The 72,089-nt window shown below is 40.5% G+C and overlaps 1 protein-coding gene and 1 long non-coding RNA gene across 2 annotated transcripts; one reads left to right on the top strand and one right to left on the bottom strand.

Moving 5' to 3' along the window:
• Positions 1 to 33,526: 33,526 nt before the first annotated feature.
• LOC110903828 (L-type lectin-domain containing receptor kinase IX.1) lies at positions 33,527 to 35,779 on the top strand. Its single transcript, XM_022149622.2, has one exon. It carries the CDS (start codon positions 33,681 to 33,683, stop codon positions 35,643 to 35,645), a length of 1,965 nt encoding a protein of 654 aa, XP_022005314.1. The 5' UTR covers positions 33,527 to 33,680; the 3' UTR covers positions 35,646 to 35,779.
• Positions 35,780 to 58,045: 22,266 nt separating this feature from the next.
• On the bottom strand, positions 58,046 to 61,571 carry LOC118486657. The gene is made up of 3 exons (XR_004879368.1): positions 60,039 to 61,571; positions 58,921 to 59,005; positions 58,046 to 58,086 (listed from the first exon to the last, which is right to left on the bottom strand). It is a non-coding gene; the product is annotated as an uncharacterized LOC118486657 (long non-coding RNA).
• Positions 61,572 to 72,089: the final 10,518 nt, after the last annotated feature.

The following is a 72,089-nucleotide window of genomic DNA, read 5'->3' as shown; positions in this document are numbered from 1 at the left end:
TTTAATAATTTTTACCTTGCTCATAACCTGCGGTTATGGCTACGGTTCGGTAAATACCGAATATGCCCTTTTTGGCCAAAACGGGAGTTCTACAAGGTCTTTTGACCCGATTCCAGTTGCTACTGGTTTTAAATAATAAATAAAGTATTTTGAGCTTTATAAGCTGTTCGGGAAACTCAGATTTCCTGTAGAACTCGAAAATCCCTTTTAAAGTCTTTAAAATGACCGAAAAGCCCCTACGGGGCATAATATAAACTTAAACTCGTTACGGGCATTACGAAAGGTATCCTACTGATACCAAAATACTTTTAAGGCATATTGACTTAGGAAATAAGCGTACGACTCTCATAGTTAACCGTTTCGCCTATTTGCGCACACGGTACGGCTCATGGAACTAGTTTCCGTGCAATAGCCGATATGGGTCAAATTATATTATTTGAACCCCAAAATCCAGAGTATGAACTATAAACCCATATAAAACGAGTCGCTGAACTTGTTGGGGCCAGATCATACTCCATTCTCGGTTTTCGCCTTTTCGTGCGAATTAACCATACCTATATATCGGAATCAACCGGTTTAAGCTACGACTAATATAAGGACCGTTAGGATTCTAAGAGGTTAACAAAAACCTTCGTTCCAGATTAGGAGCCCCAGTAAAAGCTATCGGTGACTTGATCTAAATTAAGGATTAATACTTGCAAAGGTAAATACTTTTGACTTATTTCCCCTATATGGGCTTGGGTTACGGTATATTAATACCGCTTGATTGAGCATTATATTCATCCATCGCTTAGGTGGATAATTAAATAATATGATCGGCTCATTTAAACAGTTTTGTTGCTTATAAGCCTTTGGGGGGTTTAATGACCGTTGTCCCGGATATCCTTGGCATCATTTTACGAAATGGCCACGACCATCGACATCCCGGTGTAGGCGTACACCCGGTATAAAGTGTCGACATTAAAACTAAAAGACGTAGCCGTTGGTTTCTGTACTACGGTTTTACGCAAACGTGGTGTGTCTATAAATCTTTAACCCGGCACGACCCGGGCTACTGAACGCATAAAAGAACATGTAAAACGTTCACAAGATTATCATAATTTTCCCAAGTTATAAAAGAGTTTGTGCCTTGTGCATTCAAATCAATTTTAATAAACATTTTCAAATGTGTCAGTTGAATGTATTTACCAGTGTAAACTGACGTATTTTCCCCAATAAGATTAAGTGCAGGTACCTAAACGTAATTGGCTGGTATTAGCTCCCTAGCGTCGGGATAAGCCTCGCAAGCTTGATTGCAGTATCTGATGGAACAATACTTTATAATTATTTACGATCCACTGTGGATATATTCAACCCTTGTAATACATTTTGATATTACGATCAAAGGTTGAAGTTTATATATTTATTTTATGCTTCCGCTGTGCATTATATAATTGTGTGGTTTGACTATATTGTTGCCAACATCGTCACGGTAATCCCCCACCGGGCCCACCGGTGAGACACGTGGAAATCGGGGTGTGACAGGTTGGTATCAGAGCCAACATTGAGTGAATTAAACACTACCCTAATGTGTTTAATCTCAGTGACACAATTGCACATACTTGAGTCTAGACAATAACTTAGGACAAATTCGGATTATTATTCCTTTTTTTCTTTATTTTTCGATTTGATTTTTAATAAGTTTTGGAGCAGGAAAATGCCACCTGTTATATTCCGAGGAAGAGGAAGGGGACGAAGAGGCCGAGGAGAAATCGTGACACATCACGATCAAGAAGCTGGACCATCTGGTACAAGACATCCTTCGATGACACGAAGCGAAGAGCCACAACGACGAAGAGATCTTTACGAACCAGCGAGGCATTCCACTTCGCACAGCTCGACGCCATCCTACCGGCACTCCTTTGGGCCAGATTCAGAAAATAATCCCAACAACCCACAACCTTCCTTCATACCTCTACAACGTTCGGTTTCGCACCGGAATTATGACGACCCTACTCCATACTACGTAGCTCAGTTTAATCCGGCTGACTACATACAGGAACCTTCAGGTTTTGTTCCACTAGGGCCACAAGACCATTTTTCTGAAGATCCCATGGAGGAAGATGAGGATCCAACTGAACCAGCTCGTGGTACGCCCACGCATCCGATAGAAGTATCTGATGGATCTTCATATCATGGTCCGCAGTATCAAGGCCCAGACAGCTTTATGGCTTTGTTTGACCGACATGAGTGGTACAACACACCATCTCATCAGACATCGCAACCGAGACATCCACAGGATCCCTCTGAGGATTCACGCTTTGAGGCAGTTACGCCACCACCTCCGCCACCGGCACAACCAGTAATACCTGATCCGCCGAGGCGTAGGAGGACCAATGCTCGTATGTCTACACGAGGAGGAGGGGGTAACCACTTCAGCACTCCTCGACATTCTAGTAGTAGCCACTATCCGCCACTACATGAAGAAGGACCTTCAAGTCCTATACAGGAGGCGAACTCCGCACCTACTGCACGAAATTCGCCACCATTTGGGTATGACCAACCCATACCAGCTTACACAGGTCCAACGGCTTACAACCCGTTTGAACCGTCACAAGCACAATACAACTACGGCTATGAGCGCGACCCATATGTGGTGTCGGCTAGATATAATGCGCGCTACCCTGACGGAGCACATGGAAACATGGGACCACCGGATTACTCAGCTCATGGGTATCCAATACCTCCCAGACCTCCAGTTCCGCATCAAGCGCCACAACCACGATTCTCTCCTCCTGAACAGGAAGAAATACTCCATCGACTAGATCGTGTGGAGAGAGAGTTCGAGGAAGAGAAGAAAAGCCACCGAGGATTTCTCAAGGGCTTGGCAAACCTACTAAAGGGCAAAAAGAAGAAACGTGACCATTAGCCTTAATAGTAGTACTACTGTAATTTCTACTTTGAAATAAGTCCCTGCGTGGACAACTTATCGTATTTCAGTCCCTACGTGGACTTACCTTTAGTCCTTGCATGGACACCTATCTCATACTAGTCCCTGCGTGGACTTGTCACTTATTTTAAACCTCTCTGGAGGTATGTACTATTTGAAAGACCCGTTTAGGGCAATATGTAATTGTATTTGAGATTTCGGAATGTATGTTATGAGTTTTGTTTTAATATATAAAAGTAAATCAAAACCATTCCTTTTATATTGATCTGCCTAATAAAGAATCTTAAGGGGGTGAAACCTAGCTTGGGGTCTTTTAAGATCAGTCAAGATGGTACGACCTAGCTGAAAAGATTCTGATTCCCTGTTAACCTCTGTACGCATGTTAACATTCATGGCAGATGTGATTCGTTATAATCACGCACGTCATTCTTATACAATAATCCTTTGAGGATTTCAAAACCCAACTAAATGATATATAGATCGTGGGTTAAATCACCAATGAAGGTGATCAATATTATAAAGACATCCATTTAGTGATGCAATGCCTACGGGCCAGTACTATAAAGACATCCATTTAGTGATGCAATGCCTACGGGCCAGTATTATAAAGACATCCATTTAGTGATGCAATGCCTACGGGCCAGTATTATAAAGACATCCATTAGTGATGCAGTGCCTACGGGCCAATATTATAAAAACATCCATTAGTGATGCAGTGCCTACGGGCCAGTATTATTAAAACATCCATTAGTGATGCAGTGCCTACGGGCCAGAATTATTAAAACATCCATTAGTGATGTAGTGCCTACGGGCCAATATTATCAAAACATCCATTAGAGGTGTAGTGCCTATGGGCCATAATAATTGTCTTATAAGACAAAAGGCAGTAGTAGTCTATGACTCTCTGTCAGAAAGAGATAAAAGAACTACGGTTCAACTCTCTATGCCTTTGATTCTCTGGAATCTCGGCTAATATTATAAAACATCATCGTGATTAGGCTTTATGCCGCCAATACTATTTATATAGTTAAAATAGGATATATTCAAATCCTAATATTTAATGAGTTAATAAGTTAACCGAATATGGACTCTGTACCATGGTTGACAAGTTGTCATAAAAGACAATCATATAATAATCTTCTAAATTAAAACTTTGTTATCTTCTGTAACAGATTCAAGTTACAAATGGCGGATCCCAATGATGAGAACAGCCACACGAATGAAGATGACTATGACAATGCGTCAGTACATTTGACAGGCGCGCAACTAAAGGCTCTGATCAACAATGCTGTCCAGGCAGCGATTGATCGTCAAAATACTGAGTCTCAAGGCAGATCTGTGTCAAAACCACACTCTAAACCAAAGACACACTCCAAACCACCCTCTGAACCCAAGAAAGATGACGACAAGCATTCGTCTACTGAGCACAGCGTTCACCGCGATAGAGAATATACTGATGCGTCTGGTGCTAAGGGTTGCACTTACAAATACTTTGTATCATGTAAGCCCCGTGAATTTACAGGGGAAAAAGGTGCGGTGGATTGTATCACCTGGCTGGACGAGATGGACACGATTGTGGACATCAGCGGGTGCGCTGAGAGGGACGTGGTTAAGTTTGTGTCCCAGTCATTTAAGGGCGAGGCCCTGGCGTGGTGGAGAGCTCTGGTGCAGGTAAGTCTGCCTTGTACAAAATGTCATGGGGGGAGTTTATTACCCTCATAAAAGAAAACTACTGCCCTCAGCACGAGGTTGAGAAGATTGAGGCAGATTTTGTCTCACTAGTGATGACAAACCTGGATTGTCAGGCATATCTGACAAGTTTTAACACTATGTCACGACTGGTGCCATATCTGGTGACACCAGAACCAAGAAGGATTGCCCGATTCATTGGGGACTTAGAGCCGGCGATCAAGGCCAGCGTAAAGGCTTCTAGGCCAACGACCTTCAGGTCAGTTACTGACCTCTCCTTGTCTCTTACACTTGATGCTGTCCGTCTGAGGGCACAAAGGAGCAAGGAGGCTGAAAAGCGAAAGCGTGAGGATGATACCTCACGAAAGTCCGGTAAAAAGCACCGTGGAAACGGTGAGGGCAAGAGAGGGTCGGAGGCAAAGAAGGAGGGGCAAGCTGATGGAAGACCTTACTGCAAGGTCTGCAAGAAACCTCACTCCGGGAAGTGTAGGTTCGCGTCTGGTTCGCAGTCGCAACAAAGAACTCCACCCTGTGGGCTATGCAAGTCCAAGGAGCACAAAACAGTGGAGTGCAAAAAAGATAAAGGACGCAACCTGCTTTAATTGTAATGAAAAGGGGCACATAAAGAGTAATTGCCCGAAATATGCCAAGAAGGCAGAAGAGACGAAGAAATCGAATGCGAGAGTTTTTCGCTTGGATGCAAAGGAAGCGGTCAAGGACGACAATGTGCTTACAGGTACTTTTCTCGTAAATAATATATTTGCAAGAGTACTGTTCGATTCTGGCGCTGACAAGTCCTTTGTAGACCAGAAATTTTGCCAACTACTAAAAATGCCAATCAAAACCCTTGACGTGAAATACGATGTAGAGTTAGCAGACGGAACAATAGAAACCGTCTATACTGTTCTAGAAGGATGTGAAATATCCATTAGGAACCATTCTTTTCCTTTATCTCTACTCCCTTTCAAACTGGCGGGTTTTGACATCGTACTAGGCATGGACTGGTTATCCCATAACCAGGCCCAAATCATTTGTGGCAAGAGACAGATAGTCTTAAAGACTCCGAGTGGTGAATCTCTTACCATTCGAGGGGATACGCACTACGGATTGCCAGAAGACGTATCTATGCTGAAAGCTTCAAGGTGTTTGAACAGAGGCTGTGTAATTTACATGGCTCAGGTGATAATTGAAGAACCAAAGACAAAGATCGAGGATCTTCCAGTCATTTCTGAATACCCCGAGGTTTTTCCTGAAGAACTACCTGGTTTGCCACCAGATAGACAAGTGGAGCTCAGAATTGACATCATTCCTGGAGCAGCTCCGATAGCAAGAGCACCTTACAGATTAGCGCCAACGGAAATGAAAGAACTGAGGACCCAGTTGGATGAACTGCTGGCGAAAGGTTTTATCAAACCTAGTTCATCTCCCTGGGGAGCTCCTGTCCTATTTGTAAAGAAGAAGGACGGATCGATGCGGTTGTGCATCGACTATAGAGAACTGAATAAAGTTACCATAAAGAACAGATATCCTTTACCAAGGATCGATGATCTGTTCGATCAGCTGCAAGGAGCAAGCTACTTCTCCAAGATCGACTTAAGGTCGGGTTATCATCAACTAAGGGTCAGAGATGAAGATGTACACAAGACTGCATTTAGGACTCGCTATGGTCATTACGAGTTCCTAGTGATGCCTTTTGGGCTCACAAATGCACCGGCTGCGTTCATGGATCTCATGAATCGCGTTTGCAAGCCGTATTTAGATAAATTCGTCATAGTCTTCATCGACGATATCCTTATATATTCCAAGAATCAAGCTGACCACGAGAAGCATCTCCGTTGCATTCTCGAGTTACTACAACGTGAGAAACTCTACGCCAAATTCTCGAAATGCGAATTCTGGCTAAGAGAGGTTCAGTTTTTAGGGCACGTTGTGAGTGAGCGTGGTATCCAAGTGGATCCCGCTAAGGTAGAGGCAGTCATGAACTGGCAAGAGCCAAAGACGCCTACCGAAATCCGTAGTTTCCTGGGATTAGCAGGATATTACCGGAGATTTATTGAAAATTTTTCGAGGATTGCTGCGCCCTTGACTTCCTTGACCAAGAAGAAAGAAAAGTACATTTGGGGCCCGAAGCAGCAAGAGTCCTTTGAAATACTGAAGCAGAAGCTAAGTAACGCACCTGTGTTGACATTACCGGAAGGTACAGATGAATTCGTAGTTTACTGCGATGCATCACATACAGGCATGGGGTGTGTGCTTATGCAGAAGGGCAAGGTGATTGCCTATGCTTCAAGGCAATTAAAGGTGCATGAAAAGAATTACACCACCCATGACTTGGAGTTGGGTGCCGTTGTATTTGCACTTAAGTTGTGGAGGCACTACCTTTATGGCATTAAATTTGTGATTTATTCTGATCACAAAAGCCTCCAGCACCTGTTCAACCAGAAGGAGTTGAACATGAGACAACGCCGTTGGATGGAAACCCTGAATGATTATGACTGCGAAATCAGGTACCATCCCGGCAAGGCGAATGTAGTCGCCGATGCATTGAGCAGAAAAGAAAGGGTAAAACCCATTCGAATCAATGCCAAGAGCATTGAAGTTAAAAATAATTTGATTGAAAGGATTTTAGCTGCACAGCGAGAGGCTGTGTTGGAAGCTAATTATCCTAATGAAAAGCTGGGAGTAACTGAGGAGCAGTTGACTCTTAGCAAGGATGGAATTCTTAGGCTGAATGGACGTATATGGGTTCCGATTTATGGGGGACTACGAGATGTTGTTCTCCAGGAAGCCCATAGTTCCAAATACTCAGTCCATCCTGGTGCTGATAAAATGTACCAAGACTTAAAGGCAAATTATTGGTGGATAGGTTTGAAAAAGTCTGTAGCCGCCCATGTAGCAAAGTGCTTGACTTGTGCTCAAGTCAAAGCCGAGCACCAAAAGCCGTCTGGCTTGCTACAACAGCCTGAACTTCCCGAGTGGAAGTGGGAATGCGTAACTATGGATTTCATAACCAAGTTACCCAAGACCAGGAAAGGAAATGATACAATATGGGTCATAGTCGATAGGCTGACTAAATCAGCTCATTTTCTACCCATCAAGGAGACGTATAGCTCCGATATGTTAGCCCAACTTTATGTTGATAAGATTGTAGCCTTACACGGCATACCTGTGTCTATTATTTCCGACAGGGATACTAGATACACATCTCACTTCTGGAAGAGTTTCCAGCAATCTTTGGGCACGCGTTTAAATTTTAGTACGGCTTACCATCCACAGACGGACGGTCAAAGTGAGCGTACTATCCAAACGCTAGAAGACATGCTTCGTGCATGTGCGATCGATCTAGGTGGTAATTGGGATAAAAACCTACCCCTGATCGAATTCTCCTACAATAATAGCTACCACACCAGCATAAAGGCTGCGCCTTTTGAGGCATTATATGGTAGGAAATGCAGATCGCCTGTTTGTTGGGCGGAAGTAGGAGAGGTCCAATTATCGGGACCAGAGATTGTTTTCCGGACAACGGACAAGATTGTCCAGATTCGGGAACGTCTCAAGGCTGCCCGCGATAGGCAGAAGAGCTACGCTGATCCAAAGCGTAAGGATTTTCACTTCGAAGTGGGTGAAAAAGTATTACTTAAGGTGTCACCCTGGAAGGGGGTGATGCGTTTCGGCAAGAAGGGCAAATTGAGTCCGAGATACATAGGACCTTTTGAGGTCATTGAACGAGTCGGATCAGTTGCCTATAAACTGAACTTGCCTGAAGAGCTCAATGGAATTCACAATGTGTTCCACATCTGCAATCTCAAAAAGTGCTTCGCCGACGAATCGTTGGTGATTCCACACACAGATGTGCATATAGATGAGAGCTTAAAGTTTATAGAAAAACCTTTGTCGATTGAAGATCGACAGGTGAAGAAGCTTCGCAGAAAGCACGTACCGATTGTAAAAGTCAAATGGGATGCTCGTGGAGGTCCTGAATATACGTGGGAAGTCAAGCTACAATGAAAGAAAAATACCCCTATTTATTTGAGTAAATCTCGGGTCGAGATTTATTTTAAGGGGGTGAGGATGTAACACCTCGAAATTTTGTGTCCAATGATGTGTTAACACGTGTCATTTGTTTACACGTGGCATCTATAATAAATAAAGGACTAATTTTGACAAACCTTGAAAGTATATAAATTCGAGGGTTATAAATGTCAACAAGGGTAAATATACTGTATAGTATCCCTAAATAATGCTTAAACCTTTAAACGAATAAATTATAGATCGTACAAAAACACAACGCGGAAGAAAGTGAGAGATTACAAACTACAGGGGTTAACTGTGTCAACATGTTTAATAATACCTCTGAGTGACCCTTTAACGTTCCCAAGACTTTGTAACGGTATTATACCCTCACTAAAATAATATATATGAATTTCGCGAAGTTTTGATATGAAACGAGAAAGTTACGATCGAATTCGTAGAAGAAGGGTTAAAAGCGTCAACAGTGAAAGTTAAGGCTTTCCAATATAATTAATAAATAAACCGGGGACTTAATAATGCGGGTAATTAACACGAGGCCCCTATCGGTAAATAACCGAGGGCCAAACCGCAAAGTTACCCCTTCAAAACCGAAAGGTCAGGTAAATCATTACGAAAGATTTCGTTATTAATGGCCTGATTCTGTAATCATTATAAAAGATTTGAAAAATTCAGAAAATATAACCCCACGCGACCCGCGTAAGGTTTCAACATTAGTTGAGGCGGGCCGCGAGCCTCTTAAATAACATGCCTGATGTTTTAACTTTAGGCGACCCGCGTTAAAGAAGCATGGAACTTCCATGCGGGTCGCGTAAAGTGCCCAGATGCAGAAACTTTGTAGTTTCTTGACTTTTGGAGCTTGTGAACGATCATGCACATAATTATGGGGCATGGGCACCCTATGCTCAACCCATAACACTTAGGGGACACCTACCATCACCTCTGGTCTGATTGTGAGAGTTGTAATGATCAAAGATGCTTGGCATTGGCTATAAATAGCCACCGTAAGCTCATATCATTCACACAACTCAAACAACTCCCATCTGATTATTCTAAGTGCTCCCAAGTGTTCTTCTCTGCTCCATATTCAGGTCCTAACTTCTGTAAGTTGCCTTGATCATTCATACTTCAGTTTATGCTTGGTATTTAGCTAAAAACCAAACCGTCGTAAGTACGGTTTGACTTTAAATTAACTCAGCAATGGTTCAGTCTTATGACGAATCAAAAATGGTTATGAGTTGGTATTTATGTGGGTATTAAACCTCTAAAATGGTTCCCCCTGATCACCACTCTAACTATGTCAATTATCGAGTCAAACGTGCGGTTAAAAAGTCAACAGAAAGCTATTTTAGCGATTTATGCATAATCTGTAATATATATGTTGTGGAACCTGTTTTGACAATCATAAAACATGATAATAAGTATATAAACCTGTTTGCGCTCGTTTGAATCGATCATTTACTATATAGAACCGGTTCGGAGCCGAATGTCGCAAAAGTTTGACTTTTGCTTTGACTTCAGTTCTGACCCGTTTTAGTGAGGTATAGATATACCTTAGGACTCTCTTAGGACCAGGTCACATGTTGGTATAAGCCTCTGTGGTCGGTTCATGAGTTATCCGAGTCTTTAGCGCATTTCCGTCATTCGCCTAAAAGTTGACCGTAACGGCCTTTTAAAATTTAAACGAGTATTTCGGACACGTGAACGGACCAAAACCTTGCTTGTTAATTTATAAGCATGTCCTTAAAGTTTCACGTCAATCCGAGGCCTAGAATGAGAGTTATGCTAAAAGGCGCACTTTTAAGAAAGTTTTGTAATTAACGGCGCAATTAGCATAACGCCCATCTAACCCAAGTTTTCGTCACCAAAACTTTTACCCACTGTGGTAAAATATTATTTTGGGAATTTTAAAGATTTTTAATAATTTTTACCTTGCTCATAACCTGCGGTTATGGCTACGGTTCGGTAAATACCGAATATGCCCTTTTTGGCCAAAACGGGAGTTCTACAAGGTCTTTTGACCCGATTCCAGTTGCTACTGGTTTTAAATAATAAATAAAGTATTTTGAGCTTTATAAGCTGTTCGGGAAACTCAGATTTCCTGTAGAACTCGAAAATCCCTTTTAAAGTCTTTAAAATGACCGAAAAGCCCCTACGGGGCATAATATAAACTTAAACTCGTTACGGGCATTACGAAAGGTATCCTACTGATACCAAAATACTTTTAAGGCATATTGACTTAGGAAATAAGCGTACGACTCTCATAGTTAACCGTTTCGCCTATTTGCGCACACGGTACGGCTCATGGAACTAGTTTCCGTGCAATAGCCGATATGGGTCAAATTATATTATTTGAACCCCAAAATCCAGAGTATGAACTATAAACCCATATAAAACGAGTCGCTGAACTTGTTGGGGCCAGATCATACTCCATTCTCGGTTTTCGCCTTTTCGTGCGAATTAACCATACCTATATATCGGAATCAACCGGTTTAAGCTACGGCTAATATAAGGACCGTTAGGATTCTAAGAGGTTAACAAAAACCTTCGTTCCAGATTAGGAGCCCCAGTAAAAGCTATCGGTGACTTGATCTAAATTAAGGATTAATACTTGCAAAGGTAAATACTTTTGACTTATTTCCCCTATATGGGCTTGGGTTACGGTATATTAATACCGCTTGATTGAGCATTATATTCATCCATCGCTTAGGTGGATAATTAAATAATATGATCGGCTCATTTAAACAGTTTTGTTGCTTATAAGCCTTTGGGGGGTTTAATGACCGTTGTCCCGGATATCCTTGGCATCATTTTACGAAATGGCCACGACCATCGACATCCCGGTGTAGGCGTACACCCGGTATAAAGTGTCGACATTAAAACTAAAAGACGTAGCCGTTGGTTTCTGTACTACGGTTTTACGCAAACGTGGTATGTCTATAAATCTTTAACCCGGCACGACCCGGGCTACTGAACGCATAAAAGAACATGTAAAACGTTCACAAGATTATCATAATTTTCCCAAGTTATAAAAGAGTTTGTGCCTTGTGCATTCAAATCAATTTTAATAAACATTTTCAAATGTGTCAGTTGAATGTATTTACCAGTGTAAACTGACGTATTTTCCCCAAAAAGATTAAGTGCAGGTACCTAAACGTAATTGGCTGGTATTAGCTCCCTAGCGTCGGGATAAGCCTCGCAAGCTTGATTGCAGTATCTGATGGAACAATACTTTATAATTATTTACGATCCACTGTGGATATATTCAACCCTTGTAATACATTTTGATATTACGATCAAAGGTTGAAGTTTATATATTTATTTTATGCTTCCGCTGTGCATTATATAATTGTGTGGTTTGACTATATTGTTGCCAACATCGTCACGGTAATCCCCCACCGGGCCCACCGGTGAGACACGTGGAAATCGGGGTGTGACATTTGTAACTTATAATTAAGATGACATGTGAAGAGTCTAATTATTATATAAAGAGTAAATTACAAAAATCGTCCTTTATGTATGTCACTTATTGCAAACTGTGTCCTTTGTCTTCAATAATTATAGAAAATGTACTCGATGTTTGCAAACCCTTGCAAGTTCCCACCACAACGGATGTTGAACGTGTCGCAGATGACTCTCATGAGAAACTAGGGCCTAGGAGATCGTATGGGAAGCCAGAACGATATATTGAGTAGTGAACACGCGTGTTTCATGAAACATTTTAACACGTTTTAGTTGTTATTTACCTTGCATGATTGTTACTTGACATTATCATTCATTTGCCTATTTAAGTTAATGGCTTACTTAAATACTTGATGCAATTTGATTCATTGGAATTCCTAACAACCTTGTTTTGCTATATTTAACACTTTTGACGAAACCTCACACATATTTTGGTTTGTTTTAAACAAATAATGGTTTGTTTAAAATATAAAGAATAAAATACTTATTCATTATACCATTATTATACCCATCCACCGGACGGGTATAGAACTAGTTATATATATAGTAGTATAAGTGTACAACCTCGGACATCATATGACTTGCATGAATTAGCATATGTTCCTTTTTTACTAATCATATTTATCAACATAACCAGATGTTTGTCTACCACTCAGTTTCCCACCAACTCATTTTGTCAACTGATGTTCATAACATAAATTAAAGGCCTTCCAGTTGTTAATTGATCCATTCATCTGTATAATGACACTGCAAATGATGCTACAACATATCATATGACAACATGGTTCTAACCGTGTGAATTGGTTGCTATATAATATGTTTCGGGTCGGCTTTATTTGTGGATTTAATATTTGGATGCAGTATATTTTGGGTTTTGATTATTTGTATGGAAGTTGGACAAGGGAGGCCGGAAGATATAGCCTTAAAAGTAAGATCGACGGATGTGGATGGACTGCAAGGTTATACCAAGGGAGACTGCAGGGACTCAACACCATTTGCTGGTAGCAGATATAGCCTTAAAAGTAAGGCTAACTAAGGGGGAGAGGAAAACCCAACCTAGGATCCGTTGGGGAAACTTGAAGGGAGAAAAAATTATGATGTTTAGAGATAAAGTTAACTCGATGACATCGATGCAACAAGGTGATGACGTAAACCGTTTGTGGGAGGCTATGGCGACTACGATCACTACAGTAGCGAATGAGACGCTAGGGGTCACAACAGGAAAGACCAGTGGGCATAAGGAGTCCTGGTGGTGGAATGAAGACGTGCATACCAAAATAAAGGATAAGCAACAGAGTTTTAGAGATCTTTTGAGGTGCACAGATGAGGAGGAGCGGCTGAGGGTGCGGGAGATATACAAGAAGGCAAAAAGGGAAGCGAAAAAGGTGGTAACCGAGGCAAAAAAATACAGCCTATAAACAAATGTATGAACGTTTGGAAATGAAAGAGGGAGAGCATGATATGTTCAAGATTTCCAAAGCTAGGGAGTGAAGAAGACAAGATCTAGGAGTAGTAAAGTTTATCAAAGGAGATGATGGACGTGTTTTAGTCAAGGCACATGACATTAAATTGAGATGGCAAACCTACTTCCATAATCTTTTCAACGATGTTAGGGCATACCAACAAGATAGCAGCAATCCTAGGACTCAAAGGCGACAACAGAATAATTGCTACTACATGAGGATCACACATGAAGAGGTGAGGATGGCACTTAAGAAGATGGGAAGAGGCAAGGCAGTAGGTTTGGACAACATACCGATTGAGGTGTGGAAGTGTTTGGGATAGTTTGGAGGGTCGAGGGCTACCTGGGAAGTATACAGACATAATTAAGGATACATACGATAGAACGGAAACTAGTGTCCGCGGGCCTGTAGGTGATACAAACTTCTTTCCTGTGGAAGTAGGACTCCACCAAGGGTCTGCGTTGAGCCCTTTTCTTTTTGCGAATGTCTTGGATGAGTTGTCCAAGTTGATTCAGGAGACAGTTCCATGGGGCATGCTTTTTGCAGACGATATCGTGTTGATTGTAGAGAATAAACAGTGTCTGAACGCGAGGGTAGAGGAGTGGAGAGTAGCTTTAGAGAGCAAGGGCCCAAGGATTAGTCAATCTAAAACTGAGTATCTACACTGCGAATTCAGTGGTGTAGCCGATGACGATGACACCCAAATCACCATTGAGGATCAATTGGTCCCACAGGCAACTAAATTTAAGTAATTGGGGTCGTTTGTACAAAGAGATGGTGACATAGATAGTGATGTAACCCATCGCATACAAGCTGGCTGGTGTAGATGGAGGGCAGCCAGTGGGGTATTGTGCGATAGAAGGTTCCCAACTAAACTAAAGGGGAAATTTTACAGGGTAGTAGTTAGGCCCGCTATGCTATATGGAACAGACTGTTGGGCTATCAACAAGACACAAGCGCGCAAGATGGAGGTAGCAGAGATGAGGATGCTGAGGTGGATGTGTAGACACACGAGGTTAGATCGGATAAGAAATGAGGTCTTTAGTGTAACAACTCTCATTAAAGTCAATAATTAGGATGATTATTAATCAATAAGGAAACCATAATTAAGACACCTAGGCATTTCAAGCAGGTAGGTAGGCATGTCAAGCAGGTAGGTAGGCATGTCAAGCAGGTAGGTAGGCATGTCAATCAAGCAAGTAGGTAGGCATGTCAAGCAGGTAGGTAGGCATGTCAAGCAGGTAGGTAGGCATGTCAATCAAGCAAGTAGGTAGGCATGTCAAGCAGGTAGGTAGGCATGTCAAGCAGGTAGGTAGGCATGTCAATCAAGCAAGTAGGTAGGCATGTCAAGCAGGTAGGTAGGCATGTCAATCAAGCAAGTAGGTAGGCATGTCAAGCAGGTAGGTAAGCATGTCCCAAAAATTAGTATAAATAGAGGACACTGAGACTTGATTTTGGGCACTGAAACGACGATAAAACTCCAAATACACACGGAGATATCGCCTGTATACTATTAAAACACACACAGATCTTGAATCGCTGCCGCAATCAGGGTAATAACTCGATCGCTATTACGATTCAACGTCCGATCGATTATAACTATCCAACGATTGTCCGAGTGCTGCTCAAATTGAGCTTGTACTTTGATTATTCATCGTGATTTCGACTTGAATACTTGAGTGCTGTTCGAATTCGAACTATGCTCTGTTATTCGTTGTGAATCCGATTGAATTATTAAGTATCGCACTTGTTAATCGATGTGAGGGTTTGATCTCGTGAATTGACGTAACTGCTGAATTAGTTACTAACCCGTTTGTGTGTGTGTATTATTATTTAAATTAGGTTAATCACAGGCAAATCAGTAGGCTTATATCTTGCTCGTTAAATCTGCAATGTGAGTCATTTCCCTTTTATAAACTCTTTTCTCACAGTTTGTGAGTCATTCTCTTTTTCTCAAACTGTTTTACAATACCTCAAAGTATTTTCAAAAGTTATAATTACAGGGACTAAGTCGTGGATATCTTGATTTATTGGTTAGTGGGGTATTGTGCACATTACTATTTCTTCCAGTTAGGTTCATTGACCTACTAGGGAGGAACGTCACTATTAGAGTTCATTGACCTAATAGTGGTATGACCATCGTCACCATTATGACTTGTCACCATTGTGGCAGAAAGCCAGATAAAGATAAGATGTGAACCATTGTAATCGCTCTTATGCTGTAATTTATAACTAAGAGTCATTTCATAAAACATGAATGAACTCACTCAGTATTTCCCGCTGACAAAACCTTTTTAAAACGCGTTTCAGGTAATTACAGTAGATTGGAGTAAGGATTGGATCCGGCACTAAAAGACTTCAAGAAGTGGCTTATTTTATTTATTAAAATCAAATTAAGAAATATTGTTTTATATAATAAAATTTATCTTTATTAAAGCTACCATTGTAAAACATGGGTTTATCCCATCTATTTAAATAAAATCCGGTGTTTTCTAAACTCTGATATTTTTCCTAACTCACGGTCCTGATGAAATTTCCGCTGCAACGTTTTTAAAATAACCACCAGTACCACTGGGCTGTTCACGGCTCCCGATTCCGTCCAGGGTGGGGTCGGGGGTCGTGACATTTAGGGAAAGATTAAGAGTGGCTAGTATATCGGATAAGATTAAGGAGGGGAAATTGAGATGGTTTAGGCATGTGAAGCGGAGGCAAATGATGGCATCAGTTAGAGTAGTGGAAACTCTTACTGTGGAGGGGAGGAGAGGAAGAGGCAGACCCAAACTGACATGGGATGAGCAGATTAGGTATGATTTACTAGAGTTGCATCTTTCTGAGGACATGGTCCAAGATAGGACTTCGTGGAGACGTTAGATTAGGGTTAAGGACTCCTAGAGGATATTGTAGTAAGTCTTAGGTGTATTTTTTGGGACGTAGTTTTTTTCTTATTCTTTAAGCGTCATTACCGCTGATTGTCTTCTTGTGTTTATGCCCAAATGATGTGTTGATGCATATTATGTGGACGCGATTCGGTTCGATTCGACTCGGTTAGGTTCGGCTCAAGACAGACGTCGCGACATTCCTCTGTCGTGCGCCCCAGAGATCGACACGCGAAGCACGAAGAGCCGCAAGATGACACCATCATGACATCATCATGATGATGTCACATTCACCTAAATTGGACTTTGAAGTGAACTTTGCATGAAAGTCACGAAAGGACTTCATGCATTTAGCATATTGAGAAACCAAGATGCAAATGTTAGTGGGCCTAGGATGTTGTATTTGGGCCTGACATTTCAACGAAGAAACAGTCCATGCCACGAAGAGTCATGGCTATTGGACGAAGACTTCTATTGGACGAACACCAATACATTCCAACGAAGACTTCATGTCACGAACCCTCTGCTAGTGGACGAACTCTCCATTGTGGACGAACAATCCATCTTGGACGAAGACTCTATCTCACGAACACTCCTCATGTGACGAAGACTTATTGTGGACGAAGAGTCAAGCCACGAAGACTCACTCTTCGTGGGCTATCCTAAGGGTTCGTGGCCCAGTCCACTCTTCGTGGAGGTGCTGTTTTATGTTTGCCTATTTAAGGGGCCATTGCAGATCACAGAAGATAACATACAGATAGAACACTGAGAGTATTTTCAAGTGAGTTTCAGAGAACCATTGTTAGTTATCTTGTAACAAACTCTATTGCGAAATATAGTTAAGCTTTGAAGCGCAAATCTGTCTTCTTGTGTGTGTGTTCGTTGCTTGGTTCAACTTACCCGCTTGGATTCCGCACTTGCGGGTTTGTCGCATACCATGGTTGTAAAAATCCCGACTAGTCTCCGATTAGTCGTCGATTAACAGGGCCGGCCCTGAGAATTCAGGTGCCCTGTTCGAGCCTGAAAAACGTGCCCTTTATGCCTTAAAAAGTGATGTAATGCTGATGTCATTCGGCTTTTTACAGCACTTGTAAGGGGTCGAAAAACCATTTTTTACGGCTGCCTTTATAACATTTTAATTTAGGAGTGTGCAAAAAATGAGAGCAAAATTCGAACGAAAGACGGAGTTCTCTAAGTTCTCAAAACTCGTAAGAATTTTTCCTTAATCCGAATCAAATATTATCACACCCCTAATTTCCACGTGTCACCGGTGGGGGATTATCGTGACGTAGTTGATATCGTCATAGTCAAACAACACAAATTATAATGTACAGCGGAAGCAAAGATAGGTTTATTTCAACTTAAAATTTATTGTAATATCCAAGTATCACAAAATGTCGAAATAAAATCCACAGGCAGAATCAAACAAAAAGGAAACTTTATTTCAACAGACTTCATGCATCCTAAGCTTGCGAGACTCTATGGATGCTTAAGGAGTGACCAGCCTATTTCTCGTAGTACCTGCACTTAGTCTTTTTGGAAAATACGTCAGTTTACACTGGTAAATACAATTCAACTGACTCATTTTAAAAATGTTTAAAAATTTATTTAAATGCATGTGGCATAAAACTTTTTATAACTTGGGATAATTATTTGCTTAATAATCTTGTAAAAGAATTACATGTTTGTTCTGCGTTCAGTAGCCCGGGTCGTGCCGGGTTAAAGCTCAATAGACACACCACTTAATATAAAACGCCGCGAGACTCCTCCCGTGCCGACGATTATATACAATAAAAGGCACTATGGGTGTATGCCTACACCCGTGTGCTAAGGTCGTGGCCATTCATGGAATGATGCCAAGGATATCCGGGACATGGTCATTAAACCCCCAAAGGCGTTAAACAAACAAAACAGCATTTTCAAACGAGTTAATTTGACAGCACTTAACCATCAGCTGGTTAAGGTCAATTCCCCGACCAAGCGGTATGTTATATACCGTACCCCAAGCCCGTATAGGGAAAATAAGTTAAATGTATTTACCTGAGCAAGTATAAACCAAATATAACGAGTGCAAGTAGCTTTTACTGGGCTCCTAGATCTGGAAATTAAGGTTTTAATAACCTATTAGAATCCTAACGGGTCTTAAGCTTAGACCGGTTAGTTTTATATAAAGATTACGGTTTTAAACGCACAATAAGGCGAAGACCGTTTAAGTATGTGGTTTTGACCCAACAAGCTTGCACACTTGTTTTATATGGGTAATATAATCACATTCTGAATTTTGAGACCAAAAAGATATGGGTTGACCCGTTTCGGCTATAAGGGTCAAATTAACCACATAAGCCGATCCGAACGCGTATAATGCGTAACGAGTAACCATAGGAGTTAAATACAAGTTTCTGAAGTTATTATGCTTAAAACATGTTGTGATATCAGAATGATACCTTCCATTATGCCCCAAATGATTTTAAACCAAACTATGCCTCATAAGGGCGTTTTGGTCATTTTCTAAGGTGTAAAAGAGTTAAATTAATGACCTGAGTTACAGGTCTGATTACATTAGTAAATATACTTAATTTACTAAGTTATAACAGTAGGGTATCAAAATTATGTGAAATTTATTATCTTTAACCTTACTATGCACCGTAGGGGCATTTTGGTAATTTCACAAGTGCCTAAAATGTCAAATCTGGAATTCTGAGTTCAAAACATTTGCCTACTGTTTGAAATATAAAAACTTGCTAATCACATCAGTAGGTTCAAACCTTTAGGCTTTATAAGGTTCTAATGCACACTTATGTGTTAAAAATGCCTAAAAAGGCGATTTGGAGCCATTTCCGGGTTTTCTGTAAAAAGCTGATATTTTTAATATTCCAGAAGGCTCAAAATAATATATTTATCATAACAAATCTGTAGAAATTGGTTTGAGGTCAAAAGGTTTTATAAAACTCATTTTATGGCTAAAAAGGGCAAAACCGGCATAAACCGACTAAACCTTAGAACACTAAGTTATGCTCAGCCTAAAAATAAATAAAAATCTCCAAAATTCCCAAAATATTATTTTATAACAGTGAGTAAAAAGTTTGGTATAAAAATTTGGGTTTTAATAGGTTATACATAATTTACGCCATTTAATTAGTAAAGAAGCTCTTAATTACGCTATTGAGCATAACTCTTAATCTAGACCTTAAACTGACTTCAAATTTTGGGTGCAAGTTTATAAATTAGCAACTAACGTGCCTACCCTTTTACATTTTCAAAAAATCACGATTTAAGGTCAAATGGGCATAATGGTCAACATATGAGCAATTAACGGAAACATGCATGTGAATAGGATATCTATTGAACCGGGTTGTATAAACTCAGAGAGTTATACCAATATGAAAATAGGTTCAAAAGAATCTCTAAGGCAATCCTAATCTTGGCTTAAACGGGTCAGAACTGAAAGTCAAAGCAGAAGTCAAACTTTGCGACTTTCGGTCCCAAACCGAGCCTAAACTGAAAATTGTCGAGTTGAACATGTTGGAACATGTTCTTACATTAATCACCAAGTTATTTTAATGATCAAACAGATTGCATGTAACTTACATTGCTAATTATAAGTTAATTTGAAGTTAAGCGTTCTGTTGACTTTTTATAGTTAGCTTTGACTCGACAATTCGCATGCTTAAAGTGGGAATCTGGAAATACCCTTTTAAGGGTTTGATGCCCACTTAATTACCTTCTTAAAGGTATCTTTAATTCGTGATTTGACAGAGCACATTATAAGTAATCACGAAGTCAAACCTTAATTACGATGGTTTGACTTTTAGCTAATTAACTAAGCTAAAAGTAATTAGAGGGGTTTAAGGACACTTACAAGAGTCCTAAGAATGCTTAAGATGCCTAAGAAAATTTGTTGTAGTCCAGGAAAGCTCCAGAGATGTCTTGAACCAAAGTCCCAAGTTAGCAAGTGACAATGGTTACCATTCAAGTCCTTATATAGTGAGCCAAGAGGTCCAAGATTGTGACACACAAGTCTACAATGGTTGGGGGATCATCCCAGGTGTTCCTAGAGAGCAAAATACTGCCTAGCAAGCCCATGGTTTCGAAATTTTACGTTTTAAGTCGGTGCAACGGGCTGGACAGGCAGCTGTCCAAAAACTGCTGCCAGCGACGGTCTTACGGACCGTATGCTTAAGGCCTTGCGGTCTGTAAGAACCTCTTGCGGACCGTAAGCTAAAATGGTTACGGTCCGTAACCGCCCTTGCTGAAACATGCCCAGATACCCTCCTTACGGACCGTAAGCCTCAGGCTTTGCGGTCCGTAATCGATGGTCAGAGGACAAAAATTTGCAAACTTTTAAGTCTTGACCATGCAACTTTCAAATGTCGAGACATCAGGCTTTTACTGCAAAGTAGGGTCCACCATTTTCAGGTTTTGCATGCTTGCATGTATGTTGACACCTTGGAATCTTATGGCAACTTTAATTGACGGAAACATCAAGAATAAGTCCTTGGATTCTCATAATTAACTAACAAGCTTCATATATTTATTCTTGGTTCTATCTTATGAGAATTTTATTCAGCATTATCATTAGTAACAATCCTGTCAAATCCCCAATTCACATAACAGATGGAACTTTATTTATTTGGGACAACCGGTTATCATATAGGATAATTTTCAAAAGATTTAAGGATCTTGGGATTTATATAAAAAGAAATCTCGGGTCGCTCAGAGGTGTTTTAATAACATGTCGCCCTTGGGTCGTTCAGAGGTATTTCAATACATGACGCCCTTTTTATTAAAAATCCTACCATACATCTTTTTATTTGATCCGGTTTTCCTGACACGTCTGTCTCTCATGACACGTGTCTTTATTTCAATGGACAGGAATTTCCGAGGTGTTACATCCTCACCCCCTTAAAAGAAATCTCGACCTCGAGATTTAATGAAACAATTGAGGGTATTTTTCTTGCATCGTGGACTCTAACTCCCACGTATATTCAGGACCTCTACGAGCATCCCATTTTACCTTGACCATAGGCACAAGCTTCCTCCGAAGCTTCTTTACCTGTCGATCCTCAATCGACACAGGTTTTTCCACAAATCTTAAGCTCTCGTCTATATGCACATCCGTGTGTGGTATGACTAGCGACTCGTCAGCTAGACATTTCTTTAGATTGCAGACGTGGAATACATTATGAATACCATCGAGCTCCTTAGGTAAGTTTAACTTGTAAGCCACCGACCCTACACATTCGATGATCTCGAATGGTCCTATGTACCTTGGGCTTAACTTACCTTTCTTGCCAAATCGCATCACCCCTTTCCAAGGTGATACTTTGAGTAAGACCTTATCGCCAACCTCAAACTTGAGAGGCTTTCGCCTTTCATCTGCATAGCTCTTCTGCCTATCTCGAGCAGCTTTCAGGCGGTCGCGAATTTGGACAATCTTGTCCGTTGTCTCGAAGACTAAGTTAGGACCTGATAATTGCGTATCTCCCACTTCTGCCCAGCAAATGGGCGTTCTGCACTTTCTACCCTATAGTGCCTCGAAAGGCGCAGCCTTAATGCTAGTATGGTAGCTATTATTGTAGGAGAATTCGACTAATGGTAAATGCCTGTCCCAACTTCCTCCTAAATCAATCACACATGCCCGCAGCATGTCTTCCAACGTCTGAACGGTACGCTCACTCTGCCCATCCGTCTGGGGGTGGTAAGCCGTACTGAAATTCAATTGGGTGCCCAGAGACTGTTGCAAACTCTTCCAGAAATGAGATGTGTATCTAGTATCCCGATCCGAGATAATAGATACTGGCACACCATGCAAGGCCACAATCTTATCTACGTACAATTGGGCTAGCATGTCAGAGCTGAAGGTCTCTCTAATGGGCAGGAAGTGTGCTGACTTAGTCAGTCTATCAACTATGACCCATATAGTATCATTTCCCTTCGGCGTCTTAGGCAATTTGGTGATGAAGTCCATCGTCACCATTTCCCATTTCCAAGTGGGAATTTCAGGCTGTTGCAGTAAACCTGACGGCTTCTGATGTTCAGCTTTGACTTTAGCACACGTCAAGCATTTAGCTACATAATCAGCTATAGACTTTTTCAAGCCTATCCACCAATAATTTGCCTTTAAATCCTGGTACATCTTATCAGCTCCAGGATGGACAGAATACTTGGAACTGTGGGCTTCCTTGAGGATAACATCACGAAGTCCTCCATATACAGGAACCCATATTCGTCCATTTAATCTCAACATTCCGTCTTTATCGTAGGACAACTGTTCTTCAGTTACTCCTAATTTCTCCTCGGAATAGTTAGCTTCCAACACAGCTTCCTTTTGTGCAGCTAACAACTTTTCATTCAAGCTGCTCTTAATTTCAATGCTCTTGGCATTGATCCTTATCGGTTTCACTCTTTCCTTCCTGCTTAGAGCATCTGCGACTATATTAGCCTTGCCTGGATGGTATCTTATTTCACAATCATAATCGTTCAAGGTTTCCATCCATCGTCGCTGCCTCATGTTCAAATCCTTCTGATTGAACAGGTGTTGAAGGCTCTTATGGTCGGAATAGATTACACACTTCGTCCCATACAGATAATGCCTCTAAAGCTTTAGTGCAAATACAACGGCACCCAATTCTAAGTCATGGGTGGTGTAATTCTTTTCGTGCACCTTTAATTGACGTGAAGCGTAGGCTATAACCTTGTCCTTTTGCATTAGCACGCAACCCATTCCGGTGTGTGATGCATCACAATACACCACAAATTCTTCAATGCCTTCAGGTAGAGTCAGTACTGGAGCGTTACTCAACTTCTGCTTCAAGATATCAAAAGATTCTTGCTGCTTAGTCCCCCAATTAAACTTAATGTTCTTACGTGTCAACGACGTTAAGGGTGCAGCAATTCTTGAGAAGTTTTCAATAAAACGCCTGTAGTACCCAGCCAAGCCTAGGAAGCTACGAATCTCTGAAGGTGTCTTTGGCTCTTACCAGTTCATAATAGCTTCTATCTTTGCGGGATCCACTTGAATTCCACGTTCGCTCACAACATGACCAAGGAACTGGACTTCACGAAGCCAAAACTCACACTTTGAAAACTTGGCATAGAGTTTTTCTTGATGGAGTAGCTTGAGAATGCACCGAAGATGCTCCTCATGGTCAGCTTCGTTCTTTGAGTAGATGAGGATGTTGTCAATGAAGACGATGACAAATTTATCTAGATAAGGCTTGCATACGCGATTCATGAGATCCATGAATGCGGCAGGCGCGTTAGTGAGCCCAAAAGGCATCACTAGGAACTCGTAATGACCATAACGAGTTCTAAACGCGGTCTTATGTACATCCTCCTCTTTGACTTTCAATTGATGATAGCCAGACCTGAGATCTATCTTGGAAAAGTAACTCGCTCCCTGTAGTTGGTCGAATAGATCATCGATTCTAGGCAAAGGATATCTGTTCTTGATAGTAACCTTGTTTAGCTCACGGTAATCAGTGCATAGACGCATTGACCCATCCTTCTTTTTGACAAACAGAATTGGCGCTCCCCATGGAGATGAACTAGGTCTAATAAAGCCTTTAGCTAGCAAATCATCTAGCTGTGTCCTTAATTCCTTCATCTCCGTTGGTGCTAGTCTGTATGGTGCTCTGGCCACTGGTGCAGCTCCGGGGATGATGTCAATCCTGAACTCCACCTGCCTATCTGGCGGCAAACCAGGTAGTTCCTCCGGAAAAACTTCGGGATAGTCAGAAATGATCGGTATGTCTTCGATCCTGGGCTTCTTCTCGACAATGGTTACTCGTGCCATATAAATGACACAACCCCTACTCGTGCACCCGGATGCCTTAAGCATGGCCACTCGCTTTGGCATTCCGTGTTGAGTATCTCCCTGAATAGTGAGTGGCTCACCAGATGGGGTCTTGATTACTACCTGCTTCTTGCTGCATACTATCTGGGCTTGGTTATGCGATAACCAATCCATCCCTATTACTACATCAAAGCCTGCTAGCTTAAAGGGTAACAAGGATAAAGGAAAAGAGTGGTTCCTAATGGATAGGACACATCCATCTAATACAGTCGAAACTGTTTCTAATGATCCATCAGCTAATTCCACTTCGTATTTCATACTTAGGACTTTAACAGGTAATTTCAACAGTTCACAGAACTTATTATCTACAAAGGACCTATCCGCCCCAGAGTCAAATAAAACCCTTGCGTAGACATCATTAACGAGAAAAGTACCTGTTATGACATTATCATCCTGTATAGCTTCCTTTGCATCCATGCGGAAGACCCTTGCATTTGTCTTCTTTCCCTCTTCTGTTTTCTTGACAAGCTTCGGGCAGTTGGGTCTAATATGTCCCTTCTCATTACAATTGAAGCAGGTGGCATCCTTAAGTTTCTTGCAATCTAATGCCTTATGATCCGGGGACTTGCAAATCCCACATAGTTTCTGCTGAGATTGGGACCTAGACTCCTGCCTGCATTTCCCGAAATGGTGCTTCTTACAAACCTTGCACCTGGGCTTCTCACCTGACTGTTGATCTCCCTTCTTGGACCCCGACCCTTTCTTGTGGTCGTCATTGCCTTTCCGCTTCTTATCTAAGCGTCGCGAACCATCATCTTCGCGTTTTCGTTTCTCGGCATCTGCGGCCCTCAGTGATCTCTGTCTAACTGCATCTTTTGTAAGGGACAGAGATAAGTCAGCCACCGATCGAAAAGTAGTGGGCCGAGAGGCCTTGACGCTTGCTTTAATTTCTGGGGCCAAACCCCCAATGAAACGGGCTATCCTCTTTGGTTCAGGTGTTACAAGATAGGGAACTAGCCTTGACAAGGTATTGAAGGTTGTGAGATAAGCCTGGCAGTCCAGGTTCTTCATAACCAGAGATAGGAAATCAGACTCTATTCCCTCGACCTCGTGTTGTGGGCAATAATTCTCCTTGATTAGGGCAACAAATTGTTCCCAAGACATGTTGTATAGAGGTATTTTCTCGGTGGCTTGAATCAACGACTTCCACCATTGCAGGGCATCACCCTTGAAAGATTGCGTCACGAACTTCACAATATCTCTTTCAGCACAGCCACTTATATCCACTACCGTCTCCATCTCATCAAGCCAAGTCATACATTCTACTGCCCCCTTCTCCCCAGTGAAATCCCGAGGTTTACAAGATACAAAGTATTTATACGTGCAACCCTTGGCACGTGGGGCATTATAAAGCACAATCTTCTTGGAATGATTATCATTTTCATTCGAAGAATGTCTATCATCCTCCTTCTTAGAGTCCTCCTTCTTGGATTCCTCCTTTTTAGACTTGGGTTTGACAGAAGGTGGCTTGCTGTGAGCCTCTGAATGAGTCTTAGATTTATTATGCGGTGTAGACAGGGTTCTACTATGGGTCCCGCTGTACTCACTGTACTGTCTTTCTAAAGCCTTAGTAACCGCATCATCTACCAGTGCTTTCAACTCTGCACCAGTTAACTGTATCTTTGCATTATCGTGGTTCTCCACCGGACGACTATTCACTTCATCCGACCCCGCCATGTAGCTTCAATTGCTACATATAAACAATAATGGGCAAGGTTTTTATTTAATAGTTAATACAGTATTTTATGTATTTTATTAACCATGGTTTTAAATAGCCATTGCAGGTTAAATTATTAATTAAACATAAATTCAGGGTCTGCATTATAACCCTATATTATAGTTAAGAATTAACATATAACTTAGTCACAAGGACAGTGTTAGCTTATAACCCGCATTCTTACAGAATCAAGGCATTAGGGTTTGAATCACAGTTCATTACCCTATTCTAGACAGTGAGTTGCAGACTCAAACTGTCTTTTAGTCCCTAGGACATTAATTACTACCCGTAGGTACTTCATTCTTAAGGAATGGTCATTTACTTGCAGGGAATCTTAAATTAACCCAATTTTCAATGATGGTCTATGTGACTTCTACTGGGTCACAATTTGCCCAATATGTCAACATACTTACAGATGTTAACAGAATTTCGAATCTTTTAGACAGGTTCTGCCATCTTGGCCATGTCTGCAACGACACGTGGCTAGGCTTTTACCCCTTAGATTCTCTTTGTAACGCAGATCAATCCTAAGTTGAGACGTTAATTATGGACCTGAATCTAATTATGGAGATACCATTTTGGCCTTGTCTTAAAAATGACATGTGGCTAGGTCTTGTCCCTTTTTAGATTTTGCCATTTTACACAAATGGTAGGTCTTCTTTTATTTTAGGAAATGTTATTTTCATTTTATTTTAAGTTTATTCATATACTTATTTATAACAACAATCATGAAATTTAAATGCAACATTTCACTAGATCAAGATTAACAGTACATCAGTTGCCTAAAACGGGACTTCTACAACAACATGCCCACGCAGGGGCGAAATACAACAATTAAATCAACAAACAAACCCACGCAGGGGTCAACTGAAAGACATGCCCACGCAGGGGCAGAATACTAAAAGACAAGCTCCCGCAGGAGCTGAATACAGAAACATAAAGTCCACGCAGGGACTGATTACAACTAAGCAGACAAACATCAAAGGTCCTTAATGACCCCTCCTCTTAGACTTCCCCTTTAGCAAGTCTGACAGGCCCTTGAAGAAGCCTTGCCGCTCCCTGCGGTCCTCTCGAACTTCCTGTTCGACTTGGTGCAACCTCTCAAGAACCTCCTGCTGATGTTCCGGCAGAATCAGCTGTGGCTGCGGCGGCTGGTACATAGGTTGAGGGGGTGGTGGATGCTGGTACCCATAAGTCGGGTAACCAGTGGTCCATGGTCCTCCGTATGGTCCTTCAGGATGAAGAGCGTTGTAGTCCCGAGCTACTTGATATGGATCGACCTCCGCATAGCCGAAGTTGTAGTGAGTATGTGCTGGCTGCTCAAAGGGGTTATACGCTGCCGAACCAGTGTATGCAGGGATTGGGTTGTCAAAACCCAATGGAGGTGCCATAGGTACTGAGTTGATTTCTGGAATGGGGCTTGATGGACCCCCCAATTGTGGTTCTTCCTCTTCCTCCTGAAGTGGCGGATAATGGCTGCCAGTTGATGGTTGGGGTGTGCTGATGCGGACACCCCCTCGCACGGACATCCGTGCGTTCGACCTCCTCCGCCTCGGTGGCTCCGGAGGTGGCTGCTGTTCCACTGGTGGTGGTGGTGGCGGAGTAACTGCCACGAAACGGGAATCCTGAGAAGGATCCTGTTGCGGTTGCTGCTGCTGTTGCTGCTGCTGGTAAGGGGACGAGTGGTGTGAGGGGGTAAAATACCAATCGATGTTTCGGAACCTCTCCTCGTAGCTGTCTGGACCGCGATAAGGCGATCCGTGAAAAGATGATCCGTCAGAGATCTCTATCGGGTGGTTGGGCGTCCCCGTAGCAGGCTCCATAGGGTTAGTATCCTCGTCCATATCGTTATCCCCAGAGAAGTGGTCTTCCGGTCCAAGTGGGTTAAAACCCACGGGTTCTGGAAAAATGTTGGCCGGGTTGAACCGGCTCTGGAAGGTTGGGGTTGGGTCACCAAAGGAGTGGTGAGAGTTGGATCTCTGCAGAGGTATGAAAGAGGGTGGTTGCTCGTTGGGCTCATTTTCTGACTGGGGCCCAAATGAATGCTGGTAAGAAGGTGAAGAGCTGAGGGAAACTGATCGTCTCCCGGGTTCAACATAGAGCCTCCACGGCTCTTGTGGACTGGTGCTCATGGTAATGGACGGGGTACGCCGGTGCGAAGGCCCGGCTTCGTGGTCGTGACCCGTGACAGGGGCCTTGCCTCGTCCGTGAAGAAACCTTGGTGGCATATTGACCTGCATACAAGTTTTAGATAACCACAATATAATAATATAAGACCCAAAAAAAATAAAACAAAACAGAGTTTGTCCTATGTTCTTTGTCTAGACATCGGAACTCGAAGAATGTGCAATTCGTGCACTGAGACTAAACACAAAAGGCTAGTGTTTAATTCACTCAGTGTTGGCTCTGAAACCAACCTGTCACACCCCTAATTTCCACGTGTCACCGGTGGGCCCGGTGGGGGATTTTCGTGACGTAGTTGATGTCGTCATAGTCAAACAACACAAATTATAATGCACAGCGGAAGCAAAGATAGGTTTATTTCAACTTAAAATTTATTGTAATATCCAAGTATCACAAAATGTCGAAATAAAATCCACAGGCAGAATCAAACAAAAAGGAAACTTCATTTCAACAGACTTCATGCATCCTAAGCTTGCGAGACTCTATGGATGCTTAAGGAGTGACCAGCCTATTTCGCGTAGTACCTGCACTTAGTCTTTTTGGAAAATACGTCAGTTTGCACTGGTAAATACAATTCAACTGACTCATTTTAAAAATGTTTAAAAATTTATTTAAATGCACGTGGCATAAAACTTTTTATAACTTGGGATAATTATTTGCTTAATAATCTTGTAAAAGAATTACATGTTTGTTCTGCGTTCAGTAGCCCAGGTCGTGCCGGGTTAAAGCTCAATAGACACACCACTTAATATAAAACGCCGCGAGACTCCTCCCGTGCCGACGATTATATACAATAAAATGCACTACGGGTGTATGCCTACACCCGTGTGCTAAGGTCGTGGCCATTCATGGAATGATGCCAAGGATATCCGGGACATGGTCATTAAACCCCCAAAGGCGTTAAACAAACAAAATAGCATTTTCAAACGAGTTAATTTGACAGCACTTAACCATCAGCTGGTTAAGGTCAATTCCCCGACCAAGCGGTATTTTATATACCGTACCCCAAGCCCGTATAGGGAAAATAAGTTAAATGTATTTACCTGAGCAAGTATAAACCAAATATAACGAGTGCAAGTAGCTTTTACTGGGCTCCTAGATCTGGAAATTAAGGTTTTAATAACCTATTAGAATCCTAACGGGTCTTAAGCTTAGACTGGTTAGTTTTATATAAAGATTACGGTTTTAAACGCACAATAAGGCGAAGACCGTTTAAGTATGTGGTTTTGACCCAACAAGCTTGCACACTTGTTTTATATGGGTAATATAATCACATTCTGAATTTTGAGACAAAAAAGATATGGTTTGACCCGTTTCGGCTATAAGGGTCAAATTAACCACATAAGCTGATCCGAACGCGTATAATGCGTAACGAGTAACCATAGGAGTTAAATACAAGTTTCTGAAGTTATTATGCTTAAAACATGTTGTGATATCAGAATGATACCTTCCATTATGCCCCAAATGATTTTAAACCAAACTATGCCTCATAAGGGCGTTTTGGTCATTTTCTAAGGTGTAAAAGAGTTAAATTAATGACCTGAGTTACAGGTCTGATTACATTAGTAAATATACTTAATTTACTAAGTTATAACAGCAGGGTATCAAAATTATGTGAAATTTATTATCTTTAACCTTACTATGCATCGTAGGGGCATTTTGGTAATTTCACAAGTGCCTAAAAGGTCAAATCTGGAATTCTGAGTTCAAAACATTTGCCTACTGTTTGAAATATAAAAAATTGCTAATCACATCAGTAGGTTCAAACCTTTAGGCTTAATAAGGTTCTAATGCACACTTATGTGTTAAAAATGCCTAAAAAGGCGATTTGGAGCCATTTCCGGGTTTTCTGTAAAAAGCTGATATTTTTAATATTCCAGAAGGCTCAAAATAATATATTTATCATAACAAATCAGTAGAAATTGGTTTGAGGTCAAAAGGTTTTATAAAACTCATTTTATGGCTAAAAAGGGCAAAACCGGCATAAACCGACTAAACCTTAGAACACTAATTTATGCTCAGCCTAAAAATAAATAAAAATCTCCAAAATTCCCAAAATATTATTTTATAACAGTGGGTAAAAAGTTTGGTATAAAAATTTGGGTTTTAATAGGTTATACATAATTTACGCCATTTAATTAGTAAAGAAGCTCTTAATTACGCTATTGAGCATAACTCTTAATCTAGACCTTAAACTGACTTCAAATTTTGGGTGCAAGTTTATAAATTAGCAACTAACGTGCCTACCCTTTTACATTTTCAAAAAATCACGATTTAAGGTCAAATGGGCATAATGGTCAACATATGAGCAATTAACGGAAACATGCATGTGAATAGGATATCTATTGAACCGGGTTGTATAAACTCAGAGAGTTATACTAATATGAAAATAGGTTCAAAAGAAGCTCTAAGGCAATCCTAATCTTGGCTTAAACGGGTCAGAACTGAAAGTCAAAGCAGAAGTCAAACTTTGCGACTTTCGGTCCCAAACCGAGCCTAAACTGAAAATTGTCGAGTTGAACATGTTGGAACATGTTCTTACATTAATCACCAAGTTATTTTAATGATCAAACAGATTGCATGTAACTTACATTGCTAATTATAAGTTAATTTGAAGTTAAGCGTTCTGTTGACTTTTTATAGTTAGCTTTGACTCGACAATTCGCATGCTTAAAGTGGGAATCTGGAAATACCCTTTTAAGGGTTTGATGCCCACTTAATTACCTTCTTAAAGGTATCTTTAATTCGTGAGTTGACAGAGCACATTATAAGTAATCACGAAGTCAAACCTTAATTACGATGGTTTGACTTTTAGCTAATTAACTAAGCTAAAAGTAATTAGAGGGGTTTAAGGACACTTACAAGAGTCCTAAGAATGCTTAAGATGCCTAAGAAAATTTGTTGTAGTCCAGGAAAGCTCCAGAGATGTCTTGAACCAAAGTCCCAAGTTAGCAAGTGAGAATGGTTACCATTCAAGTCCTTATATAGTGAGCCAAGAGGTCCAAGATTGTGACACACAAGTCTACAATGGTTGGGGGATCATCCCAGGTGTTCCTAGAGAGCAAAATACTGCCTAGCAAGCCCATGGTTTCGAAATTTTACGTTTTAAGTCGGTGCAACGGGCTGGACAGGCAGCTGTCCAAAAACTACTGCCAGCGACGGTCTTACGGACCGTATGCTTAAGGCCTTGCGGTCCGTAAGAACCTCTTGCGGACCGTAAGCTAAAATGGTTACGGTCCGTAACCGCCCTTGCTGAAACATGCCCAGATACCCTCCTTACGGACCGTAAGCCTCCGGCTTTGCGGTCCGTAATCGATGGTCAGAGGACAAAAATTTGCATTCTTTTAAGTCTTGACCATGCAACTTTCAAATGTCGAGACATCAGGCTTTTACTGCAAAGTAGGGTCCACCATTTTCAGGTTTTGCATGCTTGCATGTATGTTGACACCTTGGAATCTTATGGCAACTTTAATTGACGGAAACATCAAGAATAAGTCCTTGGATTCTCATAATTAACTAACAAGCTTCATATATTTATTCTTGGTTCTATCTTATGAGAATTTTATTCAGCATTATCATTAGTAACAATCCTGTCAAATCCCCAGTTCACATAACAGATGGAACTTTATTTATTTGGGACAACCGGTTATCATATAGGATAATTTTCAAAAGATTTAAGGATCTTGGGATTTATATAAAAAGAAATCTCGGGTCGCTCAGAGGTGTTTTAATAACATGTCGCCCTTGGGTCGTTCAGAGGTATTTAAATACATGACGCCCTTTTTATTAAAAATCCTACCATACATCTTTTTATTTGATCCGGTTTTCCTGACACGTCTGTCTCTCATGACACGTGTCTTTATTTCAATGGACAGGAATTTCCGAGGTGTTACAAATATATATAAGATGTTTTTTTAAATAATAAAAAACAACCCGTGATAAGTTGAAATATGAAACTTGGGAAGGGTGTTTCATATTCTTTTAAACAAAAAGAAAAGAAACTAATAATTAATTGGTTTTGAGAGTGGTTTGTACGATTATTTTCAAAAAGGCCCCTCCTATCAAAAAATTTGACTAATTAAATAATTCAATTATCTTTTTTTTTTCTCTCCCTCTCTTCTTCACAAGTCACCTGTTCTTCAACCTGCAAGTCACCGGCCGAAAAAAGAGCAGGTATCTTTTAAAGTTTAATCTTCACAATTCCTTGGTTCTCCTTCCTTTTAGTCGGTTCTCCTTCACTCTAACCTCCCTCTATATATACATGTGTATGATTTTTTTTAAAATGTGCCCTCAGAGTCATAGGGCCTTGGCCGGTGGTCCTCCCCGCACACCCTCAGGGCCGCCCCTGTCGATTAATCACTAATCGGAGGTTCACCGATTAATGGTCGATTAATCGCTAGGCGGTCAATGGCGATCCTATTCTGGCCAAATAATGGCTAGATCCTTGCCAAATTTCGAACAAAATCTTATAAATTCCTGCAAATTACTTAAAAAGATGGGTCAATGAGGGGTAAAAACATGTCTACTTTAAAAAACACATATAAAAATATTTGTGTACATATATAACTAAAAATTACATATAAAAATCCCAATCCGATAAGCTCTGATTAATCCCTATTAATCCCGATTAATCGCTAGTCGGTACCCTACCGCCCGACTAGCGCCTAACGATTCTTACAACACTGCGCATAACAAGGATACGGTTAACTAGATCCTCCTCTAGTGGACCTACATTATGTGTATGCTATTATACATGATTTATATTATATTGTGTCACTCTAATCACTTGCTTGGTATTTGTGACTTCTTATTTCTATATTCTTTGACATGGTGTGTTGGTATGCTCTTCATTTTGGAGCCGATTGTCTCTCTGGAAGCAGCCCCTCTATCCTTATGAATAGAGGCAAGGTCTGTCTGCATCCCACCCTCTCCAGACCCTATAATTAGCATGCTATTTGTGAGATTTACTGGGTATGGTTGTTGTTGTTGTTGTATGGAGGTTGGACAATATATTCATAGAAAAAACACACATGCCGTATATTTTGGGTTTTGATTATTTGTATGGAAGTTGGACAATATATTCCTAGAAAAAACACACATGCCGTATATTTTGGGTTTTGATTATTTGTATGGAAGTTGGACAAAATATATTCCTAGAAAAAAAACACACATGACGTATATTTTGGGTTTGGATTATTTGTATAGAAGTTGGACAATATATATATTCCTAGAAAAAACACACACTTGAAAACAAAAAAGAAACAGACAAGATCAATTATTTTCTATGTTGACTTTAAGCGCTTATTTGCTCATTGATTACTTAATACTCCACTAATCTCCACGAATATGTCAATCTGGGGATCAAGCATTGGAAGAATATGAATCAGGTTTAATATTTATTTTTCATTGATGGTATATGTATTTATCCACATTATAAGTCTTCATTTACACAAAAGCTGTGTAACTTAGCTTAGTTATGGCTATGATTTTCTTGGTCTGTTCTTTCTTATTCTTGTTGCCTTTTTCTGGATCAGTATATTTCAAGATCGATCGTTTCAGTGCTGATAGAACAGATATTCTGTATAGGGGAGATGCCGTACCTTCTGTTGGAACCATAGAGTTCAATCTAGTCAATTATGTTACCCGTGTAGGTCAAGCCATATACTATGATACAGTCCCAATTTGGGACCGCAAGTCCAGGAAGCTCACCGATTTCACCACCCACTATTCCTTCACCATAGATACACGAGGTCGGTCCGTATACGGCCATGGGCTCACTTTCTTTCTTGCCCCACCGAGCTTCCAAATCCCACCCAACTCAGCCGGTGGCTTCTTAGGCCTGTTTAACACCACATACACTGACTCACCCCGAAACCAAATGATTGTCGTCGAGTTTGACTCTTTCTCGAACCCTGAATGGGATCCCCCATATGAACATGTGGGGATCAACAACAATTCAATTCGTTCTGCTGTTTCCACTGCTTGGAATGCTACTTTACACAGCGGTGACACTGCAGATGCTTGGCTTTCTTACAACGCCACCACACAGCTTTTGAACTTGCGGTGGAGCTACGGGGCTGGAAATGATTCTCGAGGGAATGAGAATACCAGTCTTTCATATCAAGTTGACCTCAGGGAAGTTCTTCCTGAGCGGGTAATGGTCGGGTTTTCAGCTGCCACCGGTGCTAATGTAGAACGACATGTCCTTCATTCCTGGGAATTCAATTCAACTTTGAATATTAAACCAAAAGGTGAAGATAATTCAAAGGAATTGAAACTGGCAGTGGGAATAGCAGTCCCTCTTGGAGTTCTAGTTCTTGTAGCTATGACAACATGCGGTGTTGTATATTTGAGAAAACAAAGAAATCCTTCAGAGAATTCTGAAGAGAAACCGGTAGAAGCAGTCGCCTTCACATCGATAAATGATGACCTGGAACGAGGAGCGGGCCCGAGAAGGTTTTCTTACAGCGATCTCATTTTAGCAACCAACAATTTCTCGAATGACAGAAAACTAGGCCAGGGTGGATTCGGGTGCGTCTACAAGGGCTACTTATCACGTGAAAACATGGCGGTTGCTGTGAAGAAAATTTCACAGGGTTCTAGACAGGGGAAGAAAGAATACATAACGGAAGTGAAGGTTATTAGCAGTTTACGGCATCGAAACTTGGTGCGTCTCATCGGTTGGTGCCATGATCAGACTCAGTTCCTGCTTGTTTACGAGTTTATGCCAAATGGCAGCCTCGATTCTCACCTCTTCGGTCAGAAGACTCCTCTTGAGTGGTCTGTGAGGTATAAGATTGCTACGGGTTTAGCTTCTGCGTTGTTGTATCTTCACGAAGAATGGGAACAATGTGTGGTGCATCGTGATATTAAAACGAGCAACATTATGCTTGATTCGGGGTTCAACGTGAAGCTTGGAGATTTTGGGTTGGCTCGGCTCATGGACCATGAGTTGGGTCCACAAACAACCGGTTTAGCCGGAACCATGGGTTACTTGGCTCCTGAGTATGTAACGACTGGAAAGGCTAGCAAAGAGTCAGACGTGTATAGCTTCGGAGTGGTGGCAATAGAGATTGCTTCTGGGCGAAAGGCGATGGATAATGTTGACCCAGATTCTGATCTTGGGTTGGTGCAGTGGGTTTGGAGTTTGCTCGGGAAAGGGGAGCTGCTTTCGGGTGTGGACCCGAGGCTGAACGAGTCCTTTGACTCGAAAGAAGTGGAGTGTTTGATGATGGTGGGGTTATGGTGTGCACACCCTGACCGGAGTCTAAGGCCGTCAATCCGGCAAGCACTTCAGGTGCTGAAGTTTGAGGGTGCAGTCCCAAATCTTCCAATGAAGATGCCGGTGCCAATGTACTGTGCAGAACCAGATGCTCCTTATGTTAGTTCCAGTTCTGGAGGAGGTTCGATAACTTACACTAGCGTTAGTCTTGTCCGTTAAATCATGATAATATTAATAGTTATCTTTGTTTGACAAGTGTTTGTTTTGTGTGTGGCTTTAATCCCAGAAGCAATCTCTATTCACATAGGTCACTTTTGATGGATTTGCAAAATGTACTTTTTAAACATTCAGGAAACTTTATTTTGCAAATGAGAATTTTACTATAAATAAAATGCTTTAAATTTTCTTTCAGATGCTCTATATCCTCCTTACCCTTGATAGTTGATACTAAAGGTAACCTCCAAAAATAAATGCTAAAAACATGTCCACTTACAGTAAAGTGACAGGCCACATGTTAAAAGATTGTATCTACATGGAAATGTGTTTAAACGCATTGGTACTGGTCAGTCCTACATATGAGTTGGGGCTACTCCCTTGATAAGTTGATCACGTAACGAAATTAGGTGATCCACGATCATAAGTGAGGCGAAATGGCTGGTCCCTAAGGATCCAAGGACACTGCACAGTGCTCGCATGACGACATACTTTACTCACCATTGTAACTTACTATGCGTTAGGAATGAGAAAGTGGCTTGCAAGAACAACATAATTTATACACTCAGTAATCATCATTTCATACCACATTTAATCATTTATATATACCAGCATGAACAAGTTTAATATATTCAACTTGTTTATATTTCAACTCAAAAGTAAATTTGACAAGCTGGATAAAGCTTACCCTTTTCAAATGATGACAAATTCTTTATTGTAACAATTATCATTTTTTTACTCTTCAGACCCCTTTGATGTAGCATATCACAATCACACTACATACAAGACATTAAGATTTGGTTAACTTTTAACGCTTATTTGAGGACGGGAATAAGCTGAAAGTCACCTCCCATACAAGGAAAGTAAAGGACAACTCGCTCTCTCCTAAAAGTAAGAAGTCAGGGTGCACTCAAAGGACGAGAGGGAGGGTGCACTATGCATCAGAGAAAGGAAGTCAAATGATTACCTGATCATGAATAAACGGGGGCTCTAAGGTTTCTAGCAACGGAATGGAACTTACAACTCACCCGCTTTTAAAAAAAGGGTAGATGCACGGTACCCCGACCGCGGAAGGGATCCCCATTCCCAAGCTAGCGACCCGACAACTCACCCGCTTTTAGCATAACACTGAACGGATTGATCAATGTGAAGGAAGGGTGAAGAACCTGTTATATAAACAACCCTTCAGGTTCAGCATGCCACACATCAGATCATCAAGATCACTCCTAACTTCACTTCACTATTCGTTCCTCCTTTACTTGCACAAATATTGCTTTCTGTTAACTCCCTCGTAGGACGTTTTGTAAACCTCTCTTTGGCTACCAATGGCAAGTATTTGTCAATAATACAATCATACTCTTTCTCACTAATTTTGGAGCAACACCTATGAAACATAAAGTAAAAGAAATACAAAAAAACCCCTTCCCATTGTAATTGTAAGAAGAATTGGGAGGTGGAATGGAATGAACTATTCCGAGGGAATGAAAAAAATGTGTTTGGTTGGTCAAAGTAATGGAATCACCCATTACATAAGTCATTCCATTCCCTCAAATTCATTCCATCCACTCCCCCTGTTTTTTTCCCATTCCCTCTCTCAGCCTACGTCACAAACACCGCCCATCACCTCCACCATCTACCACCACCACCTGTCGTCGTCACCACCCGCCACCAACCTCCGTCGACCACCACCACCGTCCTCCGTCGCCACCGCCGCCCGCCGCCATCGACAACAATCGCTGCCACCCGCCATCGCAAACCACCGCCACCTCGACCACTACCGCCATCCTCCGCTGACCACCACCACCATCCTAGCTGCCACCACCTGCTACCATCGACCTCCACCACCCATCGTCGCCGCCACCACCAACCGTCGCCACCACCATCGACCACCATCGCCGCCACCCGCCACCACCGACCACCGCCACCCCGACCACTACCACCACCCTCCGCCAGCCACCACCACCATGCTCCGCTGTAACACCTCGAAATTTTGTGTCCAATAATGTGTTAACACGTGTCATGAGTTTACACGTGGCATTAAATATTAAATAAAGGACTAAAGTTGACAAACCTTGAAAGTATGTAAATTCGAGGGTTGTAAATGTCAACGAAGGGTAAATATACTGAATAGTAACCCTAAACGATGCTCGTACCTTCAAACGAATAAATCATGGATCGTACGGAGCAAAACGCGGAAGAAAGTGAGAGATTACAAGCTACAGGGGTTAACTATGTCAACATGTTTAATTATACCTCTGAGTGACCCTTTGTCGAACCCGAGGCTTTGTAACAGTAAAATATACTCACTAGATTATACTATATAAATTTCGCGAAGTTCCGTTTTAAAACGAGAAAGTTATGATCAAATTCGTACGAGAGGGGTTAAAAGCGTCAACAACGAAAGCTAAGGCTTTTCGGATAATAATTAAACTAACCGGGGACTTAATAATGCGAGTAAAGGTCACGAGGCCCTTAACGGTAAATAATCAAGGGCCAAATCGCAAAGTTACCCCTTCAAAAACCGAATGGTTAGGTTATTAATTACCAAAGATTTGGTTAATGATTACAAAAGATTTAGAAATCTTGAAAATTAAGTCTAATGCGGGCCGCGTAAAGGTTATGCATGAGTTGATGCGGGCCGCGAGCCACCTGCAAACACGCGTTCTGACTTAAGAATTCAGGCGGCCCGCGTACAAGTTGCCTGATCTCTCATGCGGGCCGCGTGAAAGTCCCAGATGCAGAAACTTTGGACAGATTCAATGATTTAGCTTGTGAACGAACTTGTGAGCATTAATTGAAGCATGGGCGCCCTCTACTTGCCCCCTAGCATCAAGGGCCACCTGCTGATCATCCATGACTCAATGTAGGGTGAGTTGTGATGATCCTAAGCCTCATTTTTCACTATAAAAGCCAATGCATTGTGCACAATTGAATCACACCTCAAAAACCTGCTTTCTGATCATTCTTGGAGCTCTCAAGCTTTCCTCTATCCTTCTCAGTGGTGCACCAAGCTTCTGTAAGTTACCTAACCCTTTGTGGTTTCGTTTTTCAATAGTTTAAGCCTAAAAGTCAATCCGTCGTAATTAACGATTGACTTTACGATAAATCACGAATGGTCTAGTGATTTGTCGAATCAAAGATAGTTATATTATGGTAATCATGTGGGCATTAAACCCCTAAAGGGGCACCCCCTGATTCCCACTCTAACTAGATCAAATATCGAGTCAAACGTGCTTAGAAAAAGTCAACAGAAATGTCATTTTGCGATTTCTTGCAAAATCTGTAATGTAGATGATATGTAACCTGTTTGAACACTCATAAAACATGATAATAAGTATATAAACTAGTCTAAGCTTGTTTGATCCGACCATTTTCTGTTTTGACCCGGTTCGGAGCCGAAAGTCGCAAAAGTTTGACTTTTGCATTGACTTCAGTTCTGACCCGTTAAAGTTTGATTTAGATATGCCTTAGGACTCTCTTAGGACCAGGTTACATGATGGTATAACCCTCTGTGACCGGTTCGTTGTTTGTCCGAGTCTTTTACACATTTCCGTTAAATGCTTAAAAGTTGACCGTAACGCCCTTTTTAAATTAAAACGAGAATTTCGGACACGTGAACGGATCATAACCTTGGTTACTGATTTCTAAGCATGTCCCTAAAATTTCACGTCAATCCGAGGTCCAGAATAGGAGTTATGCTAAATAGCGCAAATTGCGAAACTTTAGTAATTAAATAGCGCAATTAGCATAACGCCTATCTAAACCCGGATTTCGACACCAAACCTTTTACTCACTGATGTAAAATAATATTTTGGGATTTTTAAAGATTTTTAATTATTTTTAACCTGCTCATAACCTGCGGTTATGGCAACGGTTCGGTAAATACCGAATATGCCCTTTTCGGCCATAACTTGAGTTCTACAAGGTCTTTTGACCCGATTCCACTTGCTACTGATTTTAAATAATAAATAAAGTATTTTAGACTTTATAAACTATTCGGGAAACTCAGATTTCCTGTAGAACTCTAAAACCTCTTTTATAATCTTTAAAAAGACCGAAATACCCCTACGGGGCATAATATGAACTTAAACTCGTTATGGGCATTAGGGAAGGTATCCTACTGATACCACAACCTTTTTAAAGCATGTTGACTTAGGAAAACAGTGTAGGAATCTTACGGTTACCCGTTGCGCCTTTTGCGCGCACGGTTCGGCTTATGTAACTAGTTTACATAAATTAGCCGAAACGGGTCAAACCATATTGTTTTGACCCCAAAATCCAGAGTATGATTATTATACCCATATAAAACAAGTCTCTAAACTTGTTGGGTCAAAATCACACTCCATTCACGGTTTTCGCCTTTCACGCGATTAAACCGTAGCTATCCTTTGAAACCGACCGGTCTAAGCTACGGCAAATATAAAGACCGTTAGGATTCTAATAGGTTATTTTAAACCTTCGTTCCAGAATAGGAGACCAGTAAAAGCTATCTGTGATTTATTCAATTAAGGATTATACTTGCAAAGGTAAATACTTTTAACTTATTTTCCGTTATACGGGCTTGGGTTACGGTATTTAAAATACCGCTTGGTCGGGCAATTGACCCCAACTCATTAGTAGTTGGGTATTATCAATGTGACCCGTTTAAAAACTTGTTTTGTTGGCTTAACGCCTTTGGGAGCTTAATGACCATGTCCCGGATATCCTTGGCAGCATTTATGAATGGCCACGACCTTGACATCCCGGTGTAGGCGTACACCCGGCATTATGTCTATAACTATAAAAGTGTAGCCGTTGGTTACCCGCCACGGTTTTATACTATGTGGTGTGCCTATTAAACTTTAACCCGATACGACTCGGGCGACCGAACGCATAGTAACATGTAATCCTTTACAAGATTTGATTATAAATTATCCCAAGTTATAAAGAGTTTGTGCCTTGAGCATTTAAACCAATTTTATTAAACATTTTACAAAAGTGTCGGTTGAATGTATTTACCAGTGTAAACTGACGTATTTTCCCCCAAAAAGACTAAATGCAGGTACTATGCGTAATTGGTTGGGATTTCTTCTTAGCATCATTAGAAGTCTCGCAAGCTTAAGATGCCTGAAGTCTGTTGAACAATACTTTTGTTATTATTTTTAGATCCCCTGTGGATTATTATTTCAACAATGGTGATACATTGATATTACACTTAACGTTGAAATATAATTATCTTTATGCTTCCGCTGTGCGTTCATATATATTGTGTGGTTTGACTATAATGTTGCCAACTACGTCACGGTAGTCCCCCACCGGGCCCACCGGTGAGACACGTGGAAATCGGGGTGTGACAGGTTGGTATCAGAGCCAACATTGAGTGAATTAAACACTAGCCTTTGTGTTTAATCTCAGTTACACAATTGCACGTACTTGAGTCTAGACAAGAAAATAGGACAAATTCGAATTGTTATTCCAGTTTGTCTTTTTATTATTTGTTGTTATTTAAAGTTTTGAAAGCAGGAATATGCCACCTGCAATCAGACGAGGAAGAGGAGGAAGAGGCAGAGGAACGATCATTACTCGCCTCATGATCAACAGCAACAGAAGGATCCTTCTGAGGATTCGCGGTTTGTGGCCGTTACGCCACCGCCACCGCCACAGGTTCAACCAGTAATACTAGATCCGCCAAGGCGTAGAAGATCAGGAGCACGGATGTCTACCCGAGGAGGGGAATTTCATTTCAGCACCCCTCGCCACTCGAGTGCTAGTCACTTTCCGTCAGTACCTGAAGAAGAACCACAATTAGGGGAACCTTCTGGTCACCCTGCAGAGGTGAATTCTGCACCAGTTGCACCACCTCCGCTACCATTCAGATATGACAATCCGATACCAGCGTACGGCGCTTCCACGGCGTACAATCCGTTTGAGCAGCCGACTCACACGCACTACAACTATAACTATGATGCCGATTCATATGTGATAGCGGCTAATTATAATGCCCTCCATGGAACCTCTTGGAGAGCAGATTACTCAGCTCATGGGTATCCAATACCCTCTAGATCTCCGATTCCGCAACCGGTGCCGCAGCCACGTTTTTCTCCACCAGAGCAAGAAGAAATACTCCACCGTTTAAACCGTGTGGAACGAGACTTCGAACAAGAACGCAAGAGTAATCGTGGATTTCTCAAAGGCCTTGCAAACCTACTGAAGGGAAGGAAGAAACGAGACCATTAGTCTCCTTCTGTAATGTTGTATTTACAATTTAGTCCCTGCATGGACATTTATCGTATTTCAGTCCCTACGTGGATTTATCTTTTTAGTCCCTGCGTGGACATCTATCTTGTATTGGTCCCTGCGTGGACTTGTTTTGTTTCAATGAACCTCTGCGTAGGTAGTTATTTAATTATAAAGTCTCGTTTAGGGCAGCGTGTAATCGTATTTGAAGTTTATGGAATGTTATGTTATAAATTTCATTTTTGTTGTTACTATATATGAAATAAATCAAAATCATTCCTTTTAAATTTAAATCTGCCTAAGTAAAGAATCTTAAGAGTGAAACCTAGCCATGTGTCTTTTTAGACCCGGCCAAGATGGTAAGACCTGATTAAAAAATTCAGAATTCCAGTTAACCTCTGTAATCATGTTAACGTCATTCTTATATAAGAATCCTTCTAAGGATTTCAAAGCCCAAATTAATGATTTAATAAATCATGGGTTAAATCATCAATAAAGATGATCATTTATTAAACATCCATTAGTGATGTAGTGCCTACGGGCCGAATTATTAAGCATCCATTAGTGATGTAGTGCCTATGGGCCATAATGATTGTCATATAAGACAAAAGACAGTGGTGGTCTATGACTCCCTGTCAGAAAGGGTAAAAGGACTACGGTTCAAACTTTCATACCTTGATTCTCTGTAATCTCGGCTAATATTATAAAAACATCCTCGTGACTAGGCTTTTGTGCCAATAACAATATTATTTTAATTAGGATAAGTATGTTCAAATCCTAAATAAAAGTGAGTAACAAATTAACCAGATATGGTCTCTGTTACCATGGTTAATGAATTGCCATAAAAGACAATTCCATAATAAACTCCTAAATAAAATTTTCCGTTACCTTCTGTAACAGATTCAAGTTACCATGGCTGATCCTAGTGGAGAAAATAGCCACTCGAAGGAAGACGAATATGATAACGCCCAAGTTCATCTGACGGGCGCAGAGTTGAAAGCTCTTGTCGATAATGCTGTCAAGGCAGCTCTGGATCGACAATATAAGGAATATACTGAATCTCGGAGCCGAACTATATCCAAACCACACTCAAAGCCGAAAACCCACACAAAATCTCACAGCAAACCGTTGTCCAAGCCTAAAAAGGACGATGATAATCATTCGTCCAATGAAAACAGTGTCCGTCAAGAAAGAGTATATACTGACGCATCTCGCGCCAGAGGATGCACCTACAAGTACTTTGTATCATGCAAGCCCCGGGATTTCACTGGGGGGAGAAAGGAGCGGTTGATTGTATGACGTGGCTTGACGAGATGGACACCGTGGTGGACATCAGCGGCTGTGCAGAAAGAGACGTGGTAAAGTTTGTGTCTCAATCATTCAAGGGCGAGGCCCTGGCTTGGTGGAGGTCGTTGGTTCAGGCCTCGGGAAAGGCTGTTCTATACAGCATGACATGGGAGGAATTCGTTTCTCTCATCAAGGAGAATTACTGCCCTCAACATGAGGTGGAAAAGATAGAATCAGATTTTCTGTCATTGGTGATGACAAACCTTGACTGCCAAGCTTACCTAACGAGCTTCAATACGATGTCCCGGTTGGTTCCATATCTGGTAACCCCGGAGCCAAAGAGAATCGCTCGTTTCATCGATGGGTTAGCCCCCGAAATAAAGGCAAGCGTGAAGGCCTCTCGGCCAGCGACCTTTCGATCTGTAGCCGATATATCTTTGTCCCTTACTCTGGATGCGGTCCGACAAAGATCGCTAAGGAACAAAGAAGCTGAAAAGAGAAAGCGTGAAGATGAAACTTCACGAAGGTCGAGCAAGAAACACCGTGGAAACGGTGATAACAAGAGGGGGTCGGAGTCAAGGAAGGATGGCCAACAGTCTGGTGAGAAGCCCAAGTGCAAGACTTGCAAGAGACATCACTTTGGAAAGTGTAGGCTCGAATCAAACTCGCAGACTCAGTCGAAGTCGTATGCTTGCGGGTTGTGCAAGTCCAAGGAGCACAAGACTGTGGACTGCAAGAAGATAAAAGATGCAACCTGCTATAACTGCAACGAGAAGGGGCACATTAAAAGCAACTGCCCTAAATATGCCAAGAAGCCTGAAGAGGCCAAGAAGAACAATGCTAGAGTCTTCAGGATGGAGGCGAAAGAAGCAGTGCTGGATGATAACGTGATCACAAGTACTTTTCTCGTAAATGATATTTTCGCAAGAGTACTTTTTGATTCGGGCGCTGATAAGTCTTTCGTAGATCATAAATTTTGCAAATTGCTGAATATGCCTGTCAAAACCTTAAATGTGAATTACGAGGTAGAGCTAGCAGATGGCACCATAGAACCCGTCTCCACTGTGTTAGATGGATGTGTGATATCCATTAAGAACCACTCTTTTCCTCTATCTCTACTTCCCTTTAAATTGGCCGGTTTTGACCTAGTATTGAGTATGGACTGGTTATCTCACAACCAGGCTCAAATCGTCTGCAACAGAAAGCAAGTGGTGATAAAGACTCCGTCTGGTGAATCGCTTACCATTCGGGGAGACACCCAGTACGGATTGCCTGAGCAAGTGACTATGCTCAAGGCTTCAAAATGTCTAAAGAAGGGTTATGTCATCTACATGGCACAGGTGATTATTGAAGAGCCTAAACCGAAGATAGAAGACATTCCCGTCATTTCGGAATATCCAGAAGTTTTCCCTGAAGATCTACCTGGTTTGCCGCCAGATAGGCAAGTGGAATTCAGGATCGATATCATCCCTGGAGCAGCTCCTATTGCTAGAGCACCTTACAGGCTAGCACCAACCGAAATGAAGGAGTTAAGGACCCAGCTGGATGAACTGCTGGCTAAAGGTTTCATCAAACCTAGTTCGTCTCCCTGGGGAGCACCTGTCCTGTTTGTTAAGAAGAAGGACGGATCGATGCGTCTGTGCATCGATTATCGTGAGCTTAATAAGGTCACGATAAAGAATAGATATCCCTTGCCGAGGATCGACGATTTGTTCGATCAGTTACAAGGGGCAAGTTATTTCTCGAAGATTGATTTGAGGTCAGGCTACCATCAACTGAGAGTCAGAGATGAAGACGTACGTAAAACCGCATTTAGGACTCGTTACGGTCAGTACGAGTTCCTAGTGATGCCTTTTGGGCTCACAAATGCACCGGCTGCGTTCATGGATCTCATGAATCGCGTCTGCAAGCCGTACTTGGACAAATTCGTCATCGTTTTCATCGACGATATTCTTATCTACTCGAAGAACCGAGCTGACCATGAGAAACACCTTCGCTGTATTCTCAAACTTCTACATCGTGAGAAACTTTATGCCAAATTCTCCAAGTGCGAATTTTGGCTACGAGAAGTCCAATTTATAGGACACGTTGTCAGCGAGTGTGGTATCCAGGTGGATCCCGCTAAAGTAGAGGCTGTCATGAATTGGCAAGAGCCAAAGACGCCTACAGAGATTCGTAGTTTCCTGGGGTTAGCAGGATACTACAGGCGATTCATTGAAAATTTTTCAAGGATTGCTGCGCCCTTAACTTCCCTAACCAAGAAGAAGATAAAATTTGTTTGGGGCCCTAAGCAGCAAGAGTCCTTTGATATTCTGAAGCAAAAGTTGAGCAACGCTCCTGTGCTGACATTACCTTAAGGTACCGAGGAGTTCGTAGTTTACTGCGACGCGTCACACACTGGCATGGGATGTGTTCTCATGCAGAAAGGCAAGGTTATTGCGTATGCTTCGAGACAGTTAAAGGTGCACGAGAAGAATTACCCACCCATGACTTGGAGCTGGGTGCCGTTGTGTTCGCACTAAAACTGTGGAGGCATTATCTGTATGGTATCAAGTTTGTGATCTATTCGGATCATAAAAGCCTTCAACATCTGTTTAATCAGAAGGAGCTAAACATGAGGCAACGCCGTTGGATGGAGACGTTAAATGATTATGATTGTGAAATCAGATATCATCCCGGCAAGGCGAATGTAGTCGCTGATGCCCTGAGTAGAAAGGAAAGGATGAAACCCATCCGAATCAATGCCAAGAGCATTGAAGTGAAGAATAATTTGATTGAAAGGATATTAGCTGCACAGCGAGAGGCTGTGTTGGAAACTAACTATCCTCAAGAGAAGCTGGGAGTAACTGAGGAGCAGTTAACTCTTAGCAAGGACGGAATTTTACGATTGAATGGACGAATATGGGTTCCAGTTTATGGAGGACTACGAGATGTTATCCTCCAGGAAGCCCATAGTTCCAAATATTCTGTTCACCCGGGAGCTGATAAGATGTATCAGGATCTAAAGGCAAATTATTGGTGGATAGGCTTGAAAAAGTCTGTAGCCGCTTATGTAGCAAAATGCTTGACTTGTGCGCAAGTCAAGGCTGAGCATCAAAAGCCATTTGGCTTGCTTCAACAGCCTGAACTTCCCGAATGGAAGTGGGAATGTGTAACTATGGATTTTATTACCAAGTTACCCAAGACAAGGAAAGGAAATGACACAATATGGGTTATCGTTGATAGGCTGACTAAGTCAGCGCATTTCTTACCCATCAAGGAGACTTATAGCTCCGACATGTTAGCCCAGTTATACGTTGATAAGATTGTAGCCTTGCATGGCATACCTGTGTCTATTATCTCCGACAGGGATACTAGATACACGTCGCATTTCTGGAAGAGTTTCCAGCAATCTTTGGGCACACGTTTGAATTTTAGTACGGCTTACCATCCTCAGACAGACGGTCAGAGTTAGCGTACTATTCAGACATTGGAAGACATGCTACGTGCATGTGCTATCGATTTGGGTGGTAGTTGGGATAAGAACCTACCACTAATCGAATTCTCCTACAACAATAGCTACCATACCAGCATAAAGGCTGCGCCTTTCGAGGCATTATACGGTAGAAAGTGTAGATCGCCTGTTTGTTGGGCGGAAGTTGGAGATGTCCAATTATCAGGACCGGAAATAGTCTTCGAGATGACGGACAAGATTGTCCAGGTTCGAGACCGTCTCAAAGCTGCCCGAGATAGGCAGAAGAGTTACGCGGATCCAAAGCGTAAAGATTTTCACTTCGAAGTAGTTGAAAAAGTGTTACTTAAAGTATCACCCTGGAAGGGGGTAATGCGTTTCGGTAAAAAAGGCAAACTAAGCCCGAGATACATAGGACCTTTCGAGGTTATCGAACGGGTCGGGTCAGTTGCCTATAAGCTAAACTTACCGGAGGAGCTCAACGGAATTCACAATGTGTTCCACATCTGCAATCTAAAGAAGTGCTTCGCTGATGAATCATTGGTGATCCCACACACAGATGTGCATATAGATGAGAGCTTGAAATTTGTAGAGAAGCCTTTGTTGATTGAAGATCGACAGGTAAAGAAGCTTCGGAGAAAGCATGTGCCTATAGTGAAGGTCAAGTGGGATGCTCGTAGAGGTCCCGAATTCACGTCGGAAGTTGAAGCCATGATGAAAGAGAAATACCCTTATTTGTTTGAGTAAATCTCGGGTCGAGATTTATTTTAAGGGGGTGAGGATGTAACACCTCGAAATTTTGTGTCCAATAATGTGTTAACACGTGTCATGAGTTTACACGTGGCATTAAATATTAAATAAAGGACTAAAGTTGACAAACCTTGAAAGTATGTAAATTCGAGGGTTGTAAATGTCAACGAAGGGTAAATATACTAAATAGTAACCCTAAACGATGCTCGTACCTTCAAACGAATAAATCACGGATCGTACGGAGCAAAACGCGTAAGAAAGTGAGAGATTACAAGCTACAGGGGTTAACTGTGTCAACATGTTTAATTATACCTCTGAGTGACCCTTTGTCGAACCCGAGGCTTTGTAACAGTAAAATATACTCACTAGATTATACTATATAAATTTCGCGAAGTTCCGTTTTAAAACGAGAAAGTTATGATCAAATTCGTACGAGAGGGGTTAAAAGCGTCAACAACGAAAGCTAAGGCTTTTCGGATAATAATTAAACTAACCGGGGACTTAATAATGCGAGTAAAGGTCACGAGGCCCTTAACGGTAAATAATCAAGGGCCAAATCGCAAAGTTACCCCTTCAAAAACCGAATGGTTAGGTTATTAATTACCAAAGATTTGGTTAATGATTACAAAAGATTTAGAAATCTTGAAAATTAAGTCTAATGCGGGCCGCGTAAAGGTTATGCATGAGTTGATGCGGGCCGCGAGCCACCTGCAAACACGCGTTCTGACTTAAGAATTCAGGCGGCCCGCGTACAAGTTGCCTGATCTCTCATGCGGGCCGCGTGAAAGTCCCAGATGCAGAAACTTTGGACAGATTCAATGATTTAGCTTGTGAACGAACTTGTGAGCATTAATTGAAGCATGGGCGCCCTCTACTTGCCCCCTAGCATCAAGGGCCACCTGCTGATCATCCATGACTCAATGTAGGGTGAGTTGTGATGATCCTAAGCCTCATTTTTCACTATAAAAGCCAATGCATTGTGCACAATTGAATCACACCTCAAAAACCTGCTTTCTGATCATTCTTGGAGCTCTCAAGCTTTCCTCTATCCTTCTCAGTGGTGCACCAAGCTTCTGTAAGTTACCTAACCCTTTGTGGTTTCGTTTTTCAATAGTTTAAGCCTAAAAGTCAATCCGTCGTAATTAATGATTGACTTTACGATAAATCACGAATGGTCTAGTGATTTGTCGAATCAAAGATAGTTATATTATGGTAATCATGTGGGCATTAAACCCCTAAAGGGGCACCCCCTGATTCCCACTCTAACTAGATCAAATATCGAGTCAAACGTGCTTAGAAAAAGTCAACAGAAATGTCATTTTGCGATTTCTTGCAAAATCTGTAATGTAGATGATATGTAACCTGTTTGAACACTCATAAAACATGATAATAAGTATATAAACTAGTCTAAGCTTGTTTGATCCGACCATTTTCTGTTTTGACCCGGTTCGGAGCCGAAAGTCGCAAAAGTTTGACTTTTGCATTGACTTCAGTTCTGACCCGTTAAAGTTTGATTTAGATATGCCTTAGGACTCTCTTAGGACCAGGTTACATGATGGTATAACCCTCTGTGACCGGTTCATTGTTTGTCCGAGTCTTTTACACATTTCCGTTAAATGCTTAAAAGTTGACCGTAACGCCCTTTTTAAATTAAAACAAGAATTTCGGACACGTGAACGGATCATAACCTTGGTTACTGATTTCTAAGCATGTCCCTAAAATTTCACGTCAATCCGAGGTCCAGAATAGGAGTTATGCTAAATAGCGCAAATTGCGAAACTTTAGTAATTAAATAGCGCAATTAGCATAACGCCTATCTAAACCCGGATTTCGACACCAAACCTTTTACTCACTGATGTAAAATAATATTTTGGGATTTTTAAAGATTTTTAATTATTTTTAACCTGCTCATAACCTGCGGTTATGGCAACGGTTCGGTAAATACCGAATATGCCCTTTTCGGCCATAACTTGAGTTCTACAAGGTATTTTGACCCGATTCCAGTTGCTACTGATTTTAAATAATAAATAAAGTATTTTAGACTTTATAAACTGTTCAGGAAACTCAGATTCCTGTAGAACTCTAAAACCTCTTTTATAATCTTTAAAAAGACCGAAATACCCTTACGGGGCATAATATGAACTTAAACTCGTTATGGGCATTAGGGAAGGTATCCTACTGATACCACAACCTCTTTAAAGCATGTTGACTTAGGAAAACAGTGTAGGACTCTTACGGTTACCCCTTGCGCCTTTTGCGCGCACGGTTCGGCTTAGGTAACTAGTTTACATAAATTAGCCGAAACGGGTCAAACCATATTGTTTTGACCCCAAAATCCAGAGTATGATTATTATACCCATATAAAACAAGTCTCTAAACTTGTTGGGTCAAAATCACACTCCATTCACGGTTTTCGCCTTTCACGCGATTAAACCGTAGCTATCCTTTGAAACCGACCGGTCTAAGCTACGGCAAATATAAAGACCGTTAGGATTCTAATAGGTTATTTTAAACCTTCGTTCCAGAATAGGAGACCAGTAAAAGCTATCTGTGATTTATTCAATTAAGGATTATACTTGCAAAGGTAAATACTTTTAACTTATTTTCCGTTATACGGGCTTGGGTTACGGTATTTAAAATACCGCTTGGTCGGGCAATTGACCCCAACTCATTAGTAGTTGGGTATTATCAATGTGACCCGCTTAAAAACTTGTTTTGTTGGCTTAACGCCTTTGGGAGCTTAATGACCATGTCCCGGATATCCTTGGCAGCATTTATGAATGGCCACGACCTTGACATCCCGGTGTAGGCGTACACCCGGCATTATGTCTATAACTATAAAAGTGTAGCCGTTGGTTACCCGCCACGGTTTTATACTATGTGGTGTGTCTATTAAACTTTAACCCGATACGACTCGGGCGACCGAACGCATAGTAACATGTAATCCTTTACAAGATTTGATTATAAATTATCCCAAGTTATAAAGAGTTTGTGCCCTGAGCATTTAAACCAATTTTATTAAACATTTTACAAAAGTGTCGGTTGAATGTATTTACCAGTGTAAACTGACGTATTTTCCCCAAAAAGACTAAATGCAGGTACTATGCGTAATTGGCTGGGATTTCTCCTTAGCATCATTAGAAGTCTCGCAAGCTTAAGATGCCTGAAGTCTGTTGAACAATACTTTTGTTATTATTTTTAGATCCCCCGTGGATTATTATTTCAACAATGGTGATACATTGATATTACACTTAACGTTGAAATATAATTATCTTTATGCTTCCGCTGTGCATTCATATATATTGTGTAGTTTGACTATAATGTTGCCAACTACGTCACGGTAATCCCCCACCGGGCCCACCGGTGAGACACGTGGAAATCGGGGTGTGACATCCGCGGCCACCTCACGCTACCGTCGACCACCACCACCCACCGTCGTCGTCGCCACCAGCATCGACCACCATCGTCGGCACCCGCAACCACCGACAACCGCCACCCCGACAACTACCGCCACCCTCCGCCGACCACCACTACCATCCTCCGCGGCCACCACCCGCTACCGTCGACCACCACCACCCACCGTCGTCGCCACCACCATCGCCGCCACCTGCCAACGCAGACCACCGCCAACCCCGACCATCGCCGCTGCCACCGCTAACAACCGTCACCTACCCACCACCGCTACCACCGACCACCTTGACCCATCGCTGCCACCGCCACTAGCCGCCACCACCCATCGTCGATCTAATTCATTCCTCTTTTCTTACCTACCAAACAACACAAGGTAATGATTTATTTCTTTCTTGCATGGTAACCAAACAAGACTATGGAATGTAATGATCCATTTCATTCCTTTGTCCATTCCATTACCTCGTCCATTCCATTCCCTCATCTATTCCATTACGCCATACCAAACAAACCCTTAATACTAACGCTTTTAAATATATGAGTGTTTGCTCATGTTATCTTAGTTTCTGTTTTTGTTTCACGGCAAATTTTTTTACTTTATATCTTCTGTGGGATTTGAACACAAAACCTACCCTCCTCCGCCCCGAACCTAAGTTTTAAAGATTTTGTCTTTTCCAATGGACCACCACCCCATTGGTTATCTTAGTTTAATATATATTTTTTTAATGGTAACTAAATTACTGAATATGCGATCCTGGGATGCCCTCAATCAAGCAAATGCATCCCCTCCTCCATAACGGTCAGAGTTGGATGTATACCCTAGCCATCATGCCACCAGTTCCGGGGAAAACCCACTCACTACAAGAAAACCCAGCAGTACCGGTGTCGCCGCTATTGGTGTCGCCGGTAATAGATCGAATCGTGTGCTACAATCAAGATTCACTTTTGGCCCTTGATAAATACATGATCAAAGGGTGGTGTTCTTCCCAAACAAACACACACTTCATATTCAAAACTTTTTCATTCTCCTCAAAATAAACACAGAGCACTTCAACAAAGCATCTTTACCGGAGCATCACCGAAGCACCATCGTCGTCGCAGCACCATCGTCACCGCAACACCATCGTCACCGGAGGACCATCGTCATCGCAGCACCATCGTCACCGCAGAACCATCGTCACCGGAGCATCTTCATCGTCACCGGAGCACCATCATCACCGGAGAATCTTCATCATCACCGGTGATTTGAATGGATTAAATATATGAGATTTGTTTGATTAAATACATGAGATTTGTAATTTTATGTAAAAAACGTCTTTGTTTTGTTTGATTGTATGGATTAGATATATGAGATTTGAATGATGATATAATGCTCCTTTGTCTTCCATCTTTGGTTGAGGTTTTGGATAACTAGTTTCAGGCAGAACTCCGGTGAAGTTTCAGGCAAAACTCCGGGTAAAGCATTAGCGGCAACAGGTACCAATAGCGGCGACATATGGGGCAATACCGGCGAAACTTTAGCGGCGACATAAACGGTCTTTAGCGGCGACATCAGTCACCTCTATTGCCCCATTTTCTTGTAGTGGCTCGCCCGAAGTCCCACTACGATAAAACTCGGTTCGGCTCGGTTTCGAAGTGGCGACCTCTAAGGAAGCCGCTAGTTCTAAACTTCATTGCCACCACTAATGTCCTTCAAAGTGATACTAGTGGGAGTTGAACTTGGAACCTCAAGAAGAGAAACTAAGTAACTAAAGACTACACCAATTAACTTGTCATGACATCTTAGTTTATATTTATCATTCAAATTTTACAAGCTAAAATATGGTGTAAAGGTGTTCGTTAATCAAATCCATAACTAATTTAGTAACATAATTTTTGTAAAGAATCATATAAACTACACTACAGTTTATTTGACAATCGTCACAAATATATATTGGGAGGGAAGTTTATTTTCTCCCTTCTTCGTCAGAAAGCCGTGTTTGATTGTCTTTGGCAATGTTTTAAAAAACGGTTCTACCATCCGGTCGAACCGGTTAAACTGTCCGATACACTAGGTTGAACCATCCGATACATCCGGTTGAACCGTTTCTGAGCCAAATCTGGTACGGCATAAAAACCGGATTTTTAAACATTGGTCTTTGGTCTTCTCATACTCAGGATTTCTTGGCACTCATCCCCACTAAAGATGTCACACCCCGATTTCCACGTGTCTCACCGGTGGGCCCGGTGGGGGATTACCGTGACGATGTTGGCAACAATATAGTCAAACCACACAATTATATAATGCACAGCGGAAGCATAAGATAAATATATAAACTTCAACCTCTGGTTGTAATATCAAATGTATTACAGAAGTTGAATATATCCACAGCGGATCAAAATAATAAATAATGTTCATTCAGATGCAGCATCGAGTTTGCGAGACTATGTACGATGCTTAGGACGCCTATACCAGCCCATTTCGTATAGTACCTGCACTTAATCTTTTTGGGGAAAATACGTCAGTTTGCACTGGTAAATACATTCAACTGACACATTTGAAAATGTTTATTAAAATTGATTTGAATGCACAAGGCACAAACTCTTTTATAACTTGGGAAAATTATTATAAAATCTTGTGAACGTTTTACATGTTCTTTTATGCGTTCAGTAGCCCGGGTCGTGCCGGGTTAAAGATTTATAGACACACCACATTGCGTAAAACCGTAGTATAAAAACCAACGGCTACGTCTTTTAATTTAATGTCGACAATATATACCGGGTGTACGCCTACACCGGGATGTCGATGGTCGTGGCCATTTCGTAAAATGATGCCAAGGATATCCGGGACAACGGTCATTAAACCCCCCAAAGGCTTTTAAGCAACAAAACTGTTTAAATGAGCCGATCATATTATTTAATTAACCACCTAAGCGATGGAAGAATATAATGCTCAATCAAGCGGTATTAATATACCGTAACCCAAGCCCATATAGGGGAAATAAGTTAAAGTATTTACCTTTGCAAGTATATTTCCTTAATTTGGATTAAATCACCGATAGCTTTTACTGGGGCTCCTAATCTGGAACGAAGGTTTTAATTAACCTCTTAGAATCCTAACGAGTCGTTATAATGGCCGTAGCCTAGACCGGTTGGTTCCGATATATATAGATATGGTTTAATCGCGCGAAAAGGCGAAAACCGAGAATGGAGTGTGATTCTGACCCAACAAGTTCAGAGACTTGTTTTATACGGGTTTATGGTTCACACTCTGGATTTTGGGGTTCAAATAATATAATTTGACCCGTATCGGCTAATTTATGAAAACTAGTTTCATAAGCCGAACCGTGCGCGCAATAGGCGAAACGGTTAACCATGAGAGTCGTACGCTTATTTCCTAAGTCAATATGCCTTAAATAGGTTGTGGTATCAGTAGGATACCTTCCGTGACGCCCGTAACGAGTTTAAGTTAATATTATGCCCCGTAGGGGCTTTTCGGTCATTTTAAAGACTTTTAAAGAGCTTTTCGAGTTTCTACAGGAAATCTGAGTTTCCCGAACAGCTTATAAAGCTTAAAATACTTTATTTATTATTTAAAATCAGTAGCAACTGGAATCAGGTCAAAAGACCTTGTAGAACTCATGTTTTGGCCGAAAAGGGCATATTCGGTATTTACCGAACCGTAGCCATAACCGCAGGTTATGAGCGAGGTAAAAATTAAAAAATCTTTAAAATTCCCAAAATATTATTTTAATACAGTGGGTAAAAGTTTTGGTGACGAAATTTTGGTTTCGATAGGTGTTATGCTAATTGTGCCGTTAATTACTAAAGTTTACTTTAAATGCGCCATTTAGCATAACTCTCATTCTAGACCTCGGATTGACGTGAAACTTTAAGGACATGTTTATAATTTAATAAGCAAGGTTCTGGTCCGTTCACGTGTCCGAAATACTCGTTTTAATTTCAAAAGGCCGTTACGGTCAACTTTTAGGCGAATGACGGAAATGCGCAAAAGACTAGGATAACTCATGAACCGATCACAGAGGTTTATACCAACATGTGACCTGGTCCTAAGAGGGTCCTAAGGCATATCTATACCTCACTAAAACGGGTCAGAACTGAAGTCAAAGCAAAAGTCAAACTTTTGCGACATACGGCTCCGAACCGGTTCAATATAGCAAATGGTCGATTCAAACGAGCGCAAACAAGTTTATATACTTATTATCATGTTTTATGATTATCAAAACAGGTTCCTTAGTATGTACATTACAGATTATGCATAAATCGCTAAAATAGCTTTCTGTTGACTTTTTGACCGCACGTTTGACTCGATATTTGACATAGTTAGAGTGGTGATCAGGGGGAACCCTTTTAGAGGTTTATTACCCACATAATTACCTACTCAAAACTACTTTTGATCCGTCATAAGACTGAACCATTTGCAAGTTATTGTAATGACAACCGTTAGTTACGACGGTTGTGTTTATAGGCTAACACTATGGAAATGCAAGACCAAAATGGTTATGAACGACTTACAGAAGTTCTTTCTTGCTTATAGAGCAGAGAAGGGTGCTTGGGAGCTCCTTAGAATGATCAGAGATGTATGTTTGAGTTGTGTGAATGTTATGCACATAAGTTTGCTATTTATAGCCAAAGAAAGCTCCTAAGATCATCACAACTCAGTCTACATTTGATCATGGATCATGGGCAGGTGTCCCTAAGTGATATGGGTCAAGTGTAGGGTGCCCATGCCTCATTCATTGGTGTTTGATCGTTCAAAGGCTCCAAAAGGCAAGTAGTTACAACTTTCTGCATCTGGGCGCTTTACGCGACCCGCATGGAAGTTCCATGCGTTTATAATGCGGGTCGCCTAAGGTTCATATATCAGACGCGTAAAACAGGAGGCTCGCGGCCCGCCTCAACTTAATCTTAACCATCACGCGGGTCGCGAGAGGCTTGGTTTCCAGAAATTTTAAATCTTTTGAAATGATTACGAAATCCTGGTAATTAATAACGAAATCTTTCGTAATGATTTACCTGACCTTTCGAGTTCGAAGGGGTAACTTTGCGGTTTGGCCCTCGTTTATTTACCGATAGGGGCCTCGTGTTATTTACCCGCATTATAAAGTCCCCGGTTAATTTATTAATTATTTGGAAAGTCTTAACTTTCACTGTTGACGCTTTTAACCCTTCACATACGAATTCGAGTATAACTCTCTTGTTTTAAGACGGAACTTCGCGGAATTTATACAGTATATTCTAGTGAGCGTATAATACAGTTACGAAGCCTTGGGAACGTTAAGGGTCACTCAGAGGTATAATTAAACATGTTGACACAGTTATGTTACGCCCTAATACGTATTTGACTAAAAGTCGCAGCGGAAGTTCAAGCCATAAACTTTCTTTCATTATAACACCTTAACTTATTTAAAAATTAACTTTAACATAACTCTTTCACATAAATCCATCAATCGACTTATTTACTAAGTAAAAACATAGCTTATGTTTACTACATTATATACATCAACGTTCCCGTACAATCTCACTAGTGACTCGATCCTCGATCTCTGTTCCTTGATGATCCTCATGACTCGTACTACCTGCGCTCACCACATTAAATTCATAACATTAGTACGCATTATAAACATACAAGATTTATTCACGTTTACTTTTGTTCCGTTAATTCTTTACATCCCAGCTTTCCATCTGATCGTACATTCCGTGGTGAGACTTTCTCATTGTACCTGCGTTACACTTCGTTCACAAGGCACACTATTATTATCGTCAATACTCAATTTCATTGAATACATGCGTATATACTTTCATACATACTTACATATGTGCATCCGTTCACACATAACTACTTACAAACCTACGTACCTACATTCATACGTACGTTCCTACATACGTGCATACCTACATACATACATGCATACATGACTACATACATACCTATTACATGCCTTCTCACAACCCTACATACGTGCACACACTTTCGTACATACTCACTTGGATATATATATACACATACACATACTACCTACATACACACTTACATACATACATACATACATACATACATACATACATACATTCATACATACCACTTATATTCACACATACATACATACATACATACCTTCATACGTATCTACTTAAGGAAATTCTTAACTTAGAATCCCACATTTAGGTACCATATTACTACATATTCTTTAGGATCCCACATTTAGGTACCATATTACTACATATTCTTTAGGATCCCACCTTTGGGTACCATATTACTACATATTCTTTAGGATCCCACCTTTGGGTACCATATTACTACATATTCTTTAGGATCCCACCTTTGGGTACCATATTACTACATATTCTTTAGGATCCCACCTTTGGGTACCATATTACTACATATTCTTTAGGATCCCACCTTTGGGTACCATATTACTACATATTCTTTAGGATCCCACCTTTAGGTACCATATTACTACATATTTCTTTAGGATCCCACCTTTGGATACCATATTACTACATATTCTTTAGGATCCCACCTTTGGGTACCATATTACTACATATTCTTTAGGATCCCACCTTTGGGTACCATATTACTACATATTCTTTAGGATCCCACCTTTGGGTACCATATTACTACATATTCTTTAGGATCCCACCTTTGGGTACCATATTACTACATATTCTTTAGGATCCCACCTTTGGGTACCATATTACTACATATTTCTTTAGGATCCCACCTTTGGGTACCCCTACCCGTCGGCGACGCCCTCTAGTTTTTGCAGTTTTCTGCAGGTTCGTTTCGTCGTCCGTACGCACTAAAACGCACGTAACTTTTGAACCGTTTACCCGTTTGACCTCCCGTTTCTTCCTACATGCTTGTAAATTCACATTCTATCATATGAACATAAAATCTTACCTCCGGATTACGGAAATCCTTAACTTACATACATTCGACTTAACTATTTTCTAACTATTTGACCCGTTAAGGGTATTCGCGCATTAATTGGTCTATGACTGACCAAACCATCATCCCCACTTCCAGACCTGCCCAAAACATTACTCTAATCGAACAACTTGCTTCTAAACCACCTTTAAGTTCGTTTACCCCAAAATACCCATCATGGGCATTTTGGTCAACCTTAAACCCATCATTTACGACGAAAGACTTTAACACATATTTGACCTCAAACATCATATTTAATTCATTACAACACTTTATTACTTACTTGTACTACGAAGTGATTACGGAAATCACTTACCTCGTGCATCCATGTTCGTAACCGCTTCCTTGCCCCATTTCGACCCGTTAGCCTTTCATGCTTGGTCCATGCTAGTGTGGTTCCTATCCTTTCATGTCGTCATGCCATAATAATGTTAGTACTCATGCTTATTAATATTAATACACATTTTCCAGCTCTTATCTACATTGACTTTCACTAACACGCATACAACATAAATTGTCAACCACATTGTTCAGTTAGACAACCTAACGTAATTCATAACATCATCCTTTACTAGCATGGTCATATATTATATATTTAGTACACATTCACTTCTTGATTGAAATTAAGTGATTAATAAAAACACATGGGGAGCATCGCCCGTTCAAGCACAATGTACAAGCTTCTAATGTATAGTCTTGACCAACACATACCTTCAACCCGAATTCTTGTATGAGTTCCATCTAAAGCACATTCCTCAAGTTAGTATACTACTAATTACATCATTATCATGTTTCATTCATATATGTCAAGCCATTTCATACAATCTCACATCCTAACTTCACCTAGACATTTCATCAAACACTTGGCGTGCGTACTACTAGCTATGCACAATGTACAACTAATTTATGCATGATCTTCCAAGTTCATACATAATTCATCAAATGAAACTAGAATGAACTAAATTAAATACCATACTCAACCTATCTAGCAATAGTCCATTACATACAACATACACATTGATGATTCAAGCAAGGATTTGACATGGGTGAAACACCTATGTCATCATCTTCACCATAGAAGTGGGTTTCACTTCTAATCATCAAATTACTTAAAATCCTTCCCAACACAAGTTCTATTTGGTGATTCTAACACACAATCATGCTTAATTTCATATAAATTCACGGATTAATCATAACCCACTTCATACAACTTCACCAAATTACAAATTTCAACATACCTTATGTAGAGAACTCTTAGATGATTAAGAATTTCATCACATGCATAAGAATCTTGTCCTATTTCATCCTCAATTTGCTGAATTTCTACATGTAGTTGAAGAGGTGGGTTTTGTTTATTTCTTTCCTGCTTGAACTCGACACACACACACATAAAATGCCCACCATTTGCTAAAAGTTTGTGTTTTATTATTTTCATAGCCATATTTCACTTTCAGCCCCTCATGTTTTCATAACATGTCATTTACATATCTAACCATTAACCAAGTTACTTTCCTCTTATTTAGTTTTATTCATTCTAAATAATTAGACTTACTAGCAAAATTAACCGACTATTATTATTGTAGTAGTCTAAAATTACCATCTACCCTTACGGCATTATACATATAGTTTATATTAAAAGATATGAAATTTGGGGCGTTACAAGTCTACCACCCTTAATTGAGGTTTCGTCCCCGAAACCTTTCTTACCTTTATTTAACACCAATTATTCCTTCTTTACATGTACTCGACACAACCACGAGCTCATCACAATGACTATCATTCAATTTCAAAAACATTCCTATTAATGTTTCTTTCATGTTTATTTCATTATTCATATCATTGACTTCTCCCTAACAATTCCATACCTTCCTTATCATAATTTCGCATATCATTGTCATTTCCTTGGTCTGACAACCACGGTTCAATATACATACTTCTTTGACTTGTAATCACACACACCTATGTACTTAACTCTAACGTGATCATCCTTCTACGTTTTCTACAATTACTTGTACCATGCATACCTTTACGTTACTTTCTAACCATCCTTTTTCATTTCACTTTACAATTATTCTCACTTCGTGCATTATTTAGTTTACATACGTATGTGTATCATGTATTTCATCTTACGAGAATTTAACCATTACCCGAAAGCTATACATACTCATATATGCTTAACTTTAACGTTAACCTTAATCTACCTTTTCTACATTTACGTATACCTTGCATACCTTTATAGTATCTTTAAATCATTCCGTTCATTTCACATTACTATCGCTTTCACTTCATGCATTACTTAATTCACGTGTATAGACAGTTCATATCTCTCCAATCATGAGTTAGACATTTTACTAACCTCTTTTTCATTTCCCAACCACGATCCGCAACCCTGATCGATCATCTTCTCCTCGTGCACTAGCCGTACAGGCCAAGTTTCATTCCTTCGTGTTATGAGCTTCCGCTCGTGCACGTCCTTTCACCAATACGATTGGTTTCATCGCATCAATAGTTCTAACATTATCATCAACAACATCGGCGGTTAGCATATGTCATTCAAACATTCATAACACTAGGTGATTACACACCTATAATTCTGTTACATATTTCCTGCGTACATACTATAACACATCTTACATTCCATTTCTTACACGCAATCCTTTCATTTTAGTTACTTATTTCGTCAACCTTTGCAGTTTGACCTTTTAAGGTTAAACTGAATTTTCTTACTTATCATAGATGCATTGAAGTACACATTCGTGCTTCCTTCCATTCATGCTTACTTACAAAAACATTCATTACATCGTTTTAGTATTCTTAACAAATTTACCCTTTTTGTTCATACTTAAACCATTGTCTGGGTCATAGCCCGTCATTCATTCTGACTTCTAAGAGTCGATTTCTAACACATTTAACACATACCTTGTTCAAAACTTCCTTCTTTCGTTTTATAACTTAGGTCTGCATGCTCATTACGATCATTCTTTTGTTTCTTTACTTTACATTTGCCCATATGACTCATTTAACACAATCACGGTCAAACTATCGACACTTCTTATGTAGACTAGTTTCGCCTTTTATACCTTAAATATGTTTCGCGGATTCGAATGCATTATTCATACCTTTCGTACCTTCTATGTTTTGAATCCGTCTTGCGGATTCAAACATTGCATTCGCATCTTTCATTCTTTGAATCCGTCTCGCGGATTCAAACATTTCATTCATACATTGCTGATCCGTACTGTCTTACGGATTCAACATTCTTCATTCTTATCACTCATACTTTTCACTCTTACATAGTACTCTCAATTTCCCGAGAGTCTTACTACCCATTTCACCACACGCCCACCTGTTACCCAGTTCTACCGGACACACCTGCGATGATTACCACGGTCTCACGAACGTCATATGCTTCTTGCGTACTGGCCAGGTGCGCAATCCACATACTAGTTTCGTGCCTTCGTGTAATCATCGCCTTATGTCCGAGAAATGGGTTTCAGTTTCGTGCACATTTCTAAAATTTCCCCAAGACCACATCATTGCCTTTCGTTTAATAATTACCTTCCCAAGGAGATTTCTTCCTTTTTCTTTCAACATTGATACCCATACATATTAATAGTGTGTACCTGGGGTTCATTAGCTTATTTACACCTTTGCCAGCCTTAGTATTCATCCTATCCTGCATCCACGACCATCCTCTTCAGACACTTATGTTTACCTTGCACATATAAAACCGTTAGTTTCTTTATATGAATGTATTCATACATGCTTTCATTCCATTTCTACCTTTAGATCTTGATCGAGTCGTGGATTGTACGGGTTCTTTATCACAAGAGCACACAGGTTTGAGTTCAAGTATTTATCTTCTCGTACTTGATTCGCTCAAACCAGGGCTCTGATACCAACTTGTTACGCCCTAATACGTATTTGACTAAAAGTCGCAGCGGAAGTTCAAGCCATAAACTTTCTTTCATTATAACACCTTAACTTATTTAAAAATTAACTTTAACATAACTCTTTCACATAAATCCATCAATCGACTTATTTACTAAGTAAAAACATAGCTTATGTTTACTACATTATATACATCAACGTTCCCGTACAATCTCACTAGTGACTCGATCCTCGATCTCTGTTCCTTGATGATCCTCATGACTCGTACTACCTGCGCTCACCACATTAAATTCATAACATTAGTACGCATTATAAACATACAAGATTTATTCACGTTTACTTTTGTTCCGTTAATTCTTTACATCCCAGCTTTCCATCTGATCGTACATTCCGTGGTGAGACTTTCTCATTGTACCTGCGTTACACTTCGTTCACAAGGCACACTATTATTATCGTCAATACTCAATTTCATTGAATACATGCGTATATACTTTCATACATACTTACATATGTGCATCCGTTCACACATAACTACTTACAAACCTACGTACCTACATTCATACGTACGTTCCTACATACGTGCATACCTACATACATACATGCATACATGACTACATACATACCTATTACATGCCTTCTCACAACCCTACATACGTGCACACACTTTCGTACATACTCACTTGGATATATATATACACATACACATACTACCTACATACACACTTACATACATACATACATACATTCATTCATACATACCACTTATATTCACACATACATACATACATACATACCTTCATACGTATCTACTTAAGGAAATTCTTAACTTAGAATCCCACATTTAGGTACCATATTACTACATATTCTTTAGGATCCCACATTTAGGTACCATATTACTACATATTCTTTAGGATCCCACCTTTGGGTACCATATTACTACATATTCTTTAGGATCCCACCTTTGGGTACCATATTACTACATATTCTTTAGGATCCCACCTTTGGGTACCATATTACTACATATTCTTTAGGATCCCACCTTTGGGTACCATATTACTACATATTCTTTAGGATCCCACCTTTGGGTACCATATTACTACATATTTCTTTAGGATCCCACCTTTGGATACCATATTACTACATATTCTTTAGGATCCCACCTTTGGGTACCATATTACTACATATTCTTTAGGATCCCACCTTTGGGTACCATATTACTACATATTCTTTAGGATCCCACCTTTGGGTACCATATTACTACATATTCTTTAGGATCCCACCTTTGGGTACCATATTACTACATATTCTTTAGGATCCCACCTTTGGGTACCATATTACTACATATTTCTTTAGGATCCCACCTTTGGGTACCCCTACCCGTCGGCGACGCCCTCTAGTTTTTGCAGTTTTCTGCAGGTTCGTTTCGTCGTCCGTACGCACTAAAACGCACGTAACTTTTGAACCGTTTACCCGTTTGACCTCCCGTTTCTTCCTACATGCTTGTAAATTCACATTCTATCATATGAACATAAAATCTTACCTCCGGATTACGGAAATCCTTAACTTACATACATTCGACTTAACTATTTTCTAACTATTTGACCCGTTAAGGGTATTCGCGCATTAATTGGTCTATGACTGACCAAACCATCATCCCCACTTCCAGACCTGCCCAAAACATTACTCTAATCGAACAACTTGCTTCTAAACCACCTTTAAGTTCGTTTACCCCAAAATACCCATCATGGGCATTTTGGTCAACCTTAAACCCATCATTTACGACGAAAGACTTTAACACATATTTGACCTCAAACATCATATTTAATTCATTACAACACTTTATTACTTACTTGTACTACGAAGTGATTACGGAAATCACTTACCTCGTGCATCCATGTTCGTAACCGCTTCCTTGCCCCATTTCGACCCGTTAGCCTTTCATGCTTGGTCCATGCTAGTGTGGTTCCTATCCTTTCATGTCGTCATGCCATAATAATGTTAGTACTCATGCTTATTCATATTAATACACATTTTCCAGCTCTTATCTACATTGACTTTCACTAACACGCATACAACATAAATTGTCAACCACATTGTTCAGTTAGACAACCTAACGTAATTCATAACATCATCCTTTACTAGCATGGTCATATATTATATATTTAGTACACATTCACTTCTTGATTGAAATTAAGTGATTAATAAAAACACATGGGGAGCATCGCCCGTTCAAGCACAATGTACAAGCTTCTAATGCATAGTCTTGACCAACACATACCTTCAACCCGAATTCTTGTATGAGTTCCATCTAAAGCACATTCCTCAAGTTAGTATACTACTAATTACATCATTATCATGTTTCATTCATATATGTCAAGCCATTTCATACAATCTCACATCCTAACTTCACCTAGACATTTCATCAAACACTTGGCGTGCGTACTACTAGCTATGCACAATGTACAACTAATTTATGCATGATCTTCCAAGTTCATACATAATTCATCAAATGAAACTAGAATGAACTAAATTACATACCATACTCAACCTATCTAGCAATAGTCCATTACATACAACATACACATTGATGATTCAAGCAAGGATTTGACATGGGTGAAACACCTATGTCATCATCTTCACCATAGAAGTGGGTTTCACTTCTAATCATCAAATTACTTAAAATCCTTCCCAACACAAGTTCTATTTGGTGATTCTAACACACAATCATGCTTAATTTCATATAAATTCACGGATTAATCATAACCCACTTCATACAACTTCACCAAATTAAAAATTTCAACATACCTTATGTAGAGAACTCTTAGATGATTAAGAATTTCATCACATGCATAAGAATCTTGTCCTATTTCATCCTCAATTTGCTGAATTTCTACATGTAGTTGAAGAGGTGGGTTTTGTTTATTTCTTTCCTGCTTGAACTCGACACACACACACATAAAATGCCCACCATTTGCTAAAAGTTTGTGTTTTATTATTTTCATAGCCATATTTCACTTTCAGCCCCTCATGTTTTCATAACATGTCATTTACATATCTAACCATTAACCAAGTTACTTTCCTCTTATTTAGTTTTATTCATTCTAAATAATTAGACTTACTAGCAAAATTAACCGACTATTATTATTGTAATAGTCTAAAATTACCATCTACCCTTACGGCATTATACATATAGTTTATATTAAAAGATATGAAATTTGGGGCGTTACAAGTTAACCCCTGTAGCTCGTAATCTCTCACTTTCTTCCGCGTTTCGCCTCCGTACGATCTATGATTTATTCGTTTGAAGGTACAAGCATTATTTAGGGTTACTATACAGTATATTTACCCTTGTTGACATTTATAACCCTCGAATTTATATACTTTCAAGGTTTGTCAAAATTAGTCCTTTATTTAATATCAATGCCACGTGTAAACAAATGACACGTGTTCACACATTATTGGACACAAAAATTCAAGGTGTTACATCCTCACCCCCTTAAAATAAATCTCGACCCGAGATTTACTCAAATAAATAGGGGTACTTTTCTTTCATTGTAGCTTCGACTTCCCACGTATATTCAGGACCTCTACGAGCATCCCATTTGACCTTTACAATCGGTACGTGCTTTCTGCGAAGCTTCTTTACCTGTCGATCCTCAATCGACAAAGGTTTTTCTATGAACTTTAAGCTCTCATCTATATGCACATCTGTATGCGGAATCACCAATGATTCATCGGCGAAGCACTTCTTGAGATTGCAGATGTGGAACACGTTGTGAATTCCATTGAGCTCTTCAGGCAATTTCAACTTATAGGCAACTGATCCGATACGTTCAATGACCTCAAAAGGTCCTAAGTATCTCGGACTCAGCTTGCCCTTTTTGCCGAAACGCATCACCCCCTTCCAGGGTGACACCTTAAGCAATACCTTTTCACCCACTTCGAAGTGAAAATCCTTACGCTTTGGATCAGCGTAGCTCTTCTGCCTATCGCGGGCAGCCTTGAGACGTTCCCGGATCTGGACAATCTTGTCCGTCGTCTGGAAAACTATCTCTGGTCCTGATAATTGGACCTCTCCTACTTCCGCCCAACAAACAGGCGATCTACATTTCCTACCATATAATGCCTCAAAAGGCGCAGCCTTTATGCTGGTGTGGTAGCTATTATTGTAGGAGAATTCGATCAGAGGTAGATTCTTATCCCAGTTACCACCTAAATCGATCGCACATGCACGAAGCATGTCTTCTAGCGTTTGGATAGTACGCTCACTTTGACCGTCCGTCTGTGGATGGTAAGCCGTACTAAAGTTTAGACGCGTGCCCAAAGATTGCTGGAAACTTTTCCAGAAGTGAGATGTGTATCTAGTATCCCTGTCGGAGATAATAGACACAGGTATGCCGTGTAAGGCTACAATCTTATCAACATAAAGTTGGGCTAACATATCGGAGCTATACGTCTCCTTGATGGGTAGAAAATGAGCTGATTTAGTCAGCCTATCGACTATGACCCATATTGTATCGTTTCCTTTCCTGGTTTTGGGTAACTTGGTTATGAAGTCCATAGTTACGCATTCCCACTTCCACTCGGGAAGTTCAGGCTGTTGTAGCAAGCCAGACGGCTTTTGGTGCTCGGCTTTGACTTGAGCACAAGTCAAGCACTTTGCTACATGGGCGGCTACAGACTTTTTCAAGCCTATCCACCAATAATTTGCCTTTAAGTCTTGGTACATCTTGTCAGCACCAGGATGGACTGAGTATTTGGAACTATGGGCTTCCTGGAGAACAACATCTCGTAGTCCTCCATAAATCGGAACCCATATACGTCCGTTCAGCCTAAGAATTCCATCCTTGCTAAGAGTCAACTGCTCCTCAGTTACTCCCAGCTTTTCATTAGGGTAATTAGCTTCCAACACAGCCTCTCGCTGTGCAGCTAATATCCTCTCAATCAAATTGTTCTTGACTTCAATGCTCTTGGCATTGATTCGAATAGGTTTTACCCTTTCCTTCCTGCTCAAGGCATCGGCGACTACATTCGCCTTGCCGGGATGGTACCTGATCTCGCAGTCATAATCATTCAGGGTCTCCATCCAACGGCGTTGTCTCATGTTCAACTCTTTCTGGTTGAACAGGTGCTGGAGGCTTTTGTGATCAGAATAAATCACAAATTTAATACCGTAAAGGTAGTGCCTCCACAACTTCAGTGCAAATACAACGGCACCCAACTCCAAATCATGGGTGGTGTAATTCTTTTCGTGCACCTTTAATTGCCTTGAAGCATAGGCAATCACCTTGCCCTTCTGCATAAGCACACACCCCATGCCCGTGTGTGATGCATCGCAGTAAACTACGAATTCATCTGTTCCTTCTGGTAATGTCAGCACAGGTGCGTTGCTTAGCTTTTGCTTCAGTATTTCGAAGGACTCTTGCTGCTTTGGGCCCCAAATGTACTTTTCTTTCTTCTTGGTCAGGGAAGTTAAGGGCGCAGCAATCCTTGAAAAAATTTCAATAAACCTCCGGTAGTATCCTGCTAATCCTAGGAAACTACGAATTTCGGTAGGCGTCTTTGGCTCTTGCCAGTTCATGACCGCCTCTACCTTAGCGGGATCCACTTGGATACCACGCTCACTTACAACGTGACCTAGAAACTGAACCTCTCTTAGCCAGAATTCACATTTCGAGAATTTGGCGTAGAGTTTCTCACGCTGTAGTAATTCGAGAATGCAACGGAGGTGCTTCTCGTGGTCCGCTTGGTTCTTGGAATATATAAGTATATCATCGATGAAGACTATGACAAATTTGTCCAAATACGGCTTGCAGACGCGATTCATGAGATCCGTGAATGCATCCGGTGCATTTGTGAGCCCAAAAGGCATCACTAGGAACTCGTAATGACCATAGCGAGTCCTAAATGCAGTCTTGTGTACATCTTCATCTCTGACCCTTAGTTGATGATAGCCCGACCTCAAGTCGATCTTTGAGAAGTAGCTTACTCCTTGCAGCTGATCGAATAGATCATCGATCCTTGGTAAAGGATATCTATTCTTTATGGTAACTTTATTTAGCTCTCGGTAGTCGATGCACAACCGCATCGATCTGTCCTTCTTCTTTACAAATAGGACTGGTGCTCCCCAGGGAGATGAACTAGGTCTGATAAAACCTTTCGCCAGCAGTTCATCCAACTGGGTCCTCAGTTCTTTCATTTCCGTCGGAGCTAATCTGTATGTAAGACCCTAATACGTATTTGACTAAAAGTCGCAGCGGAAGTTCAAGCCATAAACTTTCTTTCATTATAAACACCTTAACTTATTTAAAAATTAACTTTAACATAACTCTTTCACATAAATCCATCAATCGACTTATTTACTAAGTAAAAACATAGCTTATGTTTACTACATTATATACATCAACGTTCCCGTACAATCTCACTAGTGACTCGATCCTCGATCTCTGTTCCTTGATGATCCTCATGACTCGTACTACCTGCGCTCACCACATTAAATTCATAACATTAGTACGCATTATAAACATACAAGATTTATTCACGTTTACTTTTATTCCGTTAATTCTTTACATCCCAGCTTTCCATCTGATCGTACATTCCGTGGTGAGACTTTCTCATTTTACCTGCGTTACACTTCGTTCACAAGGCACATTATTATTATCGTCAATACTCAATTTCATTGAATACATGCGTATATACTTTCATACATACTTACATATGTGCATCCATTCACACATAACTACTTACAAACCCACGTACCTACATTCATACGTACGTTCCTACATACGTGCATACCTACATACATACATGCATACATGTCTACATACATACCTATTACATGCCTTCTCACAACCCTACATACGTGCACACACTTTCGTACATACTCACTTGGATATATATATACACATACACATACTACCTACATACACACCTACATACATACATACATACATTCATTCATACATACCACTTATATTCACACATACATACATACATACATACCTTCATACGTATCTACTTAAGGAAATTCTTAATTTAGGATCCCACCTTTGGGTACCATATTACTACATATTCTTTAGGATCCCACCTTTGGGTACCATATTACTACATATTCTTTAGGATCCCACCTTTGGGTACCATATTACTACATATTCTTTAGGATCCCACCTTTGGGTACCATATTACTACATATTCTTTAGGATCCCACCTTTGGGTACCATATTACTACATATTCTTTAGGATCCCACCTTTGGGTACCATATTACTACATATTCTTTAGGATCCCACCTTTGGGTACCATATTACTACATATTCTTTAGGATCCCACCTTTGGGTACCATATTACTACATATTCTTTAGGATCCCACCTTTGGGTACCATAATACTACATATTCTTTAGGATCCCACCTTTGGGTACCCTACCCGTCGGCGACGCCCTCTGGTTTTTGCAGTTTTCTGCAGGTTCGTTTCGTCGTCCGTACGTACTAAAACGCACGTAACTTTTGAACCGTTTACCCGTTTGACCTCCCGTTTCTTCCTACATGCTTGTAAATTCACATTCTATCATATGAACTTAAAATCTTACCTCCGGATTACGGAAATCCTTAACTTACATACATTCGACTTAACTATTTTCTAACTATTTGACCCGTTAAGGGTATTCGCGCATTAATTGGTCTATGACTGACCAAACCATCATCCCCACTTCCATACTTGTCCAAAACATTACTCTAATCGAATAACTTGCTTCTAAACCACTTTTAAGTTCGTTTACCCCAAAATACCCATCATGGGCATTTTGGTCAACCTTAAACCCATCATTTACGACGAAAGACTTTAACACATATTTGACCTCAAACCTCATATTTAATTCATTACAACGCTTTATTACTTACTTGTACTACGAAGTGATTACGGAAATCACTTACCTTGTGCATCCGTGTTCATAACCGCTTCCTTGCCTCATCTTGACCCGTTGGCCTTCCATGCTTGGTCCATGCTAGTGTGGTCCCTATTCTTTCATGCCGTCATGCCATAATAATGTTAGTATTTATACTTATTCATATTAACATACATTTTTCCAACTCTTATCTACATTGACTTCCACTAACACGCATACGACATGATTTGTCAACCACTTAGATCATATTAATGACATCATATTAATTTCATACATAATGTCGTATAACACATACAACTATATGATCGCCTAGTCGCTTGCACAATATACACATACTTATGCTTTCTTAACTCTACATTCGACAACCGCATTGTTTGACATTCGCACAATCAAATTATCATCTTACATATGTACACGACATAATTCCAACATTATCACTTATCAATAAACTACGCATCACACATTCGTACACATTTGCTCTCAATCACCATGATTCAAATGCATAAAGTATATGGCGAGCATTACATCATTGGGACATAAGGTACAAGTCCCTAATGCATAATTTTACCAAACCATACCTTCAAATCCGAATTCTCATAATGACTCCACCTTAAGCATACTTAACTTATTATTTTGCTAACGGCTACACCATAAGCACCTTCTATACATAATTACCCATAACTTTCATACAATTTCACAATTTTGCTCTCTTAGGCATTTTATCGAACACTTGGCGGGTGTATTACTAGCAAAACATTATGTACAAGCATTCTTTGCAAATTCTTACTAACTCATATCAAGATCATCAAATTCCACTAGAATCATGTAATTTTCATACTATACCCAAATTAACTGACCATTACTCATTACATACAACATCATACATCAATCTTACACAACTAATGAACATGCATGATTATCCATATCATCATCTTCACTACCACAAGTGGGTTTCATCCAAAATCATCAAATTACTTAGAATCTTGCATAGTTCATGTTCTATAATGTGATTCTAACACATCTACATGATCAATTTCATAAAATTTCATGGATTGACCATAACCCACTTCATAGCAAGATCATCAAATCATAAAATACAACTTACCACATGTTTGTTAGGGCTAGATCATCAAGAAAACGAGTTCATGCATCGGATTTGAGCCTAATTTCCTTGTCAATTTAAAGCTTTCTTGGGAACTAGGGTTTTCACCCTTTCCTTCTTCCTTCTGCTCGATCTCACGCACACACCCCCTTGTGTGTGAGATTTTTTTGTTTTAATTAAATTCAGATTCCAATTTGACAATCTTGGTCCCTCATGTTCTTTCTTATTTATTTAACCCCCATTATTTTCCATTTTCAATTGATAGCCAACACTATCTAACCAAGTTAGATAGCTTGGTTATTTGTGAAATATCCCACTTAACTAATAAATCCTACTTACTTATGCCAACCAAATAAAATGTCCAAATAAAATATTTAGACCCGAGTTTTGGGGCGTTACAAATCTACCCTCCTTAAAAGAGGTTTCGTCCCCGAAACCTTGCTCATTCTTACTCTTACCCTCCTTTCTTTGTACTCATTTAGAGTGCGTAATACAATACGAATATATTCACGATCTTGGCTAAATTTTTCTCATAATTGAGTATACTTGTACGCTTTGTCCCTACTTTCTTAAATTAAGCAAACTTTACCTTCACAAACACAGGAACGGTCAGAAACTTATCCAGAGCCCTTACTAGTGTCATTTTCACTTTTGTGATTTATTTCATTCTATTATTGTATCATATACCTTGTTTCATTCTGCTCACCACGAGCAAATCCTATCATCCCGTTATTAAAGTCCTTTCTACTTACATTTCACCTTCATAGAAGGGTCGACGTACCATTATACGCATATCATAGACTTTCGATATACCAATTCTTACTCATCTAACATAAGTTAAACTTTTTTCTGACCTCATCTCATATCATCAATCGACGATCCGCAACCCAGATCGATCCGCATTCTTCCCGAGTACTAGCCATACCAGGCTAGATTTCATTCATCCGCGTAATGCGCTTTCGCCCGTGCACATCCTTCCACCAATTCATTTGGTTTCATCACATCAATAGTTCCTAACATTATAATCTACAATTTTAGCGGTTAGCACATTTCATTCAAGCATTCATTATACTAGGTGATTACTCACCTATATTTCCTTTTTTTTTCAACGTCCTACGTACAAACTTTAACACATTTCGCAATTCATTCCTTACATGCAATTCTTTTATTCTGGTTCCTCATTTCATCAACCTTTGCAGTTTGACCTTTCCAGGTCGGACTGTCATTTCTTACTTACCATAGATGTATTGAGGTACTCTTCATACTTCTTTCCATTCATGCTTACCTGCAAAGACATTCATTACATCATTTCGGTATTCTTAACAAAACTTACCCTTCTTGTTCGTACTTAAATCATTATCCGGGTCGTAGCCCGTCATCCATTATGACTCCTAAGAGTCAATTACTAACACATTTAACACATAACTTGTTCGAACTTCTTTCTTTCGCTTTAAAATTTAGGTTTGCATGCCCACTACGATCATTCTTTTGTTTATTACTTTACATTTACCCGT

Source organism: Helianthus annuus, chromosome 14, assembly GCF_002127325.2.
Source record: "Helianthus annuus cultivar XRQ/B chromosome 14, HanXRQr2.0-SUNRISE, whole genome shotgun sequence".
Taxonomy (NCBI): domain Eukaryota; kingdom Viridiplantae; phylum Streptophyta; class Magnoliopsida; order Asterales; family Asteraceae; genus Helianthus; species Helianthus annuus.
Note: the sequence above shows the minus strand (reverse complement) of the source record. Positions and strands in the feature narration are given on the sequence as shown.

Bases quoted from the DNA above. Each gene is read 5' to 3' on its own strand.
- LOC110903828 (XM_022149622.2), top strand. From the start codon at position 33,681: ATGGCTATGATTTTCTTGGTCTGTTCTTTCTTATTCTTGTTGCCTTTT.